Below are 72,089 nucleotides of genomic sequence, written 5' to 3'. Positions count from 1 at the left end.
ACAAGCACAGAATACTATTGGAATAAAGGTGCAAACGAGAAATAATTTGTGAATAAAATTTTTATTCAAAGCAATCTACAAGTCGAGGCCAAAAAAAAAATACGATGAAAAACCCCTAAAATAAACTCTAAATTTAAATTTAAAAATTTAAATCTTGCCTTATATAATCATAAGCAGAAGTGATACGGTAGGGTCAAAGATTGATATACATTTTCAAAGAAAAACTGTAAATCGGACATACGAACATCTCTTTCAGTCTTCTTATCATATATATAGTTAAGACTCGATCCTACAACTTTGGGACATCTCAAGGCAACGGAAGTTATTAGTTTTTAATTAGGATCAGAACTCGCAGTTTATATGGTAAGATTCGTCTTTGTTTTATTTACAAGCCTACCAACTCAGCATATATAACTTTTTAGTTCTGAGTTTTTAAAGTTTTCGCTGCTTTTCTCAATCATTTTTAGCACCATCTTTTCGCTTTTGTTTATGTTTATAAGCTAAAATTAGAACTTTCAACCTTTGATTTGAAGTTGATTTGAGCCTTTTTCATTATAGTTTATTTTTCAGTCTTAGCTTTTGGTCGCTAATAACACGTGTATAAAATTTTATTCATAAATTATTTTTCGTTTGCAAATATTTCGTCTGACTTTTTCCATAAAATGGTCAAACGATCACCTACTTTATGTGATGGTGTAAAATATCTTGCGATCTTCTGAAATACTTAATCAGTGGCATACTTGACTTGAACATTCGGGAAAAGTGTAGCAATTATTTGTATCTTGGCCAATCTGGGTGGTCGTTTGACCAAATTAATCCAGTGGGTTATTGTTTGGTTCTTTCAAAGAAAAGTCAAAATAGTATATTTATAAATAAAACTTTTATATATGTATTCTTAGAGATCCAAAAGTTAAGACTAGAAAATAAAATGCAGTGAAAAACCCCCAAAATCAACTCCAAATTTATGGTAACCATTCAAATTAGCTTATAAGCATAAATGGAAGGGAAAAGTTGAGGATACCACTATTTTGGTCAAAAGGAAAACGGCAATACTTTTATGGGTAATTGTTGACATGCGACTATACCTTCGACTGAAAATTAGGGCACATTTGAAAGAAAGGAAAAACATAGAAAATTCAATGGATTTTCATCCTAGTATAAACACAAGCGAAAAGATGATTGCACATGTATTTCAAAATCCAATAGGAACCAATCAGCATGCCATTCAATTCCTATTTTTTTCTATTTCTATAATTTGATAATTATGTTTCAAAGGAATTCTTAAAAGAACTTCAATGACTTCATTTACTGTGTGTGGGCTTGCTGCCACATTTGTTATGTTGGGAATTCCCTTTGGGTGGCGCAGGCAGGGAACCGGCCGGCCCACAAGGCCGCAGCCTGCACGCGAGATTAATTAGGACTCTAAAATTTGATTAGGATTAGAGCTCTAAAGTTTGAGTAGGATAAGATTTGTTAAGTTTGATTAGGATTAGGACTCTAAAATTTGAGTAGGATAAGATTTGTTAGATTGATTAGGACTCTACCTCATTGTAGTCAGTAACAACATTATGCTCCAAGCTCATAGCTCATATGATGATATGAAATATATATTGTGAGCATTATTCAAATCAGTATTATAACATTTCGGCTGAAGTGTCTTAAAACTGCTGTCCCACGTTCCGAGAAGACAAGGCATCGATAATGCATGTCGTGTTTAACACTTCAACAAAAAAGAAAACCAAGCATCCAGTTCCTGATTAAAAAACATATAATTCCCATGAACGTAGCCTAATATACGCCATAGACTTAATTTCTAATTGCAAGGCAAATCGAGAATGCTGTTGCTACAAAATCTCTGCGCGCGTTTTAAAGAATACTTTTAATCCCAGCTGATCTCAAACAAATAGGCAACGCTATATTGTTATGCCTAGACACATGGCAATTAGATCTGGAACAGAGAAAAAACTGCATTCCCAGCGTCGGCGCTGTAACAACTAGCGAATTGCCGTTCAGATAGCTGTGTTAATAAACACAAGCCATCAGATGGATGGATCACCAGCAAGATCGATCGATGACTGAATGATTAGGTGTGCGGTTTTTGGTTTAGTGTCACATCCAGCGACGTCAAGCTAGCAGCGGCAATTGGGCGCATGGATGCTTGTCCAGTTGTGCTGTGCTGTCCCCATGCATGCAGGCGATCGATCGATGCATCATATCAGTGCTAAATTTATTCATTAGGAAAATAAAAACGTGACCGCGCGCGCGCGTTGGGGTTGGGAGGGCCGGCTACATGCAGCCCACGCTCGCACATCGCAATCACCTTGTGACGAATATCCATCCGAGTTGGTTGGCGATATGTATGTATAGTGTGACGAATATCCATCCGCGATTTGGTTGGCGATTTTTGCCTAATTGCGTGACACAAGCTGCTGAGCCTTTTTTATATTTCCTTTACGCATGCATTCATCTGCTGGATCGGTTGCAGCTCTGCAAATTTGCTGATCTTGTACGCCTGCGGCCAGTGCGCCTCGGAACAACAATGTTTGGAACATTCGCTTCAATTCTGTCCTTTTGCCATCCAACAAAAGAAATGCTGCAAACCAAGATCATGGATATTAACCCAAAACATTTCTCTCTCCAAAACACTATGCTACTATGTTTTTGAAGGAAACTAAAGCATTAGTTACTAGTTGTAACATTAGCCAGCTTCTATTCACAAGGGCATGAAAAGGTTTGCGTCTCCGTTCTTGTCGAGAAAGCGGAGATATATATGTATGCAGTTCAGTTCTATATTCACTATTACAGAGTAATATACAAATATTATAAGAAGATGCAATTTCTCAAAATTGTTAAAATTTCAACATATTGTCAAGTACGACCTTATAAAACCGTTCTCCGCCAACTGAAAAGAAAAAGGCAAAACGATTATCTGTTTATCCACGCAGCAGGTCCTTGCACGATTTCCCGATCGGCGTTGCCAAAAAATTAAGGGATGGATCTGACGAACAAGACAGGAGGCAATCAGATCGATAAAATCCCTAATGCATTGTGTGCAAGTCAAGTACAACCAAGTTAGTTAGTTTACCTCCAAGCCTAAATTAACACAACACTACGCACGCAGGCACTCCACTACCGAGAAATTATGGAAGGAATCTCGCAGCTTTTGCCATCAAGCTGCAGGATTCTATTGTGCAAAAAGTTAATTATTCCATGAGACACATTCTCTTAACATTGTCCGCACCGTAATCCATATATAGGGCCGACTTCGGTGCATATTACTTGTAGTATAATTTAATCTAGACCACTGATATAATTTTGTTGGACGGTTATAATTAAATTATACTACCAACAATTTTAGGTGTAGTAGAATTCTGAGATGACAATATCGTCTTTTTTACTGTGATAGTAAGTGGGCCTTGTTGGCTTTTTTATCCGTGCATAATGTGATAAAAATAATAATAAATACAAATCAAATATTAATCAAAGTAAAAAATATCATTTTAAATCAATGAACGAGATTAGTTCTACTGTCAGTATTATACTACAAGTAATATGCACCGAAGCGTTGGCCTCCATATATAGTTGATCATAGGATACGATCATTGAAACAGAAAGCTTAATTAGCCTAGATTAAGCGGATAATTAATTAATTAATCCTCCCCGACATTCTGTGCTTGCATACCAAGAGTAGCACACAGTGCAGGATCACCTTTTCGCTTCATTATTGGTTAGCTAGTGCGCGATGGCTTAACGTACGAGCGAGTAGTAGGAGAGCCGTAGAGGAGCGCGGCCGCGGCTGGTGGTGACCACGCGGGTCCCTCCCGTCCCGCGAGAGAATCTCTTCCCGCCTCATCGATGGATCCTTCTCTCGGTTGTGTGGCGTAGCGCTAGCGCTAACAGCAACGGCCCGGCCCATACGACGACGACGTGACGCCATATTTAATTGTGTCATATTTAGAAATAATAAATAATTTACAAATAAAAAACTATATATTTTTTATTGATCTAAAAGTCAAATAAACTTTAGGAAAATATCAAAATTAATTCTAAATATAATTAAAAATTAAATTTTAGATTAAAAGCGTGTAGGTGCGCTATCTCGAATTAAAGGCGAGGGTGTTGAGATGGGCGGATTTGGAGAGGAAGACGAAAGGCGACGTGGCCGCGCGGTGGCCGCTCGCGGCTCTCCTTCCGCATACGACCGTGCCGGACTAGACGGCGCGCCCCGGCGTCATTGCTCCGGAAGATGAGGCTTGGGCGTGGATGGCAATGCCGGCGAGAGGGACTTGTTAGGTAACAGGCTGATCAGATTTTGGGAGTGCGGCCGTGTAATACTCTCTTCATCTTTTTAATTTGACGCTGATGATTCTTTAGTCATCAATACTATATTCAAAAGTTTTTTTTTAAATTTGATTTATCACTGAAACCACTTTTAAGTATGACTTGTAACTTTAATAGTTGCATAAAATTTTGAATATGATGAATGGCTAAACATACACTCGAAAGTTAACGGCCTAAACTAAAATAACGGAGCAATTAGATGGCTGCGTCGCACGTGTAGATCATCACTCCTATGTTTTCGTTTCTGTTTATGCTTCTCTTGATTCTCTTGAGTCTTGATACAAAATATGCACTCCGTACGTTTTAGGCTCGGGAGATCTGCTTTACTATGGTGTAGGTCTTAAACCTTCGGGTTTAAGATATGCCAGTTGATTTGACCGTCCAAGCAACAAGGAGGAAACAAAGCTAAATTAAATAAGTCTATCAGCCTCTGGGCCGATGGTTAATTTGATAAGCACGCGATCTGATCTAAAAAAGCATAATATTACATTTATCGGCTTCATAATAATATAATAATAATAAATTGGCCAGATATAACAAGTTAGTAATTAATTTGTCTACTAAATATTGAATCTAGATCAAACTGAGACAATATAAGATCTTGCTAATAAAGATAAATCAAAATATGAATAAACCAAAATTAATTAATAAAGTTAGACCGGCAATCATCAGCTTTAATTTTTTACGAACAAATATAGATTTGCCTTAACAATCCATCAAATTAATTTAATATAACCTTGATATATCAGATTGAACCAAGACAATATAAGGTTATACATAACCAAGATTAGAAAGCTTCATCAAAACAATTTACCTATCAATCTAACAAGCCAACGATCTGGAGTATATGATAATAAGATAACTTATCGACTAAAACTCTGATAAAACTAGGAGTAATGTTATAGATTAGACCTAATCGTGGCAGTACAAAATTAAGAATTGAAAGTGCATTTAAGCCCCTAAATTGTTTTAGTGATTTATGACAATCAGTTCACAAGGACTAATGTTTTTTTGACATTGCCAAGGAGAAGATGAGTCCTCATGAAGATGAAGTAATTGAATTGCCTGTGTTGAAAGAGAAGAAAAAGGTATAGTTGTGTTGAGATGAATGTTTATCTCAATTATTAGTCATTTAGGAATGTCGTACTATAAAGAGGGTATTACAATGAAATCTAGGAATGAGTTCGGTGCTCGAAACTATTTTTGAAGTGTGTCTCTTACCATCTTTCTTGTATTTGTGTTGTTTTGTTCGGAAGTTCTAAAGGTGTGACCAGAACTTCCAAACAATTCACTTGACCAAGATTTTTTGTTATGCAAGTGTTGACGCTGAAAATAACAATCAACGGTCACACACGTAGGCCTAGGAGTCAATCTAAGGCAGCTCCAATACAGTACCTAAATTCATAGAAGGTGCGCGGGCGTGCCGGTCAGTTTGATCCTGACACTGACAGGATGAACGGTAAAACAAGCCGATCGGCTATCAAGCCAATAGGTAACAAAATTTTCAGCCGATCGGATATTGATGTTGCGACGGTTAGCCGATAGGATGAACGATCGGCTGTAAAAAACTTGGATCGGCTAGAAACTTGATAGAAATAAACTTGAATTAAATATTAAACCAACGTAATCTACCAAGTTATTTATTAATCTTAGTCGATCGGATGAGCCCCTATAACCAGATCGAACCAAACATACATAGATTGGACTTAACCAAGACAGTATGCAGTCGAGCACGATATAATTATAGAAAATATGAAGATCGATAAGACTAATATATAAACCGACGAATTACTTGGAATAAACAATGAATCATATGTTACAATCGGCCAAAACCAATTAACATGCAACCCTCATAAGCCGATGTAACATAAATAACTACCGATCTAACAGAATCGAGCCAATTGGTATAAAGATAATGCAGTAATGCAATCGGCTACTTTATTGATGTAAGTATGATAAGCATGTAGATCGGCAAAGACCATCGGCTATAAATGACTGACAAACGACCAAGATCTATAAAATATCGTGCCTAGATTGCTAAGAATAATCATAGAAGATCGGACCCAGCCAAGACAGTTCAAGATTACGCCTAGCAATGTCAGGCTAAAAACTAAACAGATTTAGATTGTTATTAAGCCAACAAGTCGATGACTAATAATTTATCGGCCGGTACTCCGATAAAACAGTGAGGAAAATACATTGATCTGATATAAACTATCTGATAAACATAATCTACTAGATCAGACCGAACCGAGACAGTACTAGATTGAATATGTCAAATAGCAGATATCAAGCCGACATAGATCGTCCAAAGTGGTCGAGCAGATCAACTCAAAGCACGAAAGTGATCTAAGCTGAAACTGATACGATAACTGGCAATCGCACGACTAAATTAGAAGATCAGACCTAACTGAGACAGTCCTAATCTAGCCAATGCGATTAACGTGGCCCGACAGAACGTAGAACATACCCCTCCACCGGAGATCGGAGTGATGCAGCCCCGCGTCAGGTGCCAAGTTCCACCGGAGTTGAAAACCTCGAGCAAGAAGGTGGCGATGCACCGAAATTTGATTGATCTGATTGTAGATGGTTTACAATGACCCCGGCATACATATTTATAACCTCGGGTGGATGCTATTCTGTGTTGGACATGACATACGACTCCTAATAGATAAAAAGAAATAACAAACTCGTATGTATATTCAATCTCTAACACATAAGTCTCGATTGGACTCTAACTCTCTTAGAGATAAAATAAAAATCCTAGCTAACTCTAATTAATAGATAAATTTACACTGCTAAGCCTTGGTCTTCACGATTCCTTCTCGAATCCGGTCCCTTCTGGATAAGATTTTCATCCGCTAATTGCGTCTTTCCTTAACCGAATCCACCAAGTAAATTTACCAAATTTTGGTGTTAACACATGCCCCCTAGTTTTAAAGTATGAGAACTCATGCTTCAAAATTATCTTCTCTGCTCCGGCTTTGGTGACTCCAAAATTTTTCCCCTTTAATCGACTTTCATGAACAGACATTGTTTGAATGAGATGGGCCAAGCTTGTAAACTCATGGCAAAACAATTTGTCTTTGATAGGTTTGAGCGGTCCTCCGAATTGAAGCTCTGTCAACTGTTTATCATTTAAGCTCAAATTATAGCATCAGCTGCGAACATTACGAAATATCTATATATAGTCCATAGCCGATTCTCCTTCCTGCCGTTTAACCAAAATTAAATATGTAAGTTTCATCTCATCCATGCCAGCAAAGAAGTATTTATGAAATTGTCTCTCCATATCGGCCCAACTTCTGATGGATTTGGAGGTAACGATGAAAACCATGTGAATGCCAATCCAGACAGTGACAATGGGAACAACCTAACCTTCATAGCGTCATGAGCTGATGCCTCTCCACATTATGCTCGGAATCGGCTAACATGTTCAATTGTAGAAACATCATCTTGCCCTGAAAATAAGGAGAATTTCGGGATCCTATATCGGCGTGGCAATGGAACTCTATCAAATCACTCAGGATATGGATGCCCATACAGATCTATTTGCTTTTTTGGTCTGATTTCGAATTGCTTCCTCATTACCTCAACAACTCTATCGGCCAACTCACCTTCCCTTGCAGTGTCTTCATTGTGCCAATACCGATAAGATTCCTCTGGCCGATATTGCCCCTCGTGTCGAATTCCTTGAGCGGTATATTCATTGAGTGTGGTCTTGATCAAATCTTGCAATGTATTCATCAAAACTCCAGACTGATCAAACAAGGCACGACAAACCGATTCATCAACTGTATATTGAAGTGTCTTGACCATAGGCTTGGGGAGTTGAATCTTCTGAATTAGCCCTTCTGGTGTCATGACGAAAGATTGAAGGCAATGCTTCTTAAAATCTACCACATGTTGCTTCACCAGTTCCCTCTGTTCTTCCGTCAAATGCTCCATCATGATTGAGTTCTTGACATCTATTTCTTCGAAATACATATATGACTTCTGCTCACATGATTGCCTGTGAGTAAAAATAACACGTAGTCCCACTGGGCGTGTCAAAAATGTGTTGATGTCAAAAATGTGATCTGACAAAAAAATGTGTTGATGTCAAAATGTGAACGTTGACGCGTCACACACGAAGGCCTGGGAGTTACTCTTAGACAGGTCCAGTGCAGGACCTAAATTCTTAGAATATGCGGGCATGGCAGTCAGTTTGATCCTGCAACTAACAAGATAAACAGTAAAACAAGCCGATCGCCTACCGAGCCGATAGGTTAATAAATATCCAGCCGATCAGATGTTAATGCCGCAACGGTTAGCCGATAGTGGTTGGATCAGCTAGAAACTCGATAGAAATAGAGTTAAATTAAATATTAGACCAACATAATCCATCAATTCACTTATTAATCTTAGTCGATCAGACGAGCCCCTATAACCAGATCGAACTAGATGTACAGAGATTGGACTTAACCAAGACAATATGCAGTCGAGCACGATATGATTATAGGAAACATGAAGATCGATAAGGCTAATAAACAAACCGACGAATTACTTGGAATAAACAATGAATCATATGTTACGATCGGCTAAACCCAATTTGCGTATGATTCTCACAACCCGATGCAACATAAATAACTTCCGATCTAAATAAATCAAGCCGATTGGTGTAAAAGTAACACTATAAGACGATCGGCTATTCTATTGATGTAAATATGATAAGCATGTAGATCGGCAAAGATCATTGGCTATAGATAGTGGACAAACAACCAAGATCTATAAAATATCTAGCCCGGATTGCTAAGAGTAACCACAGAAGATCGGATTCAACCGAGATAGTTTAAGATTATGCCTACCAATGTTAGGCTAGATACTAAACAGATCTAGACTGCTATCAAACCAATGAGCCGATGACTGATAACTTATCGGCAGGAACTCCGATAAAACTATGGGCAAGATACATCAATCTGATATAAACCATCTGACAAACGCAATCTACTAAATTGGATCTAACCAAGATGGTACTAGATTAAATATATCAAACAGCGAATATCAAGCCAATGTAGATCGCCCAAAGTGGTTGACAAGATCAACTCAAGATACAGAAGTAACTCGAGTTGAAACTGATATGATAACTAGCAATCGCACAACCAAATTAGAAGATTGGATTGAACCGAGACAGTCCTGATCTAGTTGATGTGATTACCGTGGCTCGGCGGAACGTAGGACTTACCCCTCCGCCGGAGATTGAAGCGATGCAGCCCCGTGTCAGGTGCCAAGTGAAAGAGTATATCAAGGCCTAGAGGGGGTTGAATAGGTGATTTAAAAAAAATAAACCTAAAAAGCGGAAGCTGAGACTTTCGGAAGTTCTAGTCAGGTGCTTCGGAACTTCCGGCCTTCGGAAGTTCCGTTGATCTTCGGAACTTCCAACAGCACCAGATCTAAAATGAGAAAAGTGTAGATCTAGCCAATCAAACCTTAAATAAGCAAACCACCTCCAAGCTTTGCACAAGCAGCAACTAGAATACGCGCGGCAACCAAAAGCAAAGCTCAAATCACAAGTTAGAGAGAAATCACCACAAGTAGAGACAGAGAGTTTTTACCGAAATTCCAATCCTTGAGGGGATTGTACCCTCCGTTGAGAAGCTCAAACTTGAGCCGGGTTCTACAACCCTTTCCTTAGGGTTGCACTCGTGCACTCCCCCTCACTCGAGGTGTCTCTTCCCTTCCGGTGGTGAGACCCAACCTTCACAAACCTTTCCCGGCGCACCACAAGAATCTCTAGGAACGACGCCTAGCCATCTAGGTGTCCTCAACCACCAAGAGTAACAAGCTAGCAAAGAGATCTTGGGGATGAATCTAGTACTCAAGAAATTTCTCACGAAGTCAGCACCAAGCACTCAAACCAACCAACTCTCACACACACCAAATCCAAATCACTTAGATCCGTAGAGATTAGAAAGTGAGAAAGCAAGGCTCAAAGTGAATCTCAAGAAATCAAGCCAAGGGCCAAATGAATTAACAATGGGAGCAGCAACCCTAGCTTGGGTGGTTGGGGGGTATTTATACCCCCCTCTCAATTTCTACCCATTAGGGGCAAAAGATGCTCTCTTCGGAACTTCCGGATGTCTCCTTCGGAACTTCCGGTCAGATCAGAATGATAGCCTCCAACACTTAGAAAATTCAAAGTCAACTACGAAAAGTCAAGTCAAGGGAAGTTCCAGTCAAAACGTTCGGAACTTCCGTGAATCTTACAGAACCGATTCTGGCTTCTTCGGAACTTCCGTGATTCTTACAGAACCAATGCTGGCTTCTTCAGAACTTCCGAAGGTCTCCTTCGGAACTTACGTGAATCATACAGAACTGAATCTGTCCTCTTCGGAAGTTCTAACAGTACCTTCGGAACTTCCGTAGATTCCAGCACAGCTTAAAAAGATAGCAAATGATGCACTCCAAAAATATTTCCGAGCACCAGATTCATTTCTGGATTTCATTTGCGCACTCCACTTTATAGTACGACATTCCTAGTTGACTCAAATTCAAAGTAAACACACATGCCAACACGAATATACCGATTTTTCTTCTCTTTTCACGTGGATGGCGCAACAACAACTTTTTCATGAGGACTATTTATACCTTCACATTCTCACACACATCATTAGTCCTCATCATTTGATTGTCATTAATCACCAAAACAAATTAGGGGCCTAGATGCACTTTCACCAAGTTCCGCCGGAGTTGAAACCTCGATGAAGAGGGTGGCGATGCGCCGAAGGTAATTGATCTAATTGACGTGTAGATAGTTTACAATGACCCCGGGCATACATATTTATACCCTCGGGTGGATGCTAATCCCTGTCGGACATGACTCCTAATAGATAAAAAGAAATAACAAACTCTATCTCTACCACGACACGGTTTCTAATAGATAAAAGAAAACAAACAAGTCTCGATCGGACTCTAATCTCTCAGAGATAAAATCCTAACTAACTCTAACTACTAGATAAAATTACGTCGCCAAGTCTTGGTCTTCACGATTCCTAGTTGAATTCGAACTCTTCGGGATAAAATATCTATCGGCGATTGCACCTTTCCTTATCCGAATCCAATACGAAAATTTACCAAATTTTTGTGTTAACAGATGTGTCACACACGAAGGCCTGTGGGTCAATCTTAGATAGCTCTAGTGCAGGACATAAATTCATAGAACGTGCGCGGGCGTGCCAGAAAGTTTGATCCTGTAAGTGACAAGATGAATAGTAAAACAAGCCGATCGGCTATCGAGCCGATAGGTCACAAAATATCCAGCCGATCGGATATTAATGCTGCAACGGTTAGCCGATAGGATGAACAATCGGCTGTAAAAAGCTTGAATCGGCTACAAACTTTATAGAAATAAACTTGAATTAAATATTAAACCAACGTAATCCGCCAAGTTATTTATTAATCTTAGTCGATCGGACGAGCCCCTACAACCAGATCGAACCAAACATACATAGATTGGACTTAACCAAGAAAGTATACAGTCAAGCACGATATAATTATAGAAAACATGAAGATCGATAAGACTAATAATAAACCGACGAATTACTTGGAATAAACAATGAATCATGTGTTATGATCGGCCAAAACCAATTAACATGCAACCTTCACAAGCCGATGTAACATAAATAACTACCGATCTAACAGAATGGAGCCGATTGGTATAAAAATAATGTTGTAAGGCAATCGGCTACTTTATTGATATAAGTATGACAAACATGTAGATCGACAAAGATCATTGGCTATAAACGACTGACAAACGACCAAGATCTATAAAATATCTAGTCCAGATTGCTAGGAATAATCATAGAATATCGGACCCAACCGAGACAGTTCAAGATTACGCCTAGCAATGTCAGGTTAATACTAAACAGATCTAGATTGCTATCAAGCCAACGAGCCGATGACTGATAATTTATCGGCTGGTACTCCGATAAAACAGTGAGCAAAATACATTGATCTGATATAAACTATCTGATAAACGCAATCTACTAGATCGGACCGAACCGAGACAGTACTAGATTGAATATGTCAAATAGTAGATATCAAGGCAACATAGATTGCCCAAAGTGGTCGACCAAATCAACTCAAAGCACGAAAGTGATCTAAGATAAAACTGATACGATAACTGGCAATCGCACGACTAAATTAGAAGATCGGACCTAACCGAGACAGTCCTAGTCTAGCCGATGCGATTAATGTGGCCCGGCGGAACGTAGGACTTACCTCTCCGCCGGAGATGAAAACGATGTAGCCCCACGTCAGGTGCCAAGTTCCGCAGGAGTTAAAAACCTCGGACAAGAGGGTGGCGATGTGCCAAAATTTTATTGATCTGATTGTAGATGGTTTACAATGACCCCGAGCATACATATTTATAACCTTGGGTGGATGCTAGTCTGTGTTGGACACGACATACGACTCCTAATAGATAAAAAGAAATAACAAACTCTTTTGTAGATTCTATCTCTAACACACAAGTCTCGATCGGACTCTAACTCTCTTAGAGATAAAATAAAAATCCTAACTAACTCTAATTAATAGATAAATTTATGCCGCCTAGCCTTGGTCTTCACGATTCCTTCTCGAATCCGGTCTCTTCTGGATAAGATTTTCATCTACTAATTGCGCCTTTTCTTAACCGAATCCACCAAGGAAATTTACCAAATTTTGGTGTTAACAGTAAGTTTACCGGAAGTTCTGGTGGATTACCACTAGAAGTTTCGAAGGACCCCGGGAAGATCAACTCCAGTTCTGTAAGTTTACCGGAAGTTTCAATGGTGATCCATCAGAAGTTCCACGGGTACTTGAGTTTTTGGGTTTCAATTCTGTAACATGACCGGAAGTTCTGATGGTGACCACCCGATGTTCCAAAGAGATGCCTTTTTGAAGAAGATTTTTAATTTCTATGTATTGGGTGGCAGTTGAGTTTCAACTTTCGGAAGTTCTGATTGTGCCTTCGGAAGTTCCTAATACAGCATCTTTTGCCCCAACGGGCAGATTTAGAGAATGTGTTATAAACACCTGCACCCCTCAAGCTAGGGTTGATGGTTCATTTGTTCATCGTTTTTAGCCCTTGGCTTGATTTCTTGAAGTTCACTTTGAGCCTTGCTCTCTCATTTCCTCCTCTCCACAGATATAAGCATTTAGATTTTGTGTGTATGAGAGTGGTTGATTTTGAGTTGGTTTGAGTAATTGATGTTGATTTCGTGAAGAAATTTATTAAGCACTAGATTAGTCCCAAGAATTTCTTTACAAGCTTGTTACCCTTGGTTGTTGAGGACACCTACACGGCTCGGCGACACTCCTTGAGCCACCAAGGTTCGTGTGGTGAGCCAACAAGAAGTTTCTAAAGGTCGGGTCTCACATCCAAAAGAAAATAGACACCTGAAGTAAAGAAGAGTGTATTTGTGCAACACCGATGATCAAATGACCTCTCAACGAAGAGTACAATCTCCTCACGGATCAGAACTTGGTAAAAGGTCCCCCATGCAAGATCTTGGTGAAACCTCTCTATTTCTCATTCTAAGCCTTGCTCTTTGTTGCCACGCGTACTCTAGTTGCTGCTTGTTGACTTGAGTGAGTTTGTTAGCTAGCTTGTTCTTGTTTAGCTTCTAGATCTCGTGCAGTACAGAAGTTCCAAAGGTTGACTAGAACTTTTGAAAGTTTCTTCTTCCATATTATTTGATTAAAAGTTGTATCGCCTATTCACCCTCCTTCTAGGCCTTGATTTACTCTTTCAAGAATAATGCACATCGATTATGAAACCAAATTAAGGTAATCATGGTGATTGATTAGTACAATTCAAGAGACAAATATAACTTAGATCAAACTAGATAATTTGCAGAAAAACATAAGTGTTTCGATCAAAATATTGGACTGAACCAAAAAAGTATTAAACTAACCTATAAGATTACGCATCAATCTATCAGAGAGATCGAAGATATAAGGATCACTTGAACCAAAACTGATCTGATAACCAGTAGTTGTACTAGATCGATCAAAATATTGGATTTGAACTAAGAAAGTTTTGATCTTGTCGATACAAACTCCCACATGTCAAGAATTTACCTGTGTGCTGGAGGTCAAACTGAATCGATGCAGTGTCACACCCGGAGTTTCTATCCTAAGCCAAAATCGTAAAAGAAATTGTTAAATAACAATTGGCTTAATTAACTTAGGGAAAGCCCCTCTAAGAGCATCCCCAACAGCTCATCCATCCCATCCTCTATCCTAGAAATAGAGGATGAAGAGTAAAAGTTGAGCTCCAACACAACATCTATCACATCATCTATTTTTGGATGTCATCCATATTAGGAGAAAGAAACTCTATATTTAGATATTCTCTCTCTAATCCTCCAAATAGATATGGAGGATGCCATATATAGATGATCTGCTGGAGTACAAAGGGATATGAAAGATGAAAGTGTTTTAGATGATCATCCAAATGAAGATATGGATGATCAAATTTAGATGAGCTGTTGGGGATGCTCTAAAAGAATTAATTTTAAGTAAATCGAAGTTTTCAAATCATTAACTGGATTTAAGTCTAAATTACAGAGTATAAAATTTCACCCAAAAATTAATTTAAAACTCGGAAAAGCGAGGCTTTTCTTTTTTCCTCTTTTTCATCCCTTTCTCTTTCCTTTTCTTTTCTTTTTCCGAATTGGACCAGCCCAATTCGCCCTTACTTTTTCTTTATTCCTTTCCTCTCCCTCCCTCTCCCCGGCCGGCCCAACCGAGCCGGCCCATCACCTCTTCCTCCCCGCCACGCGCGCCACCTCCCCCTCCCGCCTAGGCTACCAGCCGGACCGGCCCAGCTCGCCATCCTCCTCCCCGCCCACAAGTCTACGCCGCCTGCCTCCTCCTCCTCCTCTCCCGGCACGAGCCGAGCCCAGCCGCCGCCATGGCCAAGCGGAACACCGCCGCTGCCACCGCGTTTGTTGCCGCCTTCCTCACCCGTGGCCAACCCTAACTCCCTAACCGCTGTCCCCGCCCTACCCGGACACCTCCCCCTATAAAACCCGCCTACCCATGCGCCACCATCTGTTTTTCCCCTCCGCTCGAACCGTCGCCGCCCTAGCCCAAGCCGCCGCCGCCGATCTGATCTCACTACCCGCGCCTCGCCACCCTCGCTGCCGGCTATCACCCTGTGTCCCGTCATCTCGCCGACACGCCCCCGCCCCGCTGGGGAGCACCGGCGCCCCTCTCCTCTCCTCTTCCTCCCCTCCAACGCCACCGTCAGGCAACCGCGCCGCCGTCGGGCGCTGTGCGTCACCTTCCGTCGTCACCACGCCTCCGCCCGTCGTTGTCGCCACGCGATCGTCGTGTCGCCGCCGCCATCGTCACCCTCGCCTTCCACTGCCGATTCGATCACGCCGTCCCGTGCGACGCGCCTCCATGCCGCCTCCCGCACGCCGCGAGGGCACCGTCGCCTCCTTCGTCAATCGCCACCCCCGCCTCGCTGTCACCGATGCGCCCCCACCGTCGCCGGTGCGCCGCCTCACCGCCGCCATTCTCCCTTTGTGCCACCGCCCCTAGCACCGTCGCCAGTTTCCGTGCCGCTGCCGGGAGCCATGCGTTGTCGTCCACAGTGGCCCGTCGGTCCGCGCCACTCGCCGCCGGTCACTGCCCTCTGCCGCCCTCTCGGCCGGTGCCACCTCTCCCCTCTGTTCGGCCGAGGCCACCTCCCCCTCCTCTCTATTTTGACAAGCGGGGCCCACCCGTCAGCCGGCTGCCCTCTCCTCCCCTCCGTCTCTCTCCTGACCGACGGGTCCCACCCATCAGTCACCACTCCTCCCACTCATCCGCTGACAGATGGCCCCCACCTGTCAGCTACCACCTCCTCTCTCCTCGATGACATCAGCGCCTCGCTTTATTACGCAATAATTAATTTAGGACTTTGTGTTTAGCTTAAAAACCAACTTCTAAAATCCATCTAATTCATCCAGTCTCCGTTTAAGTCCATTCAAATTTTATTAAATTCATAAAATTGCCAAGAATCCATTAAACATACTTTCTTGTGTTGTTTCAGTAGAGTTTGTACTTGTTTTATTTATTTTTGTGCTTTATCGCTTAGATTCAGAGCCCGTCGACATGCCGATTTACTTCGAAATCATCGCTGAGGTACCCCAGGAACTAGAACAAGGCAAGTGGCATTCATATCTGATCATGTTGAGCCTATTATTATAAAATCCCTGCTTTATTTATTGAAACGTGTATTGTTTCAGTTAAAGTATTTATTGTATTTATTTTTCGGGTTACCTATTATTATGCCATTGTTTATCCATCTTTATTCATGTTATACCAGGGGTAAATTGCATAGAGATTAGGCCTACTTTAATGCTTAGTCGTGCTTAGAACATGTAGCTCATGGGATCACACATTAATCATTACTAGTTCTGAATAGCTGATGTTTATGTTTTAATACCCGGTTTGGGTTAATGCCAACTAAAATATTGATAATGGTGGGTTGTGGGTGTATGGTTTTGAGAGTTGCACCCATGACAATTAAGGACCGGTTTGTAGGAAACCCTAGAAGTTATTTCTGTGCTAACTACAAGCCAGAATGGGCAACGATGGGGTTTGAAGTGTAATTGCAAACTATTCGACGTACTCAGGCTAGGGTGAGCGTGATGGAGTATGGATGGGAGTCATGGTATAACGATGGCCTATGTTGCTTTCGGATTTGCCTAGGCACAAGAGGGGGCTGCCCGCCTTGGTGTAAAGTGTGGTGCGATTGAATAGGGAAGGTTATGCGACAGGTCCTATCATAGTTTTCTATCTGGTATGCATGCCATGGTGGTATGTCGGTGCACGTTCATGTGTAGTTGGACTATGTCTTGTGGGTACAGTAGTACACCTCTTATCAGAGTAAAGCTATTCGAGTAGCCGTGCCCACGGTTAAGGGCGAGCTGCCAGATTCACTGTGATTAGTCGAACCTTTAATGACTTGGGTAACTGGCTTTCACTTGGGACTTCCGCAACGTGGTGTAACATTGAGTAGTAGTTGGGCCTATTGTAACGTGATGTAATATTGGACAGTAATGTTGGTACTTTACAAATGTTATTTACCTATTTACTTATTTACTACCTTTCTGTTTAAATCTTTGTTATTTATTTAATTGTTGCTTTATTGCAACTAACCATATCCTATTCCTTGTGATCCTTTGCATCACTTATTACTTCTTTTCCATGCTACTTGTTGAGTACGGTAGTTTGTACTTAGCCTTGCGTAAATTCCCCCTTCAGAGTTAGAAGTTGAATCCGATGGAGGTGATTCTCAGAAGTAAGCTGTCCGCCATTGAAGCATTGCCTATGGACTGGAGCCGAGCTACGCTGGAGCTAGTATGCGTTATCTTTCCGCTGCATTTTCATTAGTTTAAATTTTATTTTTCAGTTGTTTCTAAGAACGATGGTTATGTAATCAACATTGTCATTTTGTGTACCGTGGCTGGTCCTAGACATGGAATTTTAATACATAATTAAGTTCAGAAATTCGTGTAAGTAATTTCTGGACGTGACATGCAGCCTAGCCGAGAGCTCACTTCGACAAAAGCTACGAACCAAGGTGACGATACGCCGAAGTTGTATTGAGATTGATTCTAAATTTATAAGACCCATGGTGTATATATTTATACCCTTAGGCAAGAAACTGAGTTTGATTCTAGTTATATACAACCAGTCATAAATCTAAGTTAATAAGGAAAAAGATCTACCTAATGTAATGAAACTATACAAGTCTGATTTGAAAAGCATCAGCCTTCCATATCGACGTCATCCCGCACATGTATCGGCTTCCAAACCCGCATTCCAATACGTACAAAACTATCGACGCTAGTCTATGAAACCCCTATGAACGCATCGGCTTATGATTCTATGCCAACTATTTAGTGGTCCAAATATCAACAGCTATAAAATTTCACCATTAAACAGCTTCTTAGAAAAAACTTAATTTTAAACCTTAAATTTCGCTGTTAATTTAGAGTTTTCTCAGCGTATTTTATTTTTTTCCTTGGCTTTTAGATGGCTAGAAATAAGTATATAAAAAAATTTATAAATTATTTTTCACTTGTAAATATGTCGTTTGACAATCACCCATATGTTTAGGCCATATTCAATGTAAAGAATTTTAAATAAATTGATCTATTTTCTATGCAAATACTATAGGTTGAGATGCCAAACTACACGAAGCCACGTGGAAATTCTTAAATACGACTCTAACAAATCCAAATCATATAATAAGATAAGGAATTTTTCATAACAGTAGGAGTTGTACGTGCTTTTTCATCGAAAATAGTTAAAGTTCTTTAGAATATCCATCAAATTTCTCTAAATCAAATTAGCCCGATAAACTATAAAGAAAAAACACGGCAATACATATCATTAGAAAGAATAGTCTTGCATACAAGTCGGTGGCATTGACCTACAGATAGTGAACAGCTTACAACGCACCAAAGGAGAAAAAGAAGCACCATGCAATCGAGCCCCAGATACCTGCACGGAGTGGGACAACCACTTTGGCAGGCAGGAGGAGGAGGGCCTGGGTCCTGGAGCCCTCACATAAACCGAGCCAAATTATGGCGCACGGTACGAATCCAACGGTGTTGGCACGTACACAATCGACGGAATGTTCGTTGGAGCTAGCCGAACGAACTGCACACGCACGGGCCATGGGGCTTCTCACCTGTCACCGGCTCCATGCTCTGCTCCTCGCTCGCCATGGCACGCCCAAAACGTGGACCATTTTTCCTTGCTTCGATTTCCCACCTGCCTGTCCTAGCTGAAATGACAGCACGCGCCACCGTCTGTCCACTTGGATGGCTTGATCGGTCGGTCCCTATCAGCTGTACGCTCGCTTGGCCGCGGCGTGAATGCGCGCGGGGCCGTGCGTGCGTGCGCGTCCGTGCAATGGGGCCGGGAGCCGGGGCCCGGGCCACCGCATCGAAAGAGAGAAAGCGACCTCTGGTTTGCTCCATGTTTGGTGCGCTGATCGTTCGGTTCGGCCGGGCAGTTGAGCACGAGTGGCTTGTGTTTTTCACTGGTTCACGCTCGCACAACCATTTAGCTGCACCTACACGCCATGATGCTTGCTAGTTGCTCCAGGAAAAGCTAAGAGCAGTCCCGCATAGGAATAGTTTGTCCTCGCTTAGGCATAATATAGTACTGCGTCCATCTTAAAAAAATATTTATGGCTTAAGATTAAAATATGAAATAATTATGATTTATTAATATAAGATAGAGAAATAAATTAAAAAAGGGAAGATGTAACCGGTTGAGATGATAAGATATATGGAAAAGTCGTCATACGTCAGATAGATTTGAATTGTAGAAGCTATTAAATTTTTAGATATTGTTGAAAGCTTGGATCGGCTGAGAATCCGATACATATAAACTCAAGCAGTTAACTAAATAGTGAATCATTGCTATGATTGGCTAAAAACCAACTCGCATGTAATTCTCATAAGCCGATGTAATACAAAATAACTATTAATCTAAGTAAATCAAGCCAATTGGTGTAAAAATAATGCAGTAAGGCAATCGGCTACTCTATTGATGTAAATATAATGAACATGTAGATCGACAAAGATCATCGGTTATAAACGACTGACAAACGACCAAGATCTATAAAATATCTACCCTAACTTACTAAGAATAATCATAAAAGATCGGACCAAACCGAGATAGTTCAAGATTACGCCTAGCAATGTTAGGATAGATACTAAACAGATCTAGATTGCTATCAAGCCGATGATTGATAACTTATCGACTAGTACTCCGATAAAACAATGAACAAGATCCATTGATCTGATATAAACTATTTGATAAACGTAATCTAATAGATCGGACCGAACAGAGACATTACGAGATTGAAAATGTCAAATAGCAAATATCAAATCGACATAAATTATCTAAAGTGGTTGACCAGATCAACCCAAGATACAGAAGTAACTCAAGGTGAAACTAATACGATAACTAGCAGTCGCGCAACCAAATTAAAAGTTCGGACTGAACCGAGACAGTTCTAATGATTACCGTGGCCGGTGGAACATAGGACTACCCCTCTGACGAAGATCAAGATGATGCAGCCTCGCGTCAGGTGCCAAGTTCTGTCGGTGTTGAAACATCGATGAAAAGAGTGGCGATGTGCCGAAAGTAATTGATTTATGTATTGAGAAGTTTATGATTTCACAAAGCTACGGGGTGCTATATTTATACCCAGAGAAATAACTAATCTAACCGGATATAGATTTGTATCTAATAACTAATCTATTACACACGGACTCTAACTAGAGGTAAATCCTAAAGAAACTCTAATACGTAGATAAAACTAAGTTACACGGACTCCAATTATGTCCGAATCTATCTACATAGTTGTGACAAGTATCTCACCTGTGCCGATAGGAGTACATAGGGGTTGTTTAGATGGGCTAAACTTTTTAGCCACATGTCACATCAGATATTTGGACACTAATTTGAAGTATTAAACATAGACTAATGAAAAACTAATTTCATAAATGAGAGTTAATCCACGAGATGAATTTTTTGAGCCTAATTAATCCATAATTAGCAAATGTTTACTGTAGCATCACAATGGCTAATCATGGATTAATTAGGCTTATTACATTCGTCTCGCGAATTAGTCTAAGATTATGGATGAGTTTTATTAATAGACTACGTTTATTATTTATAATAAATGTCGAAACATTCGATGTGACTAGGTGCTAAAGTTTAGCATTTAGAAATAAACAAACCCTAGCTTTGTCACGTAGGAGCTATCATAGCCAACAGAGACACTGTACCTAGAGTGTATTCTCTCTATTTTTCTATACGACTTTTAGATTCACGTTTGACTATTTATTTTATTTAAAAAATATTTAATTATTAATTATTTTGTTATAATATGATTTACTATTATATATTATATAATTTTAAGTATGATTTATAATTTTATATATTTAGATAAATTTTTTGAATAAGACAAATACAAACGTACATTAAAAAAAGTCAATGAGACCGTATGAAAAAGGAAGGGGAGTATATAGTAGGACTACTTGCGTAGTAGCCAATGTGGTGGTCATACAGATCGTGTGGTTAGCGTTGTAATAAAATTCTCATATAATAGCGCTTCTTATAATAAAACTATTTAAATGAGCAATATAATTTTAAACTCTCCTCGAATATGGTCAAACTTATATATTTGACGTTCCCATAAGTATAGTAATTTCCATGTCATTAGAACAAATTTCATGGATCCTTTAGTATAAATAATAACTACATAAGTTGTTAAATAAGATGAATGATTGACCGTGTACTGAAAGTTCAACAACATCTCTTAGAATATGGAGAGAGTACATGAAAAAACAATGTGTGGATAAATCATTTCAGTCTGCAATTGAAACGAAATCAAGAGAACCTCACAGGCCATCTATATGTTTTTACTGTCTAGATATTTCTGTATGTTTGGCACAAGCATGAAACGACTACCAGAGTTAATTGGTCAGCAGCTCATTCTGTTTCTCATTAGCAATTTACGTTATCATCCGAATAACATTTTTTAGATATCTACAGGACACGTTTCCCTTTTTGGAGATCTTTACAGATGGGCATCTATCAATCTATGGGTACGTTCACAGGAGGTTCAGTAGTTATTCGAAGATCTGGTATGTCATATAAGAACAATCGATTAAAGATGTCACTACTTGTATGAGAGTTTATCAGTAACCAACTTGAGTACTTGACCATCAAATATCAGCAGACTTCAGAAATCCAGAAACTTCTACATTGTGGACCATTCGATGGGGTAAGCTTGAATATCATCAATTCCATTCCTTACTGTTGACAAAGTAGCTTACCTTGAGATCATGTCATCCTCAAGTATTGTTCTTGCCATCAGAACGTGACAAAAGATCTGCTACTGCAGCTGGTCATGCAGATTCTTGTTGTCCTCCACTAGACGGTTATATTCAAGCATTAGACCTTCAGACTGCTTCTGGGCAGCTTGGGCTTTAGCCTCTGCATCCTTGGCCTCGTTGGACTTCTCTTTTAGCTGACGCTTCAGCTTCTTAATCTCCTCATTCAGTGAAGCAATATCTTTCTGGTATGGTTTGCTCTCATCAGAGCTTTCAAGAACCTTTGCTTCCTCAAATGACTTGTTCTGCTTTGACACAGCCTCCAGATTTCTCTTGAGCCCTCGTATTTCTCTGATATAGTTATGGAGGCGGTCAATGACTAGAGCAAGGAATAAGGAGTATCCTGAAACAATGTAGTGCTAATATGTTATGTGTGAAAATATAGTGCTAACATGTTATGTGTGAAAAATTCCTTATGGAATTAGACATTGCATGATAGCAATGCTAATACAATACTAAGACTGAAAAGATAAATTGCTATACATTTGGAGCTACTTACTATTGTTCTCCTGATGAGCATAAAACAATGTTACACTAAAGATTCTCCATCATAATATATACTACATCAAACCAACAAATAGAACTTCGATAACCAAAAAAAAGGACAGCCTAGTCTACAGCATTGAAAACTAAATTTTCTATATTCTTCTGGTAAGCAATTGTATGAAAATATAAATAAAGTTTTCTATAAAAAATTACAGAAAAATAAAAAAGGTGCAGACAGATAAGACAATTTGGTTTAGAAAACAAAGGATTGACAATGGCAAAGCAAATATATTTTACAACGGTTTTTGGTAATGTCACAACAAAATGGACATTGGTTATAAAGAAATAAATCATAGATACAAGACAGAATAAAAGCATGGAAAATAATTTAAACACATGTAGTAAAGTTTATTCACTGAGAAAATGGAACATTCCTTCTGTCATTTCTTTTGTTGATTTTGTAATTACAGTTTTTTGAGTACTTGGCAGATGTAAGCATGTTACCAGTTTCAGGGATAAAGAAAGCAAAAGATTGTAATTGTGCAGAAACTAACAAAATGCCTTATTTAGAAATAAGATTCTGCTCCAGTAAATAACAGTTCAATAAAATATGACATGATAATATGCTACCAATGTATGAACAAACTGAGGCCAAAATAGGATCATCCCAAGGTTGGATTTTGCATAATTCCATATACTTATTTCCATGCAATTCTTATGATACAATATACTATTCAACAAAATGTATTATCTAAATATATTAGCAATTTAACATGTGCGCTGGATCTGAAACAACTGTAGTGCACATATATTTAGTATCCTCAAAAAATAAAGTATGAAAATTAAGATAAAAAAACGAAATATAGGAGACCAAAATCACAAGCATATGTGTTAAAGTTCAATTGGACTCAAATAGCCGTGTTAATCAAGAACACCCAGGAGATGCATATATTAAGCTAAAAAATATTGTAGGTGTTCTATCCAATTCTTTAAGGTCAAAAGAAATATCGCAGCAGTTGCATATAAGTACATAACCAACAATAAGTCAACAGCAGATTCTGGAAAGAAATTAGATTTGAATATTAGCACATCAAAAAAATGACTAGGAAGGGGTAGTGACAGTTTATTATAATTAAGTTCATGTCTGTTTAAGAAAGTTCAGTTGAGTGCATCTCATGTTTAAGAAAGTTAACTGCACACTTCTCAGTTATATTTTAAAACATTAATCTCTCTATTCACTATCTTTCGATCCATCTAGTTCCAATTTATGCTTAGTGCCTTCTAATATCTTCAACCCCTTCATGCCTACAATTCGGGTATTCCTGTGAGGTATCTAGCCCAATGTGAACCCTTCATGCTTACAAAGTCCACATGAATCCTTGGCACAATTTTTGCAAATAAATGAAAATGGCAAAGTGACAAAAAAGGACAATGAAAAAAATAATGCAAACATATTACGCATAATAAGAAATGCATCCATGCAGATTTTGTTTTCTAAATTTTGGTACAGTGTTAGTAATAACAAGATTTCAAGTCAGAATAGCACATTGTTTAACCAGTTTATATAAGCATGATATTAAATGTCAAGTTTAAACACAAGCATTGGACACACAATAAAATGTTCCAAGCAACGTAAAAGATGTTCTACATATATTCTTAAAATCGTATATCATTGACTTCTTGAATAATGAGAAGGATATTTATTGCTACATCTGTTCAATATATCAAACTTTCTTCAATGCCGAGGCCATTCATTTTTCAAGTAGTAAGTTCATAAAAATGTTGTACCATAGTCAAAACAAATTGGTACTAATCTTCACACTGGCCAGAACAACCAAGTGGTTTTATTTTCATGAATGGAACACTTAACTTAAAAGTAGTTGCTGGTGGCAAACGAAAGAACGACAGAAGGCCTAAAACAATTGGATGAATATGATTCCGCATTTCTACATTTTATTTATGCAATAAGAATTAAGAAAATATATATTTGACATAGCACCACTGCACGATTTCCTTTGGTACAAAGGAGTCTACAGCATTGAATTGTAGCACCGTGCCAATGCGGAGACATAGCAGGATAGAATGGCACAGTTGCCCAATGCAGCTAGTACGAATCGCCTAATCGCCGACACCCAACGCACAGATTAGGATTAAATCAGAAGTTGGCATTCCCTAAAGAGAAATCAGGTCATTCATCCGTTCTCCTTCGATTCACAGGAAGCCACCAAAGCCACAGCCACCGTGACATCAAAGATGATGGAACACATCACAGCGCGCAAGGGGATAGGTGTGGTGGCAATTTACCCATGAGCGACGCCTCGAGGAGGTGGCGGGCGAGGAGGACCTGATCGGTTGGGGTGAGTACCCCCGCGCCGGCGCCGTCAAGATCGCCGGCGGCGCGGCCGCGGATCTTGGCCATGCCGTGGAGGCTAGAGGCGAGGACGACGAGGACGGTGGCGGCCACGGTGCGCACCATGACGGGCCCGCGGCCGCGCTTGAGGCTGTCCAGCCCGAGCATCGCCAGTTTCCGCAGCGGCGTCTTGAAGAGCAGCGCGACCGCCACGGCGGCCTCCGCCGTGAGCACCGTGAACAGCAGCTGGATCATCGCGGGCTCCCGCGGCGTGGAGGGGAGCACCGCAGGGGAGTCGGGGTCTCAGGGAGAGAGAAAGAGAGAGAGAGAGAGAGGAGGGCTTGACACCTGTAGTTGTAGCGAGCGGGCTGGGGGCGGTTCGTTGCCTCGGTGTGGGTCTTGGAATGTGTGAGAATGCCGTTGCCGTTGGATGATGCTATGGACGGCGTGTTGAGGTGGTAAATTCTTTCTTTCTTTCTTCCGGTCAGGTTTCGGTAGCGTAGCGGCTGCCTACTAGAAACCTGGACTAGCCTGCTGGGACATGGTTTGGTTCAACCGTCGAAGGACTTGGCATTAGCAGCCAATTCATTGCGACGGCAGAAATTTTGTTCACAATTGTTAGGTGGCTTGTGCAGGGGCACCGTCGTCTTTTCGTTTTTGTTTTTGGTTAAATTTAGAATTAATTTTAAGATTTTTTTCACCAATGTATATTTCGTAGCCTTTTACATCATCAAGAATATGTATATTTCCTATATATATATATATATACACTAGCAAAAAGTCCATGCATTGCAACCGGCTTTAACCATACAATTTTATTTTATTTTTGGAATGTGCAAAAAAAATTATATTAATGAATTCAACTATTTAGCCTCAACTTCAATACAATGTTGTTTTTTTTTAGAAAAAACTAAAATTTATAAATTTAATCCCTATCTAAATATGTGCAGCGAACGTTGAAAATATTAGTTGTACCAATTATAAATATTGATTTAATGGTGATTTAAAAATGTGGACACTTTCTTTTTCTTAATTTGGGAAGGTATTTTTATTTGATTGGTTAAATATTGTATGTACTTATAATAAACTTTTGCATGAGTTTACCTTGACCAGATATGTTGTGTTGAAAATATATAAATTCATAAATTTTGAATTTAGATTCAGCAAAGTAGATAAAATGCATTAACAATGGCACGAACATGAAAAAGTACAACTTGCACAAAGATGACTAAATACATACGCAATGCATGAAGTGGAAAAAAATACCATTTAAATCTACATGCACGGCGTGATCATTATTTGTGACCATGTGACAAAAATAGTTAATAAAAATAAAAGCATTTATCTATTTTACAATGCACGTGCATTTTACGAGTAACAATAAAAATACTAATCATGAAACTTTTTTAAATAAGACAGATGATCAAATCTTAAACGTAGATAGTAAAAAAATACACTCTTTCTATAGAGGAAATATATGCTTCATTTAAAAAAACAAATATTAAATTATAGAAAAAACTTTATTTAAGAAACTTTTTTATGAAAAGTTTTCCATAAAACACACTGTTTAATAATAGTTAAAAATGTATAATAGTGGATATCAAACGAGTGACTTATCTTATTCGGTAGAAAAACAATTTGAAAACCATGCTAATAGACATGTATGCTTAGCAACTGGTGGTAGAGGCAACGTTCATATTCCAGACAACGAAAAGCGTTCTCTAATTATCAACAAATTTTTACGTGTAAAAGGATGCTAGCTTCGCTACATGAATTTAACAATATTTGTTGTAGTACAGTGATGAGTTTTCTTCTGTCACCCTAGTGACTCGGGTTCGATCCCTGGCACCGGCGCTTGTATCTTCCTTTTTTATTATTCGTAAGTGGGCCAACGGCGAGCGCGCGCGACTGGGCCATGAGCACGAAGCGGCCTGACGGGACGGCGAACGAGCGCAACCCACGGCCCATGGCGGACGTTGCTACTGCTCCTGACCCAAGACTTTGTCGCACTCGCACGGGAGGATATCGCTGACGCTGCTGCTGCTGACGTCATCGATGAGGTCAGCACAGACTGACGAAAATACCGGCAGAACATTACCGTTTTTATAATAGTATATATATATATATATAAATTATTTTCTATTTGTAATTATGTCGTTTGGTTTTTCAATGACACCCCCACCCCCAGGTTCCATATTTCACTTGTATTTATAAACCAAAATTTGAATTTTCAACTTTAATAGAGTTGATTTTGGTGTTTTTTAGTATAGTTTATTTTCTAGCCTTGACTTTTAGATCATTGAGTATACGTATATAAAAATTTTATTTATAAATTATTTTTTATTTATAAATATATGTTTCGCTTTTATTTAAAAAAATAATCACCCCAGGAATAACTGCACTGCGCGGGCAAGCACACGTGCTGCGTGCATAGAGAGAAATCGTGTGTGACCGTCGTTGCTAATCTTGCTTCCGCCAAACGACTAGCTTGATTACATGAACTAAGCCTAAACAGGCTAGTTGAGCCTAGCCTAGTTTAGCAAATTAAGTTAAGGTTCCAAATACTACATGCTAAACCTTATACGGAAAAAGTCTCATATGTGAAATAGTCTCGAAGCAAATAGAAAAAATTACACGTAAAATATAAATGGTCCGTGTGCATGATTTAGGTTTAAGAAGCGACAGACGCTTAGCTATCGGATCCTCCGAGGGAAGGACCAGGCCAACAAAATAAGGAAGGAACCTATTTGTCCAGAAGACTGTTCAACCAACCTAAAAAGTCCTATGCTTCAAATACAATTTTCTGTTAAACTATTTATCCGATCGACGATTCTATTACACTATTACACTGTTGTATTCGTAACAATTAAATTTTTATAACAAGATCTCACATGATTATATTTTGATAAAAAAATACAAATTACTTTTATAATATACCCAAATTACTTTTAGATTTCATTAAGTTACAATATAGACATATAAAAATAAATTTAATACAATATAAAAGTAATTTACATATATTATATATTATAGAAACTTAAAACAAAACAAAGTAACTTCTGTTATAGGGTAACTATGATACGTTGATTAAATCTAATTTTTAGATAGACTTATAGTTTTACACGCGTAATAGATTTATTTTAATGTCGTAACAAGCTACTTTACTTTTATTTTAAATTAATTCTTAAATTTAATAAACATAAAAGTAATTTAGATATATTATAGAAGTAACTTAAAAAAATAAAGTAACTTGTCATGACATTAGAAATAAATCTATTGTGAAGTAACTACCATATGTTGATTAAATCTAATTTTTAAATAGACTTATGTTTTTACATCCAAAATAGATTTCTTTTAATGTTGTAACAAATTACTTTACTTTTATTTTAAGTTACATCTATAATATATATACATTGCTTTTAGGCTTTACTAAATTTACTTTTGTGACTACGAAGTAATTTAATGAAATATAAAAGTAATTTAGGTATATTATAAAATTAATTTGTATTTTTTCATAAAAGCATAATCTTGTGAGATCTTGTTATAAAGATTTGATTGTTACGAATACAATGGTGTAACCGGATCGTAAATTAGATGGATAATTTAAGAGAAAAAAGCATTTGAAGCATAGGATTTTAGGTTGTTTGAACGGCCTCAGTCTTCTGACCAAATAGAAGGATGCGATATTCTATTTTTGGCAAACATGTTATGTCGCTGGTTAGTACTAATATGATACTGCTAGCTAGGTAGGCACGTCCAAAATTATGCTAGCGAACAAATGAATGAATTTATTATCCGGTAAGAAATGATTTGGTAGTTCAATCTTGGTAAGGTAAACATACTCGACCATATATTGCCTAAGAATTTCTAAAAGTTCTACTCAGCCCCTACCAAAATTGCCTTACAAATATCTTAGCATGGACCGAACCATACGTCTCTAAATACCATGGTCGGATGGTCGGATCTATGTTAAGTGACATTTATGTAAAGAGAATGAATTTGTTATATTTAGCCTTGTCAGAAATATGGGACCGAGGTATGCCTCACAAGTGGTGTATGGCCCTATGGACCCATGCGGTTAAACCTGTGAAAAAGGTTTAGGCCCTAGGAAGCCACGTGCCCTCCAGGGGATCGGGTCTGAAAGGTAACCTGAGAGCTGAGTGCTGAAGGGGTCGGGCCACCCCCGACCCCGCGGCCTGGGACAGCACACACGAGGGCCACCACTTATGCAAGCGCAGCGCGTCCCTAATGCCCAACAACTGCATTTATGGTGATGGGAGGACGCTGTCATGTCCAGAAATTCCTCACACGAATTTCTGAACTTAATTGTGTATTAAATCCCTGTCCAGGACCAGCCAGGGTACACAAAAAGACAATGTTGATTACATAACCATCGTTCTTAGAAATAACTGAAAATTACACTTATTCTAGCGGAAATGCAGCGGGAAGAAAAGGGTAGACTAGCTCCAGCGGGTACGGCTCTAGTCCATAGGCAAAGCTTCGACGGCAGATCAGCTCACTCCTGAGAGGCACCTCCATCGGACTCAACTTCTAGCTCTGCGGAAGGAAGTTAAGCAAGGCTGAGTACAAACCACCGTACTCAACAAGTGACACGGACAAGAGAGCAATAAATGATGCATAGGGGTTAACAAGGGCAGGCTAGGGTTAGTTGCAATAAAGCAGCAGTTAAACAAATAACAGAGATTAAAAAGAATACAGGTAATCGAATACAGTAAAGGATAAGTAAATAACAGTTGTAAAATACCACAACACTGTCCAACGTTACACCACGTTGCAACAGGCCCAACCGCTACTCAACGTTACACCACGTTGCAGTAGTCCCGAGTGAGAACCAATTTACTCAAGTAATTAAAGGTCCACTAATCACAGTGAAGCTGGGAGCTCGCCCGTAACCGTAGGCACGGCTATTCGAATAGATTATACTTTGATCAGAGGTGTACTACTGTACCCACAAGACACGACTCCACTACACTTGAACGTGCGCCGACGTACCACCATGGTATACCGGAAAGGAGACCGTGATATGACCCGTCACATAACCCTCCCTATTTAATCGCACCACAGTTCAGGTTTCACCCCCTCCTTTACACCAAGTCGGGTAGTCCCCTCTTGTGCCTTGGTAGATCCGGAAGCAGCAGAGGCTTTCGTTACACCACGATTGCCCGTCCATACTCCATCACGCCTACCCTTGCCTCGGTACCTCAAATAGTTCGAAGTCATGCTTCAAATCGCACCTTACCCATTTCGGCATGTGGTTAGCACTTAATTACTTCCAGGGTTTTCCGTGAACCGGTCCTTAATTGCCATGGGTGCGACTCTCAAAACCATGCACCCACAGCCCACCATTATCAATATTTTAGTTGACATTAACCCGAACCGGGTGATGAATCAATATCTCAGCTATCCAGAACTAAGCATGTTTAAATGTGATCCCATGAGCTACTTGTTCTAAGCACAGCTAAGCATTAACCTAGGCTTAACATTAATCAAGTTACCCCTGGTCTAGCAATGAATAAAGTTGGATAATCAACGGCATAATAATAAGGTTTACCCGAAAATAACACACAGTAAATACTTCAATCAAAACAATGCATATTTGAATTAAAAAAGCAGGGAATTCGCAATAATGGGTTCAATATGATCAAAGATGAGTGTCACTTGCCGTGCTCTGGCCCCTGGGGAACTTCGGCGACGACCTCGAAGTAAACCGGCTCTTCGGCGGGGTCCGAATCTAAGCGACAAAGCACAAAAATAAATAAAACAGGCACAAACTCTACTGAAACAGCAAAAGAAACTATTTTTAATGGATTCTTGACAATTTTATGAATTTAATGAAATTTGAATGGACCTAAACGGAGACTAGATGAATTACTTATGAATTTTAGAAGTTTTCTGGGTTTTTTAGCTAAACAGAAAAGTCCTAAATCAATTATTGCGCAATTAATGGGGCTGCTGACGTCAGCGAGGAGAGAGGAGGCGGTGACGGGTGGGGGCCACTTGTCGTTGGGACAGAGGGGAGAGGAGAGGCTGACAAGTGGGTCCCACGGGAGGAGAGAGAGGGGAGGGTGCGGCGGCTGACGGGTGGGACCCGTCTGTCGGCGACCCTGGAATAGAGAGGAGAGGAAGCGGAGTTCGGCCGGGAGAGGGAGAGGGGCGGCAACGCCCGGGCGCGGCGGACGGCGACCGGCGCACGGCGACGGCGACGGCGCAACGGCGACGACCGGCGTGCGGCGACGGCGCGTGGCGCGCGACCGAGGCAAAGCAGCGTCGACGAGCCAGTGCGGCGACGACGAGCAGGCGACGAGCGCGGGCACGCACGGGCGCGGGTGGGGGCAGCTTGACGACGGCATCACAAAGGCGACAACGACAACAGCGAGCGGCGGCGACAACGAGCTCCGCACACGTCCGGCGACGACATGTGGCTCGTCGGCGGTCGGCCGGGAAGGAAAAGAGAGGGGGAAGGAGGAAGGAGACGCTCACCGGCGGTGGCGACCGGCGGGCGGGTTGGCGAGATCGAAGCGGAGGTGGAGACGCAGACGGGCGGCGGCTGGCGACGCGTGGTGGTGAAATCCGCGGACGACGGCGAGGCGACGGGGCACGGCGGTGGAGAGGATGAAGGGGCGGCGAAGGGCGCGCGGTGTCCACCGGCGGCGACGGGAGCCGGAGGAGGGTTGGCGACGCCGAGGCGGAGGCGATGGCGCGGCTGGACGGCGACAACGGGCGACCGGCAGCGAGATCGAACGGCGGCGGAGCGACGGGACAGCGCGGCGGCGGCTCGGGCGGAGAGGAAAAAGTGAGCGGCGGTGCGGCGGCGGTGGGGATTTATAGGGTGGCGGCGCCGGCTAGGGCGGGGCGGAGGTTGGAGACCGAGTCGGGCGCGACGAGGTCTCGGCGGCGGTCGTTGCGGCGGCGGCGGTGCGGACTCGGACTCGGCGCGGCGCGGGCGCGGGCGCGGGCTGGCGGGGCTCGGTCGCTGACAGGTGGGCCCCACCTGTCAGTGGCGCGAGGGAGAAGGGAGCGGCAACGGACTTCGCGGGCAAGCACGGCGCGCGAGCTGGGCCGAGCGGCGGCGCGGCGGAGGGGAGGCGCGCGCGCGGGGGAAGAAGGCCGGAGGCCGGTCGGCTGGGCCGGCCGAGGGGAGATGGGTCGGCTCGGCTGGGCCGGCCCGGGAAGGAGGAAAAAGAAAAAGAAAAGGAAAAAGAAATGGAAGGGAGGAAAATTGGACTTTGGCCCAATTTTAGAAGGAAGGGAAAAAGAAAGGAAAAAGGAGGGAAAAAGAAAAACCCCACTTTTGCCGAGTTTTAAATTAATTTGTTTGGCCAAATTTTATACTTCTGCAATTTGAATTTAAATCCAATTAGTCGATTTGCGAGCCTCGATTTAATTGAATTAATTCCTTTTAGAGGGATTCTTGCTGAGTTAACTAAGCCAATTGTTATTTACGGATTTCTTCTTACGATTTTAGGCTTAGGACAAAACTCCGGGTGTGACAGACGCCTGGTGCACGCCTCACCGTATTTAATGCGGACGCAGGCACACACCTTGTGCATGTGCCTCTCCCTAGGAAAAGGAGGGGAAAAATCAGGCCTTCGGTGACTGCGCGGTGATGGCGCTGCCACCACAGGGATGGCCTCTTACCCACAATCGCTGTCGCATTTAATGCACGGGGCGACGGTATGAGGGGAGGAGTGGCCCCCCGTTCGGACCGCTGGGTTCGAGGGGTGGCCCCTCCCCCTAACCGGCTGGTTGACCCGGGCGATGACGGTGAGGGCTAGCACCGCCATGATGTCAGGAGCCACTGTGCGCGCAGTTGGTCGTTACCGAGACTTATCGTCCTATCCTCACTAGGCACGGTGACATGGGGGAGCACGCCGACTAGTTATAGCCTCTATGGTGATCCTAAGGAGAATGAGCCACTGTACTATGTAGGTGAGGAAATTCATGGCTACTATATTGTCCCCCTTGAAGTATAAAAGGAGGCCTTGGCCGATAGTAAAGAGAAGACGAGGAGAATAGACAGAGCAGACCTCGCCGGACAGTCGTGTGCGCAGAAGATCGAATAACCACACACACGCCTGTAACTTAACTCCAATAGTCTACGAGTGATAGAAGTAGGGTATTACGTTTCATAGTGGTCTGAACCTATATAATTCGCTACGTTAACCGAGGGGCCCGACCCTCATTCGCTCTCCCTAACAGGCTTTCGGGCTCTAACCCACACCCCTAGGCCAAACAAACAAAGGGGGTCCCACAGTCCCGCCCTAAAAGAGCTCACGCTCCAACAAGTCTAGTTGTCGTATAAAGAAAAAGAGGTTATTGCATAACTGACCCTATTTTACGAGTTAACTACGTATTTAACCCCATTTTTTCTACTTTGCAGATTTGACCTCGTTTTTAAAAAAATGAAGGCGCCGTACTTCAGGATAACGTCAGTTGGAAGTGAAAAAAATTTTAAAAAAAAGAAAAGACACACGAAAAGACCAAAATACCCCTCTCAAACCCTAACTGCTATCTCTCTCACTCTCTCTCACGGGAAAATACACCAGAGAGGCCTAGAGAAGGCGGCGGCGGCGGCCGGCGGGGCAGGGCGACGCGTGCACTGGGGGCAGCGGGGCTAGAGCTGCGCGACCGGCGGGGCGCCGGCGGCCGGCGGGGCATCGTCTGTGGAGGCAGTCGCCCGAGGGATCCGAGAAAGCGGAGATCCGAGGCGGCCGCCGCCGGCCGGAGCCAACGGCATCCTTCCTCATCCCCCCGCCGTTCCCGATGCGATCATCAGCCACCGCGGGCGGGAAGGAATGGCCCCGTCAGAGCGCTCGCCTCACGTTCTCTGGCTCCGCCGCCACTACCCGCCACACCGGCGCGGTGAGCTCACGCTTAAACCCATCTTTCCAGTACTCCGACGCGCAGCAGCAAACAAATCCGCAACAAAAACTGGATGGATCGGAGAGGAAGGAGAGAGAGCGAGTTGGGGATCATCACCAACAGAAGAAACCAATCCAACCATGGATGGATTTTGTTTAAATTAATTTAGATTTGAATTGAAATTAGTTCAAATTTTAGTACATTTCTCAATTTAATCAAACTTCACTGAAATATCAAACAAATTTGTCTCAACTAGTAAACACAAATAAATCAAATATTACAAGTACATTAATTGTTATAAAGTATATATGTACAAAATTAGGCCATATGTGCAATAATCATTTATAAGTAGGGTTAAATATGCAAGGTAAAAACGTTCATTCATGTCTCATTTAACACCCGTTAAACTCACTTAACAGACTAGGGTCAGTCGGTGCTTTTATTTTAAAAAAAACAGGGTCAAATCTGTAAAATGGAAAAAACGGGGTCAAATGCGTAGTTAGCTTCTAAAATAGGGTCAGTTATGCAATAGCCCCAAAGAAAAACTTGGCAACTTCAGTTATACGTGAAAAATGAATATGAAAATAGGTATTTACTAATTTGGTCATCCCTTTTATACGTAACTTTAGTTGTATAATATGAAAATAGATATTAACTAAACTGGTCGTCCATTCTCTACATAACTCTAGTTGTCTATTAGAATGATCTCATATAGTTCCATAAATAAGTTTCACTTCTTATATCCTAATTCTAGATCTACCAGTTTTATTCATAAACAATACAAATTACAGATACAAACATATATTAAAAATTTAGATTGAACTCCGGCCACATATTACATGAAGTGATAACCGAAAACAACAGCAATGCACTAACTATTGGCATATCCCACAATGTAGCATTATTACTGTCCTTGCAGTTCACACATCAATAGTACAAAAAACTTTCATGAATCATCCTGTCTATTTTAGATGATTTGGTTTACAACGTTGGAAATGTATATTCCGTAGACTAGAGAATCATAAATAAACCAAATTGGAAAATACATGACAATAATAAAAATCGCATATATAGTGCACATATCTTATTCAATTTCTTGTCAGGAAAACAATGATGGACACATGCTGATATGAGCAAGTTTCTATGCCACTTAACATGATCAATTTTGTTTGCCGCTCCATTTATAGTACTACTAGCATGTATGAAACATAACTGAAGTGAACACATAATTTGGTTATTTTATTTTTTAACACATAATTTGGTTAACATATGTTATTCTCACTGTGGCTCATGGGGCAGGTATTCAGGATAATTGAACCTATGCATGGAGTGCTGTGAACACATAATTTGGTTATCTTATTTTTTAACATGATGTAGTATTTTCTTCTTTCATAACTCATGGAAGATATCTACGATGATTGAACCCATGTGCAGAGTGCAGTGAACAAACTTTGATCATGATCTTTATGAAGCATAATTTTTAGCATTTGTTTTTAATCTTAATCTTACCTTTGATGGACTGAAATAAGAATAGAGCTCATTCAATCCTAAGATTGTATCAAAGGACCAAACTGAACATTAGGATCTTCATACATCTCTCTGTGAATTGTATCAAAAGACCATACCTACATGTGAGGTTTTGAGACTCCCTTAATTTTGCATGCATGCAGCCTGGACAAGACTATCTTTACCTTCTCACTATCTCCACACTGGCAAAAGCTTCAACAAAGTATTAGTACAGTGCAACAACATTATTGCTGAGTTTTGCTAAGGAAGAACTCTACGAAGGATCAAGTGGGTGTGAATAGGAATCTTAGCAAATTTAAGCTTAATAAAACTTAAACTATCCTTGATGCCTAGGTGTTGCTTGAACTGTTTTGTAGCTACGAGAACAAGGAGCAACAAGTGGAAAGTAACTTGCAAGGAAAGTAATGGAAGAAGAGAAAACATGATCGAGTTTTTCCTTAGGTATTGGAGATCGATAATCACCACTAATCCCTGTCTGAGTACTTTACACAAGTGTTTTGCTCCCTCCTTTGGTCATGATGTCCAAAAAACTCTTAGTAGTGCTGAGATTCTTTTCCACTTTGGAAGCTGAATCCCAAATATTTCACAAATGCAACCAGGTTTCCCACAAACTTCTGAGAGAACAGCGAGAAACCTCCATAACCATCTAGGCATTACTAAGCCACTTTATAGTTTCACCCCTAAATTGATTTATGTAACCTAACCCCCTGTGCTAATTATTCAACTACCACTGAGATTATTTATTTATAAATCTGTCTATTGTTTGTGGGTGAGGTCAAGTACATGAGAGCATCGCCAATTGTGTGAGAATGTGGTTGATATGATGAGATGCACGGGTGTGTCCCTTGCGAGTTGATGGTCGGTTAATCAGGAGCCTCAAAATGCCAATGTCCACACGTCACCAGATCAAAACCATCGAAATATGGAATTATGTTCAATTTTAAATCAACCAAAAGTAAAGTAAATGAGGGAATAAAATTTCCTTAACAAATTGATCCATGAAGTTTTTAATAAATTATCAATTTATTAATTTATTTTCTACATTTTTGTAGCTTAATATAACAATATTATTTATTTTAAAATGGAAAAAAACAAATTAAGCCTTCTGTTGGTTTGGGCCAAATCTGATTCGTATCTTTCTCTAGAATAAGTTCATTTTACATTCCTAAATTTGACACCGAGTTTAAAATTCATCCTCAACCAAATACCAGATATAACACGTCGTTCAACTCCTAAAATCAGTGCAAACTTAATCCCAAAACGGTTTAGAAGACGGTTTTGGTTCACGTGTCATCTACACATCTGGTTTGACATTGGCGTGGCATTAAAAAAGGTGGGACCCACATGTGAATATATTGTGGGAGCCACTTGCCCACGACACTCCAGAGTCCATCCTGTCGTGACAGAGCAGATGAGAAGGCACAGGAGGCCAACCTCCTGGGCGGCGGGGAGATGGGCGGTGGCCGCGGCATGAGCGGCGGAGCAGTATCCTCTCCTCACGGTGGAGCAGATGAGGATGAGGCGCAGGAGGCCAGCCTCCATGGCGGTCGGTTGATGGGCCTCATGGCCGACAGGAAAGAGAGAGGCGACGACCGTGGCATGGGCAGTGGAGCTAGATCGTGCCCGGATCACGAGCGGGAACTCCGCTTGGATCGTCGTCCATGGAGGGGACGAGACGTCGTTTCGGCCTTCGGGGCTCATGGTTCGCTACATTGGCCGTCGTCCCGAGCGCCAATGGATTGGTCACCGCCGGCCGCCCTCGAGGCCGTCCTCCAGCAAAGCCGGTCAGCAGCCAAGCACCGCAGCCGAGATCCCGCGCTGGCGAGGAAGGCGCAGCCGTAGCACGAGCCACGGGGCTGCGGCTGAGCATGCTGTAGACGGCGCCGATGGCGAGAGATAGAACCCGAGACATAGGCGATGCCGGCGTGAAAAGTGAAAAAGACCAGGATCGAACCACACATCTGTTCTCTACTTCAATACTGTGATCTACTTAAGTGTGATTTTTAAGTTCATACGTGTGTCATGGATGAAAAAAAAAGAGTTGAATACATTTTCATTTTACTCCATGTGGATTATCTAAACTTGTAAACCGTGAAATATGTTTTTTATTATTTTCTAATGTAACTGACATGTAGATCCGTGATTTTAAATTTTTCCTGGATCAAGCTATCACGTAAGGGTCACATCAATATCACGTGAGATGAAGACCTAGTCAAAGGAGCCACGACGCGTTAACCAAAACCAGGTACGATACTGTTGGAGAACCTTGTTTGCGCTGGTTTTATAAGTTGGGACCTGTTGTATCTGGGTTTTTACGAAAATCGGATTCAATGTCAACTTAAGGGACGTGAAGTGAACTTATTTCTCTTTCCCCTTCATGCGCGTGCTCGCTACCTCCCTCTGCTCCGCGCGAGCCCACGGACCAGCAGCCAACTGGGCCCTAGCTCCGCATGCGCTTTGAGTCTTGGCCCAGACATCGCGCGATCCACCATTGGCTTCTTGCAAAATTCCTCAGGTCACCAAGGCTGCCATCCTTTGACAGATAGGAAAAAGTATGAATTACCCGCTGAAGTATCGCGGTCGGCTGAATTACCTCGTTAAATCTGAAAACCAGATATCCTTTACCCTAAACTTTCAACACCGGGCAAATTACCCCTCTCGACACAATTCAAAACGGTTTTGTCCAACGTGACGTACACGTGGCAATCTAGTCAGCATTTTCTTTTTTTTAAAAAAACGGTGGGGCCCACCTGTCATAGCCTTCCTCTCTCCCTTTCTTTTGGCTGGAGCACACGCAGAGGCGAGGGAGGCGGGTGATGACGGCGCGGCGGCAAATAGCGGAAGCGGCGGCGCGACGCGCGGAAGACGGCGGCGGCGTGCGGAAGACGGCGAAGACGGTGGCGACGACAGGCCGATGAGGTCTCACGGCGGCGGCGACGACGGGTTTCATCCCCGCGCGCTACCCCCAAGCCGTCCGCATGCCGCCCAAGCGCGGCGCCGCTCATCCGCACGCCGCACGCCGCCCAAGCGTGGCGCTGCTCATCCGCACGCCGCACGCCGCCTCCGCGCTGCGCCGTCCCCATCGGCACGCCCCCGCGCGGCGCCGGCCATCCGCACGCCATCCTTGCACGGCGCCGCCCCCGGGCCATCCGCACACCATCCCCGTGCCCGTCGGCCTGCCACCCCCACGCGCGCGCCCGTCCGCACGCCGTCCCCGCGCCCATTGGCCCGCCCTAGCACGGCGTCGTCCCCGCGCCTGTCGGCTTGCCCCAGTGCGACGCCGGCCATCTGCACTCTATCCCCACGCGGCGCCGCCCCCGCGCTGTCCGCACACCGCGCCAGTCGGCCCGCCACCCCCACGCGATGCCAGCCACCTGCACGTCGCCCCTGTGCCCATCGGCTCGCCGCCCCAGCGCGGCCTCACCATCCCACCCGCCGCCCGCACACCGTACGCACGCCCTCGCCCTCCCGCTCATTGCCCACACTGCCTCTGCCCTCGCTCGGCTACCCGCCGTGCTCGCCGACCGCCGACGCCTCGCCCTGTTTCTCCAAGCGAGAGAGGGAGAGAGTGGGAGAGAGGGGGAGAGAGGGAGGAAGGCTATGACATGTGGCCCCCACCGGTTAAAAGAAAAGAAAATGCTGACTAGATCGCCACGTGTACGCCACGTAGGACAAAACCGCTTTTGATTGTGTCGAGGGGGGTAATTTGCCCGATGTTAAAAGTTTAGGGTAAAGAATGTCTGGTTTTCGAGTTTGGGGTAATTCGGCCGACCGCGATACTTCAGGTTCAGGGAGTAATTCGTACTTTTTCCTCGCACATACCACTGCTTATAAGTCAAAATTTGAATTTTTAAAATTAATTTTGAGCTTGATTTTGTGGTTTTTTCATCTTGTTTTTTTATGACTTTTGCTTTTGAGTCGCTATGGATATGTATATAAAAGTTTAATCTAAAAATTATTTTTCGCATTTTTTCGCTTTTGCTGTTGCTTGTGCATACCATCGACCGTAAAGCGGTTTGCTGCGACTCTCTCTTCTCTCCTGTTTCCCAATTTCCCCACTCCCCCGTTCCCTCGACGACGAAACCCCATGGCCAAGTTCACCTTTGACGACGCCGACGAGGACCCTCCCGTCGCATCTGGCGCCGAGAAGAGGAAGCGCGACGCAGGAGATGACCCTGTCGACGGAGAAGCCCCCCGGCCCCGGAATTCGGCGGTTGCGGCGGGCAGCGAGCAAGCGGTGCCCGGGGAGGGCCTGGCCGACGGGGAGGTTGAGGGTGCTGGCCTGAACGTGCAGATCGACCCTGACGTGCTCGACTGCTCCATCTGCTTCGACTCCCTCCGCCCTCCCCTCTACCAGGTATGCGCAGGAATTGGTGTTATCTGGTGGTCCGTTCCCGTGCCTTTTGATGCGTTGGTTACTTGATTTGCTGTGCCAATCGAATTAGAAGAGGGAATTCCCGAATGGGGTTGGCCAATGCGGTTGTCTCCAGTTTGGGTGTGAATTGAAATTATCAGCTCTGCCAGCGTAACAATAATTTTGCTGTCCTATGTCGTTTAGTGCTAAGAGAGAATGTGTTCATTAGCACTGGGTTCCAAGTTATATCAGCGCAGTACGCAAAAGCTCAACACATTATCGTTGATAGAATTGCTCTTAATTTTCATCCTGCGTGAAGTAATATCATCATCTTTATTACCAGATAACTTAGTTAAGAATTCGTCCTGCATTCTTCAATTTGGACATGGAAGTTATGTCCTTCTGCCATTCAGTTTTTTACTCTAAACTCTTTGGACACAAAAACAGCAAAAAATAAAAATAAAAATAAATAAAAGCTTAAAACATCATTGAGCAGACCAAATTAGCAGTCTAATATACTTATATACTACGGAGTAGCTTTCATGCACTTTTAATGAATCAAGTTGTAACAGCTAAAAATTACAATACAACTAAAATTGGTTGGCATCATGCTTGCAATTAATTGAACAACTGGCTGCTAGACTACTTCGGTAACAATCATAGCCATTGATGGTCTTCCTAAGCTCACACACTGAATGTTTGTGTTCCGATCATTCTTCAGCATACACAAAACCAGAATCATGGGCCTGTTTCTGCACTTCCATGGCTGCATAGGTATTTATAGGCCTTGTTACATATGAACATTGGTCATTTTCTTTTCCCTTTTTTTGGGTCAAGAAATCCATAACAGTCTTAAAAGGTTTGCATGCATGATCAAAGAGGATTGAGAGAATGGGAGTGGGAGGAGGTCAATGCAGCTTATGCAACTGCCAGTCACTCGATCACAGTTAGTCAGTAGGGGAGCTCCGCAGCACTGCTACTCACAAGTAGCAAGGAGCAAGGAATATTAAGATAGCAATTGAGATGGAGCAGTTTTGGCTTCAATGGCAATGGCTTGTTAAACCCAAATGAGCTGGAGTGACTTTTTCTGGTGGACTTTTATTATCCCCTTGGTTACTTCAGCACATAGTGAATTGATTCTATTGAGTGTGGAGTAACTCTTTCTTTGCATCAGCTCTGCATATGTTTTACGATAGGTAGCTATTATGTGCTTCTGTATATAAAAGGTAGAGGAGCAGTTTACTTCTCTATCAATTTTGGTTGGTCTATAGTGTAATTGTGTTCATTATTTTCATACTTCACCTTTCTATACTTTAAGAGGATAATTTCTGTTATAATAAAGCATACATTGATGGCCATTGCATGTTCACAGCTTATTTTTGCATCTTCTTCAGTGCCAAAATGGCCATGTAGCATGTTCTGCCTGCTGGTCCAAACTCAACAACAAGTGTCATGTTTGTTCTCGCGATGCCAATTTTGCACGAAATATTGCATTGGAGAAGATTGTTGAATCAATCAAGTCCTCATGCTCTTATGCCAAGTGGGGTTGCTGCAAATTTATTAACTACGCACAAAGAGATACCCATGAAGAATCTTGTCCTTTTGCCCCTTCAGTTTGCCCTATTTATGGCTGTGGATATAATGGATTTACAGGACATTGGTCACAACACTTCCTTTCCAGACATCGTTCTGAGGTTTTGCGGTTCATCTATAGTCAGCCTTTTAATGTAAATCTTGAGGTATCAGTGCCTTTCCTAGCACTTCTTGGGGAGGATGATCACCTATTCCTTCTCCTAAACAATAGCATGATGCCCTTCGGGCATGCACTTTCAGTAGTTTGTCTAAGGACTGGCAATCTAAATTGGAAGTTCTCCTACGAAATTGAAGCAACTAGTAGAAAGAAACCTGAAAACAGACTGCAACTGAAGGCTTCTGTCTCCAATACAAAGCATTGGACAGGTCTTTATCCTGCAGAAGCTTTCCTTTTGGTCCCGTGTGACTTCTGCAATTCTAGCAACATAGTACTCAATATCTCCATTGAGAGGTGTGACGTTGTATGATCTGAATATGTGACGTTCTCAATATCTAAAATGTGAATAGGTGTGTAGAAGTGTATATTCAGCGTCTACTTTTATGTATAAAATATGTACTACCCGGTGAAACTTTACTTCGAGCATTTTTAATGGGATTAATGCATGTGAAACAAACTAGATTGATTCCTCAACACCCAAGATACGGCCACTGTTCTACGACTTATAAATCATTATGGAGACCTACAGAACTGTCAATTGACGAATTATATTTTGGTCGCCGATCAATTCGTTATGCCTTATAATAAGCTATAGCCTAGACGATGGACTTATGCTCGCGACACTGCTAGAAATATAGGCACCAAAACAAAAATTGTGAATCTCACAGGAAAAGCACAATTACCTATGTTTGTATACTTGTAAGTGGGATTTCTATATAGTGAATAAAGTCACACCATACAGGCTGCGTTTTTTAGAATATATTATAACGGCTAAACATTATATTTTTTCTCACCTTTATAAAGTAAATTTTAATTTTTACAGTAGTTAATTTTATCTTTTATACTATTAAAAACTATCAAAAAGTAAGATAATCTTTCATTTTTCATCGGCGAAAACAACCCGGCCAAAATCTACCATTACAACAAAAAATAAAGTACTGTGTAGTCTATTTCTAGATTTGGGCTATGTAACATGACAGTCCATTTGAAGTCTACTAGCAGTGTGTGTTTGGTCCATGTGGCCTAGAAGTGAATATGTAGTGGTGGCTAGTACCACCTTAGAAGTTTAGGTGGATGATGGACTGATTATAACTTTATGTCTTGGTGCTCCGATCATCGTATTTCCGAGTTAACCCTTTTACATAAAGCAAGAATGGTATTATCGCTCAACGTGTAGAACGGACTAATGCGGATTTTAGAGGCAGCCGGTATATTGACCGGGAATTGCCTCCTTTGTTGATTCAGATGAAAATTGTGACGAAATATACCATTTTGTACTTAGGAATGGTTATTCCATTGGATTTTTTAAGTAACATTTTTTCTTGAGCAGAAACAGAGTGAAGGTTTTTTATCTTGTAAAATGCACTTTCCCTCTGCTTTAGAAATTAGAATAACTGAAACAGCTAACTTCTCTATCTAAATATAGGCAAATAGTGGTCTCTACATTATTCAATTTTGTAGGATAGCAATCACATTGTTAGATTTAACTAGAAAGCCAGCGATGCTTTGCCATGTCTAATTGTAGATAGGCCAGTTTTGTTATTAAGTTATTGTAATGACAAATTCTAAGTTATTGTTTATATCAATATATGTAATGTTTTAAACATTTGCACGTTTGGCAGATAAATTAGTTTTTTTATATTCAATGTTTTTAATATATACATATATGAAGATTTTTAGGTATTTTTATTATGTTTTATCAAACAAAGAAGTAACTTTTGAAAATAATATTTTATTTATATTTTTTAAAAAATAAAAATTCTAAGCTTTCTCCTTGTATATATGTTTTTACTTTAAATTTAAATATTCCAGGTCGAAGTATACTATTTACAATTAAGACAAGGACTATAAAGTAATATGTATAATTTATAAAATCATAGAGGTGATGCCTATAGAGGGCCTAGCTGCAAAATCAATGAATTCTGGGCCAAAGCCCATGCGACCTTTCAGCCTTCTTTGGCACGCCTTGGGGTGGTCGAGTTTGGGCTACGTACGATTGACCCATTTCGGTTATAACAAAAAGAGATGTTGGCTGCCCCCGTTTTGCAGTTTTTTTTTTTTTTGAGAAAATCTAACGAATGCCATTGACAAATACTTAATTCTAAGAAATGTCATCGATAAACGTGAGTTCTAAGAAATGCCATCGTACAAACGAATTTGTCTGAAAAATGCCATCGTTGTTAGAGTTCCGTCAACTTTTTCCGTTAAGTGCTATAGTATGAACAGTGTATTTAACGGCAAAAATGGAGGGAAACCTAACGGCAATGGCATTTTTTAGACAAATTCATTTGTACGATGACATTTCTTAGAACTCGCATTCGTCAATGATATTTGTTAGACTTAGACGATTGTTAATGACATTTTTTAGATTTTCTTTTTTTTTCTTTTTCCACCTAGCAGGCTAGGCAGGACAAACACATGAGGGGTTTCTGTTCCACGGCTCAGTGCAGTGGGACATGCCTCGTGGCTCAATCGCATGAAAGCGTTTGGACCAGTGGTTCGAATTATAAAGATTCGTTTCATATTTTTTTTAGAGCTCGGTGGGCCTCCTGCAAGCTCTATATCCATGGGTTAGAGTGGAGAGAGCGGTGTGTGCTCTAGAGAACTCGGGAAGGCCATGCACATTGACATTGGAAGAAGATGGTAGTACAACAACTTCACAGCAAGTCTTAAAGGTAATAGCAGAAGTATCTACTAGATAGATGGCTATGGGTTTGCCATAATCAATTGACAACGGATCAGTGCCTATGGTTCTCCGTCGAGGTATGTTACATCATCTAGATAACCTGGAGTAGTGCCACTAGAGATGGTTATTTCCTAGAGTAGGAGAATGGTAGCACACACTGAGAGAGACAGGGCGTACATATTTATAATATCAGTTTTGGCATTGTCTCTATCAAACTCATTATAGGATCTATTTACTATTTATATTTATGGATACAGACTCAACATGCCTTATTAACTTAAATCTATGTATATATCATGGATTGTATAGACATTTCTTATTTGGACTGTATTGAATTTCAATACAGTTTATATTCTCCAGTTCTTATTCGATTCAGATTCTACTTATTACTAACCCTTTATTATTACTAACCCTTTATTGTTGTCGTCTGATGGCTTCTTCCTTGCCATTTAGCCTTTGACCTAGTCCTTTTAGTCCGAGACACTAACGCTTATCTTTAATAGCGGGTGCTAATTTTTATCATTAATACATGCCCCTCAATTTTAGAATGAATTGTTTGTTGATATGAAATTTTCTCATCTCACGGACAACCTTATCCGCCTATCATGTCATCGGTCAAATGTGCCTTGTCGGCTCAACACCTGAAAATCTCAATGGCTATCTTTTTAATCCAAGCCGTTGCCCGCATGCCCTCCTTGATTCAGGGGTTGATAAGATAGGACTAAACTTTTTAGCCCTACGTCACATCGGATGTTTAGACACTAATTTGAAGTATTAAATATAGATTAATAAAAAAATTAATTTTATAAATGAATGGTAATCCGTGAGACGAATTTTTTAAACCTAATTAATCTATAATTAGAGCATGTTTACTGTAGCATCACATAGGCTAATCATGGATTAATTAGGCTTAATAGATTCATCTCGCAAATTAGTCTAAGATTATAGATGAGTTTTATTAATAGTTTACGTTTACTATTTATAATAAACGTCCAAACATTCGATAGGACAAGGGACTAGAAATAAGTCCCACGTCGTAAACACCACCTCATTCTCCCAGCAACTGTTCCAGCCTTCTTTTCATCCTCCATTCTTGTTTATTTGCAACCACCTATCATCAGTGCTGCCATCTGCATCCTTTGAGGCCATTGATCTCTGGGAATCGCCATCGCCAAGTCCATACCCATATCAGTGCTGCGTTGATGATTGTCGCTGCATTCGCAAGGGATTCTTCAGATAATGTGCCCGAGGTAAGTCTTCATCTTTATCCTTTTTCTTTTTTTTTTTAACGAACATCTTTATCATTTTTCACATCCCAAGTAGTCTACTGTAGTTCATCTATGCATCCCTGTCCTGTTTCCGCCATCGCGTGAAAAATCTCTAAATCCAGGGTTTAAGATCACCAAAGATGTATTAATTGCTATACGGTTATAGTTGGGTCATCAACACTTCTCTCTTATCATAATTATCATTAAGTCACCAATTAGAATCACAAGCGCATCCAGTGAAGCTAAGGGATCGCCAGAGTAACATTTATTATATCATTTCGATCTTGGAATCTTAGACTCCATTTTTGCTAGGCACTGTTATTGTATCTTTTATTAGTAGTGGTAATAGTGTAATGTAATTTAGATCTATCTATATATTTACATATAAGTATATTAAGCATTTTATTTAAAACTTTGGTAAGATATATTTATTAATTTATATATTTTAACATGATATATGACAAAACGTAAAGTTATCGTAAAGTTATATATTTTTGTTTTAATTTTATTCTTATAGAATTTCTTGTACTAATATTATCGGTGTAGTAAAATAAAATCAGATCCATTAGATCCAAAGCAATGGACAGCTAACAATAATTCCGACAGTAACTGATAAAAATCTTTTGCTAATACTGCTGGTTGAATAAAATATCGTTGGGATTAGCGGAATCATGGATAGTTGTCACGCCCAGAAATTCCTCATACGAATTTCTGAACTTAACTGTGTATTAAAATCCCTGTCCAGGACAAGCCAGGGTAAAAAAAGACAATGTTGATTACATAACCATCGTTCTTAGAAACCACTGAAAAGAACACTTATTCTAACGAAAATGCAGCGAAAAGAAAGGTAGACTAGCTCCAGCGGGTACGGTTCCAGTCCACAGGCAAACTTCGATGGCGGACCAGCTCACTTCTGAGAGTCATCTCCATCGGACTCAACTTCTAGCTCTAGAAGGGGAAATAGGGCAAGGCTGAGTACAAACCATCGTACTCAACAAGCAGTACGGAAAAGAGGGTAATAAATGATACATAAGGATCATCGAGGACGGACTAGGGTTAGTTGCAATAAAGCAGCAATTAAATAAATAACAGAGATTAAATTGAACAAAGGTAATTAAATAAATTAAAGAATAAGTAAATAATAGTTGTAAAATACCACCACACTGTTGAAGGTTACACCACGTTGCGACAGGTCGAACCACTACTCAACGTTACACCACGTGGTAGTAGTCCCAAGTGAAAACCAGTTTACCCGAGTCATTAAAGGTTCACTAATCATAGTGAAGCTGGGAGTCCGCCCGTAACCGTGGGCACGACTATTCGAATAGATTATACTCTGATCAGAGATGTGCTACTGTACCCCCAAGACACGACTCCACTATACTTGAACGTGCCCCGACATACCACCATGGCATACGGAAAGGAGACCATGATAGAACCCATCAAATAACCCTCACTATTTAATCGCACCGCACTTCAGGTTTCACCCCCTCCTTTACACCAAGTCGGGCAGTCCCCTCTTGTGCCTTGGTAGATCCGGAAGCAGCAGAGGCTTTCGTTACACCACGATTTTTCGTCCATAATCCATCATGCCTACCCTTGCCTTGGTACATCAAATAGTTCGAAGCCATGCTCCAGATCCCACCTTACCCATTTCAGCATGCGATTAGCACTAAATTACTTCTAGGGTTTCCCGTGAACCGGTCCTTAATTGCCATGGGTGCAACTCTCAAAACCATGCACCCATGGCCCACCATTAGCAATATTTTAGTTGGCATTAACCCGAACCGGGGAACAATTCATTATTACAGCTATTTAGAGCTAATCATGATTAATAAGTGATCCCATGAGCTACTTGATCTAAGCACGGCTAAGCATTAACCTAGGCCTAACACCAATCAAGTTACCCCTGGTCTAGCATGAATAAAGTTGGATGAACAATGGCATAATAATAAGGATTCCCCGGAAAAAAATAAATATAGTAAATACTTTAATTAAAACAATGTATATTTGAATAAATAAAGAGGGAATTTGCAATAATAGGTTCAATATGATCAAAGATGAGTGCCACTTGCCTTGCTCTGGTCCTTGGGGTACTTCGGCAACGATCTCGAAGTAAACCGGCTCTTCGGCGGGGTCCGAATCTAAGCGACAAAGCATAAAAATAAATAAAACAAACACAAACTCTATTGAAACAGTAAAAGAAAGTATTTTTAATGGATTCTTGATAATTTTCTGAATTTAATGAAATTTGAATGGACCTAAACGGAGACTAGATGAATTAGATATGAATTTTAGAAGTTTTCTGGGTTTTTAACTAAACAGAAAAGTCCTAAATAAATTATTGGGCACTTAATAGGGCTGCTGACGTCAGCGAGGAGAGAGGAGGCGCGCCGACAGTTGGGTCCACCGACACCCCCCTGTCGGTGAGGGAGAGAGGGGAGGAGAGGCTGACCGGCGGGCCCGAGTGGAGGAGAGAGGAGATAGGAGAGGGGGGCTCGGCCGGGCAGACGGCTAGGGCCCGCACGAGAGAGAGGGGGGATGGCCGGCTAGCGGTTGCTAGGTGGGCCACGGGGCGAGGGAGAGAGGGTGAGGCCGACGGGTGGGGCCCGTCGGTCAGAGAGGGAGTACACGGGAGCGGGGAGCGGGTGCTCGGCCGACGGCGGCAACCAGCGGGCGGCGACAGTGGCGGCGCACGGCGACGGTGCACGGCGCAGCGGTGACGAAGCGATGACGCGGCGACCGACGACGATGCATGGCCGGCAGCGACGCGCGCGGTGTACTGCGGCGGCGCGACGGGGTTGCTGGCGACGACGCACGGGAGCGGAAGGTGACGATGGTCGTCGGCAGCGGCGGCACGGCGATCGCATGGCGACGGCGATGACCGACGGAGGCGCGGCGACGACGGGGATGCGGCGAATTCGCCCGACGACGACGCGGGTTGGAGGAGGCCTAGCGGCGGCGGCGAAAAAGAGAGAGAGGAGAGGGGAGGGCTCACAGGCGGTGGCGGAGGTGGCGACGAGTCGATGAGGAGGAGGGACGGGTGACGGCAAGCGGAATGGAGGCGGCGACGACCGGGGCGCGGACAATGGCGCGCGGGCGACGACGTCGAGCGTGGCGGCGAAGAGGGCGAGGAGGCGGCGAGGACGCTCGGGTGCCCACCGACAGCGACAGAAACTAGTGGGAGGTCGGCGAGATCGAGGAGGTGGTGGCGACGCGGACCCGCGGAGACGGCGAGATCAACGGCAGATGGCGGCGGCGGAAGCTTTGGGCGGAGAGGGAAAAGTGGGCGACGGCGCGCGGTGACGGGGATTTATAGTGCAAGGAGGCCGGCAAGGGCGGGACGGTTGTTAGGGAGAGTTCGGTTCGGTCATGGGCGAAGGACGCAGCGGAGGTTGCGGCGGCCGGCGGACTCGGCGGCGGCGTGGACTTGGCGAGCGCGGGGAGGCGGCGCAGACTTCATGCGGCGCGGGCGCGAGCGTGCGAGGTGCGCTGGGCCATGGCAAGGCGGACAGGCTGGGCCGGCGGCCGGCGGCCTAGGCGGAGAGGTGGCGCGCGTGTGAGGAGAAGGAGGAAGCAGGCCTGCTCGGCCGGACCGAGCCGGGCGAGGGAGGAGGGGAAAAAAGAAAAAGGAAAAAGAAGAAAGAGAGAGGGGAGGAAAATTGGACTTCGGCCAAATTTGCGAAGGAAAGAGAAAAAAAAAGGAGAGAAAAAGGAAAGCCCCACTCTTTGCGAATTTTAAATTGATTGTTGGGAAAATTTTATACTCTGTAATTTGAGTTTAAATCCTGTTAATCGATTTGGAACCACGATTTAATTAACTTAATCTCTTTAGAGGGATTTTTCCTGAGTTAATTAAGCCAATTATTATTTACGAATTTCTTTTACGAATTAGGCTTAGGATAAAACTCCGGGTGTGACAAACCTATCCCCTTAAACGGAGTCTCGACCCCAAGATTCAGAGGTGCTGGCGAAGAGGTGCGGATGGACGGCCTTGAGCTCATCTTCTCTTTCCCAAGTCGCTTCTTCTTCTGACTGGTGACTCTACTGAACTCTGCAGAATCTGATCACACGGTTCCGCATCTTCCTTTCACTGGTTTCTAGAATACGTGCTGGCTTCTCCACATAGGTTAGATCTTCCTGCAGATTGATGTGCTCGGAGTTGGTTTGCTCTTCAGGCACACGTAGACACTTTTTGAGTTGCGACACATGGATTCCGGCCATGTTAGCAGGGAGTTCTAACTGATACGCAACTTCTCCCCTGTGTTCCACTATTCGGTATGGTCCCACGAACCGTGGTGCCAACTTTCCCTTAGTCTGAAACCGGTGTACTCCTCGCAAAGGTGTGACGCAGAGGTACACGTAGTCTCCTGCTTCGAAGGCCAAGTCCCTTCGGCGGTTATCTGCATAACTCTTCTACCTGGTTTGAGCTGTTTTGAACCTTTCACAGATTATTCTGACTTTTTCTTCCGCCTGACTCAAAACCTCAGTTACAAAAACTTGACGCTCTCCTGTTTGATCCCAGAAGAGGTGTGTAGGACACTTCCAACCATACAAAGCTTCAAAAGGTGACATCTGCAAACTGGCTTGATAACTGTTGTTGTATGAGAACTCTTCATACGGCAAATTTTTATCCCATGTTCCACCAAAGTCGAGGGCAAAAGCTCTGAGCATGTCTTCAAGAATTTGATTTACCCTTTCTATCTGACCATCCGTCTGTGGATGATAAGCTGTGCTGAAATTTAATCGGGTTCCAAATTCTTCCTATAGCTTCTGCTAAAATTTCGAAGTAAACTGACTTCCTCGGTCAGAAACAATCTTTTTAGGCACTCCATGTAGACACATGATCCTAGCCAAGTAAATCTCGGCTAGTCTCTTCCCTGAATAGGTGGTGTGAACTGGTATGGAATGGGCGACCTTCGTCAATCGATCCACGATTACCCAAATCGAGTCGTGACCGACAGCGGTCCTCAGTAAACCAGTGATGAAATCCATCCCGATTTCTTCCCATTTCCATTCTGGAATCTGAAGAGGCTGCAACAGTCCTGCTGGCCTTTGGTGTTCTACTTTGACTCGTTGACAGACATCGCACAAGGCGACATATTCTGCAATTTCTCTCTTCATACTAACCCACCAAAACTTTTCTTTCAGGTCTTGATACATTTTTGTACTCCCGGGATGAATAGAATACTGAGTTTGATGAGCTTCTTGAAGTATCAACTCATTTAGTTCCTTGTTATCTGGTACACACAACATGTTTCCCATCCAGATTGTTTCATGTTCATCTTCTGAAAAATCTCGAGCTTTACCAACTCGCATATTCCTCTTTAGTTCTGCCATTTCTGGATCAATTGCTTGGGCCTGACGAACTTGATCCACCAAAGTTGGTTGCGCCTCTAGGGCTGCCATAAAACCTTCTTCATCTAAACCCAAATTTAGCCGTTCAAACTCCTGCTGCAACTGCTCACAAACTTCCGTTGCATCTGCAACTACATTTGCTTTGCCTGGATGATAATGGATACTTAAATCATAATCCTTGATCAATTCCAACCATCTTCATTGGCGGATGTTCAAATCCGGCTGTTTAAAGATATATTTTAAGGTCTTGTGGTCCGTATCCACTTCACACTTATTACCAATTAAGTAGTGTCACCAGATTTTTAGGGCATGCACTACGGCTGCTAATTCCAAATCATGAGTCGGGTAGTTACCCTCATGCGGTCTCAACTGACGAGAGGCATAAGCAACCACCTTTCCTTCTTGCATTAGCACACATCCAAGGCCTGATCTAGAGGCATCACAGTAAACTTGGAAGTCTTTCGCCTGATCTGGCAAAATCAACACGAGTGCTGACACCAATCTTTGCTTAAGCTCTTCAAAACTCTTGTCGCACTCAATAGACCATCTGAACTTCTCTTCCTTTTTCAACAATTGTGTCATTGGCTTGGCTATCTTCGAGAAATTCTCAATGAACCGGCGATAATAACCCACAAGTCCTAAGAAACTCCTGATCTGAAAGACCATTTTAGCTAGGGTCCACTTGGTCACTGACTCCACATTACTGGAGTCCACTGCTACTCCTTGAGCATTGATCACATGACCTAGGAACTTCACTTCACAAAGCCAGAAATCACACTTGCTGAACTTGGCATACAACTGGTGCTCTCTTAGCTTCTCTAGCACGATCCGCAAATGTTGCTCGTGCTCTTCTTCTGACTTGGAGTAGATCAGAATGTCATCAATGAAGAAACCACAAACTTATCCAAGTATTCCATGAACACCTTATTCATGAGATTCATGAAGAATGCGTGTAGTGAATGTCGTAGCGTGTAAGTCCAAACGACATTACTGTACATTCATACAAGTTGTAGCGTGTAGTGAATGTCGTCTTTGGAATATCTTCTTCTCGAATTCTCAATTGATGATACCCTGATCTCAAATTGATCTTGGAGAAGACTTTGGCTCCCTTCAACTGATCAAACAAATCATCAATCCGTGGCAAAGGATACTTATTCTTGATGGTGACATCGTTCAAAGCACGATAGTCCACACATATCCTCTTGGTTTTGTCCTTCTTCTCAACAAAAATAACCGGGGCTCCCCAAGGCGAGGTGCTCGGTCGGATGTAACCTTTCTGAAGCTGTTCATCCACTTGCTTCTTCATTTCTGCCATCTCATTAGCTGCCATCCTGTAGGGTCTCTTATAGATCGGTGCAGTTCCGGGTACTAAGTCGATACGGAACTTGATCTCTCTTTCTGGTGGCATCGTTGTGAGATCGTCTGGAAAAACCTCCGGATACTCACAAACCACTGGTATGTCTTCCAACTTCTTCGGGTCTCTGGCTGCTTCTGAAGATTGCTCTTTTGCTTTCATCTGATTCAAACTGATTCTGATTATCACTGACTCCGGCGACCGATAAGTCACCACTTCACCACCTTCACTGGTCAAGGTGACTGTACGCTTGACCAGTGAAGGTGGTCAAGCATACAGTCCATTCCCAAAATGACATCTAGGTCTTGGGATTCGAGAAGGATGAGATTGGCTAGAAAGGATGTCCCTTGGATTTCTATGGGCACATTAGGGCTATAAAGGTCTGAAATCACACTATGCCTTGGAGTACTAACCCGCATCGGGTTTCTTAACTCTTCCCTTCTTAACCCAAACATTCCCACAAACTTTCTTGAAATAAAAGAGTGTGTAGCACCAGAATCAAAAAGTATTGTAGCAGGTACGGAGTTGACAGGAAACGTACCCAGTATTACTTCTGGCGCAGCCTGTGCTTCTTCTGCAGTGGCGTGGTTGACACGGGCTTGCACGAACCTCTGCCCGCTGCGCTTCGGCTTTGGGCACTTGTCGGCAAAGTGACCTGGGTCACCACAGTTGTAGCACACCCTAGGCTTAGAACCTGTATCCTTCCTGGCTGGAGGAGGTTGAGCTGTTGGTGGAGGAGCATTCTATTGCCGTGGAGCTGGTGTTAAGAGAGCACGCTGAGGTGGAGCACGCTGGGACGAGCCACCGTTGTTGAAGTTGTTAGGGTTGTAGGGACGGTGTTGGCGGACAATGAAGATAGATTGTCCGTGCTACTGACTTGGAGGGTGAGGGCCAGGATGGAACCGGGGCTTCTGCGGATGCGGCTGGTTTGACCTAAACTGAGAGGCCTTCCTTTTCCTATCCATCTGGAGGTGCTGGTCCTCCTGACGGATGGCCTTGTCGACCAGCTTCTCAAAATCAACATAGTCACCCAAAAGTAACTGTTTCTTTAACTCATCCTCCAAACCTCCGAGGAACTTCTCCTGTCTTTCAGCGTCAGTGCAGACATCCTCGGGGGCATATCATGCTAGGCGATTGAATTAATGTAGGTACTCTGTCACCGTCTTATTACCTTGTTGCAAAGCGCGGAACTCACGCTTCTTCTGCATGACTATCCCGTCAGGGATGTGCGCTTTGCAAAAGTTGAGACAGAACTCCGCCCAAGTGACTTTCGTGGTAGCAGTGTGAGTAACCAGAAAATTATCCCACCAAGTAGAGGCGGGACCCATTAGCTGGTGTGTAGCAAAGGAGACCTTCTTCTGGTCAGTGCACTGCAGTAGATTGAGCTTCTTCTCAATGGTATGGAGCCAATCATTTGCCTCCATGGGGTTGGTGGTGCTTGAGAAGGTCGGGGGAAGGACACGGAGGAACTCCGGTAACTTTGACTGCACAGGGGGTGGTCCATGCTGCTGTTGGTTGTTCTGGTGCTGGTTCACGAGCTGCTATAGCACCTGTTGATGCTGTTGCTGCTGTTGTTGCATCTGCTGCATCATTAAGGTGAGCATCTGTGTCTGACTGACGAGGATCTGAGCGAGTGATGGGTTCTCTGGTGGAGAAGGTGGGGGAGGTCCTTCGGTGCTGGAGTGGTCGGTGTCGCGGCTGCCGTTGCGGGTGTTCACCATCTGCAGGAGCTGGGGAGAACAGAAAGAGAAAGAAGAAAAAGAAACGACTAAGCAAACAGGGGCTTTATTTAATTTATGAACTGTAATTGTCTTGCTTAAGAAACACGCTTAAAAACCACACAACTCCTGGCAGTACAACCATAACCCCACTACTGCTATGGTTCACCCTAGCCCCAAGCGAAGCAAACCTAACATATCAAAACTAACACACAACGATTAAAGAATGAAACTAAGGCGACATTTAGTGCGCGGAAGGAGAGCGACGGTCGACGGCAGGGGACGGATCCTCTTCCTCGTCTTCGGAACGGCTCCTAGAGTTGTTGGGGAGACCGCCTTCATCTTCACCAGAGGCAGACTCACTACTGCTAGAGACTGTGATGGTGCCATTGTGGTTTCTTGCAGTGTTGAAGGGGGAGACGTCGTCCTTGGGGACCGGGGTCGGAGACGTTGGTACCATCTGCATCAGCGATCTTGGTTCGTCAGGGGCACCGGGGTAGGACTGAACTCTTGGTGGCCCGCGGGTTCGCTTCCTTGCTGTGAGACGACGCCTCGCACCACCGGGCTCTGGAAGTCACTTGAGTCTGGCATTTTTCTTCTTTAGACGATCGATCTCATCCTGCAAACGGACGATCTGTGTGAGCTTGGCGTCGTTCAGGGCCTTGGACGCTTCATGGAGGTCGTGATGCATCCGGTCGAGGCCTTGCAGCACCGTGCACATCCTACCGAAGGTAGAGTCTTGCTCACTCCGAGCAGACCGAAACCTACTGACCATGGAATTGGGTCCACGACCAGGGTGATAATGGTATGCCGAATGACGGAATGTCAGGCCGTGCCGAGCCCTGAGCGTTGTCATCGGACTATAGCAGCCTCCTGGCAGGCATGCTCATGCGAGCCTCCGGCTCCTTCTGCTTCCATGTTCGGAAGGTAACCGGGGATCCTGTGTAGCTCCAGTCTGACGTGATGGGGAAACTCGCCTTCGAGAGGGTGGATTGTGGTGTATTCCGGTTCGTAGGGGTATCCTACCGTGAAGGACACTCTTGCCAACTCTGCCACGAACCCATCCATTCCAAGTCCACGGTGGAACAAGGGGTGGTTGGCCATCTAAAGAACAACAAGGATTAAGAATCAATGGATGCAAAATTTTTGTTTCAAGATAAATAAATCATAAAAGAAACAAGTAAATAAAGTTTTACCCGTAAATCAATTTACTCACGCCTTTCAACCAGGGAGATTTAGCTTTTAAATACTCACGCCTCTGAAAAGCACTAACCCATTTTCAAAGCAACTCTAACTTTTACAAACTATGTACAAACATGAAAAGTAGAGGGCTCTTAGGGTTTCCATTGGGCTGATCCTACGGTCAAAGGTGGCTCTGATACCAACTTGTCACACCCAGAAATTCCTCACACGAATTTATGAACTTAATTGTGTATTAAAATCCCTGTCCAGGACCAGCCAGGGTATAAAAAAGACAATGTTGATTACATAACCATAGTTCTTAGAAACAACTGAAAATAACACTTATTCTAACGAAAATACAGCATAAAGAAAGGTAGACTAGCTCCAGCGGGTACGGCTCCAGTCCACAGGCAAACTTCGACGGCAGACTAGCTCACTCCTAAGAGTCACCTCCATTGGACTCACCTTCTAGCTCTGGAGGGGCAAGTAGGGCAAGGCTGAGTACAAACCGCCGTACTCAACAAGCAGCACGGAAAAGAGGGTAATAAATGATGCATAAGGATCATGAAGGACGGGCTAGGGTTAGTTGCAATAAAGCAGCAATTAAATAAATAACAGAGATTAAATTGAACAAAGATAATTAAATAAATTAAAAAATAAGTAAATAACAGTTGTAAAATACCACGACACTGTCGAACGCTACACCACGTTGCGACAGGCCCAACCACTACTCAACGTTACACCACGTTGTAGTAGTCCCAAGTGAAAACCAGTTTACCCGAGTCATTAAAGGTACACTAATCATAGTGAAGCTGGGAGTCCGCCCGTAACCGTGGGCATGGCTATTCGAATAGATTATGCTCTGATCAGAGGTATACTACTGTACCCACAAGACACGACTCCACTACACTTGAACGTGCGCCGACATAGCACCATGGCATACCGTAAAGGAGACCGTGATAGGACCCGTCACATAACCCTCCCTATTTCATCGCACCGCACTTCAGGTTTCACCCCCTCCTTCACACCAAGTCGGGCAGTCCCCTCTTGTGCCTTGGTAGATCCAGAAGCAGTAGAGACTTTCGTTACACCACGATTGCCCGTCTGTACTCCATCACGCCAACCCTTGCCTTGGTACGTCAAATAGTTCGAAGCCATGCTCCAGATCTCAACTTACCCATTTCGGCATGTGGTTAGCACTAAATTACCTCTAGGGTTTCCCGTGAACCGGTCTTTAATTGTCATGAGTGGGACTCTCAAAACCATGCACCCACAGCCCACCATTAGCAATACTTTAGTTGGCATTAACCCGAACCGGGTAACAATTCATTATTACAACTATTTAGAGCTAATCATGATTAATAAGTGATCCCATGAGCTACTTGATCTAAGCACGGCTAAGCATTAACCTAGGCCTAACACTAATCAAGTTACCCCTGGTCTAGCATGAATAAAGTTGGATGAACAACGGCATAATAATAAGGATTCCCAAAAAAAATAAATATAGTAAATACTTTAATTAAAACAATGCATATTTGAATAAATAAAGCGGGGAATTTGCAATAATAGGTTCAATATGATCAAAGATGAGTGTCACTTGCCTTTCTCTGGTCCTTGGGGTACTTCGGCAACGATCTCGAAGTAAACCGGCTCTTCGGCGGGGTTCGAATCTAAGCGACAAGCAGAAAAATAAATAAAACAGACACAAACTCTACTGAAACAGTAAAAGAAAGTATTTTTAATGGATTCTTGATAATTTTATGAATTTAATGAAATTTGAATGGACCTAAACGGAGAATAGATGAATTAGATATGAATTTTAGATGTTTTCTGGGTTTTTAACTAAACAGAAAAGTCTTAAAGCAATTATTGCGCAATTAATATGGCTGCTGACGTCAGCGAGGAGAGAGGAGGCGCGCCGACAGGTGGGGCCTACCTGTTGGTGAGGGAGAGAGGGGAGGAGAGGCTGACCGGCGGGCCTGAGGAGAGGAGAGAGGAGAGGGGGGGTCGGCCGGGCAGACGACTGGGGCCCGCACGAGAGAGAGGGGGGATGGCCGGCTAGCGGCTGCCAGGTGGGCCACGGGCGAGGGAGAGAGGGTGAGGCCGACGGGTGGGGCCCGTCGGTCAGAGAGGGAGAGCAGGGGAGTGGGGAGCGGGTGCTCGGCCGACGGCGACAACCGGCGGGCGGCGCACGGCGGCGACGCGTGGCACGGCGGTGATGACGTGACGATGCGGCAACGATCGGCGACCGGCAACCGATGACAATGCACGGCCGGCAGCGACGAGCACGGCGTACCGCGGCGGCGCGACGAGGATGCTGGCGACGGCGCACGGGAGCAGAAGGTGACGACGGTCGTCGGCAGCGGCACCACGACGATCGCATAGCGACGGCGACGACTGACAGAGGCATGACGACGACGGGGATGTAGCGAATTCGCCCGACGACGTGGGTGGGAGGAGGTGGGGGGGCTCACCGGCGGTGGCGGAGGTGGCGACGAGTCGGTGAGGAGGAGGGATGAGTGATGGCGAGCGGAACGGAGGCGGCGACGACCGGGGCGTGGACGACGGCGCGCGGGCGACGATGTCGAGCGCGGCGGCGAAGAGGGCGAGGAGGCGGCGAGGACGCTCGGGTGCCCACCGGCAGCGACGGAAACCGGCAGGAGGTCGGCAAGGTCGAGGCGGCGGTGGCGACACGGACCCGCGGCGGTGGCGACGGCCGACGGCGAGATCGGCGGACGGCGGCGGCGGAAGCTTCGGGCGGAGAGGGAAAAGTGGGCAACGGCGCGCGGCGACGAGGATTTATAGTGCAGGGAGGCCGGCTAGGGCAGGATGGTTGTTAGGGAGAGTTCGGTTCGGTCACGGGCGAAAGACGCGGTGGCGGTTGCGGCGGCTGGCGGACTCGGCGGCGACGCGGACTCGGCCAGTGCGGGGAGGCGGCACAGACTTCGCTCGGCGCGGGCGCGAGCGGGCGAGGCGCGCTGGGCCGTGGCGAGGCGGACACGCTAGGCCGGCGACCGGCGGCCCAGGCGGAGAGGTGGCGCGCGCGCGGGGAGAAGGAGGAAGCGGGCCGGCTCGGCCGGACCGGGCCGGGAGAGGGAGGAGGGGAAAAAAAGAAAAAGGAAAAAGAAGAAAGAGAGAGGAGGAAAATTGGGCTTCGGCCCAATTTGGAACGGAAAGAGAAAAAAAAGAAAAAGGAGAGAAAAAGGAAAGCTCCACTCTTGCTGAATTTTAAATTGGTTGTTGGGCAAAATTTTATACTCTGTAATTTGAGTTTAAATCCTGTTAATCGATTTGGAATCACGATTTAATTATGTTAATCTCTTTAGAGGGATTTTTCCTGAGTTAATTAAACCAACTATTATTTACGGATTTCTTTTAGAATTAGGCTTAAGATAAAACTCCGGATGTGACAATAGTACTACTGTAGCAGTATTGTTTTATCCAGTCTGACAGCGAAAGTAGACAGCAAGGGTGCGCATAGCACATGGCGAGTTTCGGACTGAACCATAGCATCAAATGATTTAACTGACAGTAAATTTCCATGTAGGATTATGCCTTGTTTAGTTTAAAAAATTTTTCCCAAAAACATCGCATTAAATTTTTAAACATTTAAATAGAGCATTAAACATAGATGAAACGAAAAGCTAATTGCATAGTTACGTCAGAAATCTCGAGATAAATCTTTTGAGCCTAATTAGTCCATGATTAGTCATAGGTGCTACATTAACCAACATGTGCTAATGATGGCTTAATTAGGCTCAAAAAATTCGTCTCGTGGTTTTCAGCCTATCTATGAAATTTGTTTTTTTATTCGTGTCTAAAAACCCCTTCTGACATCCGGTTAAACATTTGACGTGAACCTTCTACCAAAAATGAATGTAAGCAACTACTAAACATGTCCTTACTGCCTTTTGTCCGGGAGTAGCTTTGTGTTGGATCGAGGCCCTGACCTGAGGATTTTTTTATAGTGCTTGTCACATTGAATTGACATTAATATTAATAGGAAGTGTTAAATACAGACATATAACTAAACTAATTATATAAATAATGGCTATTTTATTATATAATTTTAAGCCTAATTAATTCATGATTAGCAAATGTTTATCGTAATATCATATTCGTTAATATGGACTAATTAGGCTCAATTCGTCTCACGAAATAGTCCAGGGTACGAGGTAAGTTTTATTAATAGTCTATATTTAATACATTTAATTAGTATGCAAACATTCGATGTGACAGGAAAAAAAAGTCCCTAGAAACAAACGGAGTGAGGTAAATAAACTATCTCAAAATAAACCAATCTTTTACTTTTTAGTTACAATGTTTGACGCTTCATTTTATTCAAAAAATTTTACGATTAATATTTTTATTTTTATTAGATGATAAATCATAAATAGTACTTTATGTATGACTAATTGTTTAATTTCTTGAAAAAATTTTAAATAAGACGAATGGTCAAACGTTGGAGACAGATGATCAAAAGTTTGCTTTATTTTAAGACAGAGGGAGTAGACGGTAACAACTACGCTTAGATTGATTAATTCATTATTGGAACTAGGGGAAAACCAAACAGCTATAGAAACGTCAAACATTTGCAGTCGAAGATATATCTTTTGTTCCAAAAAGAGGAACCAATTGATGGCAAAAAACGCTGTTCTGATCACTTCAATAGTTTTACCAATTTTATAATAGTTGTTTGGACAAACCCATATTTTTTACCGCTCTTTACTGGAATGGTTTAAATCCCTCCTACATCACTGGTAAGAGGGAGTGACAAATTTACTGGCACTCACCCATAATAATGTCAAAAAGTAAAAATTTTCTTTCTATGGACATAATCTTCCGCTGGCATGTATTTTTTTTTCTTTTCCTTCTGTTACTACCAACATGTGGTCTTAGGTATTCATACACACTATATTTTTATTTCTGTTTATACTTATATGTAAAAATTTGAATTTTAATATTAAATTTGGAGTTGATTTTGAGGTTTTTTCACTGAAGTTTATTTTTTTTCTAGAATATGTGCATAAAAGTTTTATTCATAAATTATTTTTATTTCCAAATATACTGTTTGTTTTTTTATAAAGATCCAAACAATCAGAGCCCCATAGCAGGTAAAGTTTGCGCTGCCTTGATGTTATTCACATGCCCAGCTCTAGTGGTAAAGAAATGCTTTATGGTTTTCTAAATGTAACCTTTTTTAAAATTAAAATCTATTATATATATAAAGTAATAGGAAAAGTAGTCTCCACGTTCGCTCTCATGGGCTAGAAAATCCTACGTTTTTTTTACAAATCTCATGTCTTTATTGATGCTAAACACATAGTACTTGAGAGAGAGTCACATCCATGAAGGATTTGAGGTAACAAGCTCAACACAGGGCAAGATAGAGTAGTAGAGGAGTGGTTTACATTTTGACAAAGAGCAGTGATGGAGCTTGATGATGAAGAGCAGCAACGAGCTTTTTTTGCTAGGTCATCTGCAACCCACCGTGTTAAGATATCTTGGAATCCATGAAATGTTAAGGTGACATTGACCAGTTTGCATTTTTAGCCTGAACCAGAGAGGCAAAAGTGACCAATGCCTGGGGTTTGCAATGTAGTCATTTGTTGTAATCGCATCCGCAATCTCCTTGCTATCTGTGACAAAAAGAACATTGGAAAGATTTTGACTAGAGCAAAGCTTATGGCCTAGAATTAAAGCACCCAATTCCGCTTGAAGAGCAGAATTATAGTTATAAGAACGGGCCTGCACAAAGACTGCCTCATGCGTTGTAGTGTTGTGGATAAAAATACCAAAGCCAATGATGTTATTTTTCCAGGAGGCATCGATGAAGCAACGAATTTCGCCTGATAAAGAAGCAATAAGAGCACTTGGATTGAGGATTGATGAATCTTCTTGTTGGGATTCAGTGTATTGAGCAATTATGCTCCGATAGTTTGTTGCCATTGTGTTCGCCTGAAAGCAGATTTGCAGCAGATCACCCTGAACTGAATTGAAGCACTTGTTATTTCGGGCCTTCCAAATCTGCCACATTAAAATTACTATTTTTTGCAAAGTGCAATCACCCTTGATGGTGTTTAGGAGATAAGAAAGGACTTCACCACAATTATCAGAACTAGGAATATTGAAAATATTACAGTGAAAACTTGAGGTCAACCAAATTAATTTAGCAAAGGAGCATTGAAAGAAGATGTGGACCTCATTCTCTAGCTGACCACATCTACAGCAAGAGGGAGAAAAAGTCGGAATTCGGAAATGGATACTGATACCTGTAGCCAGAGCATTGGCCATAAGACGCCAGAAGAAAGTCTTCACCTTTGGAGGCACATATTTATCTTTCCAAACAGCTTTTAGGAGAGCTAGGGCCCTAGGATTGAACAAATTTGTTTGGGGTTGGGTGCAAAGCTGAATTTGCCTGTAAGCACTCTTTGTGGTGCAATCACCGGAAGAAGTGTGCTTCCAACAGAGTTTATCAGGTGTAGCGCCTGGAATGATGTGAACTTGGAGAATAGAGTTGATAGCCTGAGTATCAAGGAAATTAGAGATACGGGGAACATTCCAGGATTTAGAGGTTGTCCACAAATCAGAAATGTTGATAGGCAGGGTATTTGGTAGGATGTGGTCATGGAGATGGTCATGAATATTTTCCCAAACTGAGCACCAGGGTTGGTTCCAGATATAAATGTCCCCTTGCCCAAGTTGCCAACAGCAAGAGTAGTTCAAGAATGGCCTAATCTTGATGACAGAGGCCCAAAAGGTTGACTTTGGAGCATAGGTAGGACTACTCCAAAAGGAGGTTTGAGGAAAATATTTGTCTTTAAGGATTTTCGAGATGAGGGTATCCGGATTGGAAATGAAGTTCCAGGCTGTTTGAATGAGAAGGCTTTTATTGAGGGATTGCAGATCTCGAATTTCTAACCCTCCTTCATTAATCGGTCTACAGATGTCTTTCCAAGAGCGAAAACAAATAAGAAAATCCTACGTTAATCAGAAACAAATAAGAACATAGAAAAATTGGAATCGGACGAGGAAAGAAAACTTTCTATAAGAGAAAAAACAACGTGCTCTTTTTAATCGGACAAAATTAGAGAAAAAACAGACAAAACAACATGTTTTTTAATAGGACTTTTTTGCCCGTATTAGTATATGCCTTAATCCCATGAATTAGTCGGAAAGCAAACGGGTGACAAGATCCTGCATTGAATGCTTCAACAATTACAGTTCCAAAACAGAATAAATTTGAGTAAACTTTAATCATATATTAAATCTAGCAGCGCAAATACGCTGATAGTAATAGGAAAAGAAATCATCACGTTCACTCTCATTGGCAAGAAAATCCTACACTAACAAAAAAAACAAAAACAAATCCAATTGTACATACATATTTGGAATTAAAAATAAAAAATAACATAAAAGAGTCCACGTGTAAATACAGTTTAAAAAAATCCAATTCTGGACTAAAAATTTTAAAATAATTTATATTGAGGAAGAGTCCATAGACATAATTTGGAAACATCTAGAATCCAATTAGAAATATAATTTCAGAACTAAAAATAAAAAATAATATAAAAGAGTCCATGTGTAAATACAGTTTAGAAAAATCCAAATTTTAGATTAAAAATTTTGAAATAATTGATATTGAGAGAAAATTCAACCCATAAATACAATTTAGAAACATATAGGATCCAATTAGAAATACAATTTTGGAATTAAAATAAAAAAATAATATAAAAGAGTCCATGTTGTCAATACAATTAAGGAAAATCTAATTTTGGCTTAAAAATTTTAAAATAGTAAATATTGAGGGAAGAGTACATCTATAAATATAATTTGGAAACATATAAAATTTTGGTTAAAAATAAGTAAATTAAGAGAAAGAGTCAACATATAAATATATATCTAAAACAAATTATAAATATTAATTATTATGTAGAAAAAAATTTATGCATAAGTATAATTTATAGTGCAGATAAATAAGGTTTCATGTAAATATAAATTTAGAAAAATTTAATTCGGAATTAAAATTAAGTATTACCGAGATAAGAGATCATATATAGGCCGCGTTCATTTGAGGGAGGGTGGGTGTTAGTTATCCGGGGTGAAAAACATAGTAATAGAATAATACATGATTAATTAACTATTAATTATAAAAAATATAAAATAAATTAATACGACTTTTTAAAGTAACTTTCTTATATAATTTTTTACAAAAAAATACACCGTTTAGCAATTCGGAAAGCGTGCGCGTGAAAAACAAGCGAATATAGGGTTAGTAAATGGGGTGGCAAACGCAACCATAATAATGCTAGCCGTGCAATGTGCGTGGACTACCCTTTCATATTATAATATAAGTATTTCTAGCACTAATAATATTATTTGTCCTATTAATTACTTAACATTTATAATTCTTCCTATTTTATCCCCCTTACTCTTCCACCTTTACCTATTTATCATCTATTAAGTCACTGTAGTTATTTATTCTCAATCCAATACTTTCTATACAACCTAAAAATACTAACATTTTAAAACAGATATAGTAATAATTAAGTGTCTTACATTCTTGTCAGGGGTCGAAGTCTGCTGCACTTTTAGAGCTGGATGAGCCAACTTGCCTAGGTTATTAATTAACAAGGACAGTTAATTATCCTAATGAGCTCGGTGTGACGAACGCCAAAGGGAATACAACAACGACGACACAAGTGCATATGGGGACTAATTCTGGCTAATTTCCATCTTTTTTCTGTGCATATGTTCTGCAAACTGAATGATGTATTTTTTAAAAGATAATTTATATAACAGTTGCTCTAAAAATCATATTAATTTATTTTGCAAGTTTACAATAGCTACTACTGAATAAACCACGTACTAATGACTTTACTCGTTTTACATGCTACTATATAGTTACGAACACCGGCTATGACTAGGGTATTGTACGGGCATACCCTACATAGGACCTCGAGAAATTGATGACTAACCATAGTAAAGATGGCGCTTGCCTGTATATGAGTAGTGTATTGTACGGACTATGACTAGTGTATTTTATGGGCGTATCCTTGCTCTATCCCACAAAATATAAATATAATAATAGGTTTTCTCTATCCCATAAAATATAAATCTAATAATAGATGTAACACATTTTAGTATCGAGAAGCTGAACATGCACATGTTTAGCTACGGCGTACGAGACCAGACAATGGATGAGGATGAACGTGAATATCATGTGGGCATGAGGTCATCCGGCACCGGCAGTGTAATGGGTACTACTTGCTTTGGACGCCCTGAGTTAAAATTCCTGGAGCTAGGTGTGGATTCATCGACTAATTTACACTTGCAGCGAGCTGGCTTACCCGCCACTTGCGGGCCTTCTTAAGATGGCTCGCTAATACCAGTACTAACTAGCTAGATCCACTCCCCTAAAAAAAAAACCAGTTAAATCCACCGCTCAACTCAACAATACTTCTTGATGAGCTGAGCCAATCACGGGACAATGGAGTTAGTGAGTTACTAGTTTTTTCATCTAGAGCTAGCTGTACTCCAATTACATAATACAATTATATAGATAGTTAACAAAGAAAGAAGTCGGTCTCAAGGGCCAGTTACAAATATATAAGAAAAACTAATAATGGATACATAATTATAGTAAGTCCAAGGACGCTAGCAAATAGATGCGAGAAAAGAAAGTGTTCTCTCCGTTCTAAAATAAATTTTACCGTTTTATTTTAAATTTGATTCATAGGATATTTTTTTTGACAAAGAGTATACCGAGTAACACTGCTACTGTTACTGTGTTCTTTTGATTAATGCGAGAGAAAAGATTACCTGTTTTTTTATAACTTTAACAATACAAACGATGAAATTAAATATCAGAAATTGAATATTTGCTCTGCAAAGATAAGAAATAATTTTATCAGAAACACACCGTTTAGCAAATTTAAAAAACATGCATGAAAAACAAAGAAATAATATGACTATTTAACCTTCTATGTATTAGAATTTTTTATTGGAACTCTATCTTTCATTTGGCAGTCATTTCCCCGTCTCATTTCGCATTACCTTTTCAACGAAACGGAAAATCGACCGTTTCCCACGAAAGGAGAACGAAAACGAAACACCGAATGTGACAACGCGTGGCAGGGGCGCGGGCCCACAAGCACCGCAGCTGGGCTGGGCAGCGACCTCTTCTTCCGACGCGGGGGTAGTGATAGTAGTGATGCAGAAAGGAAGGCAACGAGGCAAAAAAAAAAAAAAAAAAAAAAGAGGAAGGAAAGCAGAGAGCATCATCGCCATTCTCCAGTCCAGCTAGCCAGCGAGCAGCAAGTAGCCAGCCACCACCTCATCCCAGCAGCTCCCCCACCCACTCCTCCCTCCCTCCTCGTTCCCCGCTTGGCCCATTCTCCTTCCTCTTCCTCGTCTTCGGTCAGCCTCTGAGCTCACGCACGCAAGTAGGCAGGCAGTGGCCAAAGCCAAGGCTGACTGCCTCTCCTCTGCGCTAGCTAGCTAGCAGCACCTCCGGATCTCGTGACTCTTTCTTGCGTGCGCCTCTCTCTCGGGTCCGGGCGGCGGCCGGGGATGAAGGCGGGCGAGCGGCCGAAGTTGGTCCGGGGCCTCCGGCAGGAGTCCCGGCGGTTCCGGCTGCTGGTAATCGTCCTCGGCTTCTTCCTCGTCTCCCTCACCTTCGTCTTCGTCTCCAAGCCCGACGCCATCCTCTTCGGCCGTAAGTTGACAGGCCCCAGAAACTGGAACCTCTCTTTCGTGTGCGCAGTGAACGGAAAGCTAACCTCCTCCTCCTCCCTTTGCTTTCCTTTTTTTTTTCCCTCCTTCGATCTTCCGTGTGCGGATCTTCCGTGGCGCAGTGAACGGCAAGCTGCCGGTGAACCAGGCGCCGACGTCCATCCTGATCCAGCAGAAGGTCAACGACGAGGCCGTGGGCGAGCCCCGGAAAACCTCCACCGACGCTCTCCGTAAGCTCCTTCCCCCTCCGATCCCTCTAGCCCTGCTCACCTCCGACGCTCTCCGTGGGCGAGCATTTAATCTCATCCTCTCCTGTTCCTTTTTTTTTTTTTGTTGTTCAGGGGGTGACCCCAAGGTGGTCGACGACGAAGCTGATGTGAAACCAAAAGGTCAATCCCCACTCAATCTTTTGCCTGATTAGTTGTGTTCTCTCTTGCTCTTATCGCTAACTAGTACCACATCTTTAATTTGCTTGGTCTAATTGCGTGTGGTACGGCCTAATCTCTGCAGGGACAGGAGGAGGCGGCGGCGAGGAGGAGGAGGCGGGGGGCAGGGTGCTGAGCGAGCCTGACCCGACCAGCGGAATGATGGAGCCGACCCACAACAAGGACGGCAACGGCCATAAATCCGACGAGGAGACGTTAGGTGAACTGTCGGAGTTAACCCCCCATAATTTCTTTGTCCGCGAGCTGGGAGTTCCCAGTTCTTCTTCTTCTTTTTTTTTTCATGCATTCAGTAGAGAGCTTGTGGATCCGTGATCTGAAACTCAGAGCTGAGATGGGTAATTATCTAATTGGGCGTTCTGTTGTTTGCAATTGCTACGCCGATCTGTACCGTAGGCGGTGGAGGCGATGGGAAGATGAAAGGGAAGGAGGAGGAGGAGGAGGAGGGGGAGGGTGAGCACGTGGATCAGAAACATAAAGTCACCCTTCCAACCGTTTCCAATTACACAATTCATGATGCTGCCGAGGATACTGAAAATGCCAAGCAAGAAGGTATACTATCATTGTACTCCACACATTCGCTGGTACAAGTTCTTTGTCCTATGCTTAGCATCTCTGATATCGGTGGTTAGAGCATCCATTTTAAGGGTTTGATTTACAGACTAGTACTAGCCGGAATTAAACATTCAATGAAGATATGTTTAATTTAAGCGACCTGGAAATCTAGATCCAGTACAAGGGATGTTATTGGCTTCAACCAAATGACGATTTTTGGTTACACCCATTCTGGCATGGTTCTGCATTATTGTTCATGCTTTATTATTGATGCATCCTATCACTGTATTCATTACAACTGTTTCTGTCTCCTGTTCTAGTCTAGCTGGTTGTGTCCCCTCTCCTTTTAATGCAAGCACAGTGTTGCTGATGCAGAACGTTCCATTTCACATGTACAGATAATGTCCAGCAGGGTAGCAAGCCCTTATGTGATTTCTCTAATTTTAGAGCAAACGTGTGTGAGATGCGTGGTGATGTAAGAATTCACCCAGCTGCCACGTCGGTCTTGTTCATGGAGCCTGATGGTTCGCAGAGGGATGAGGTGTGGAAAATTAAGCCATACCCTCGGAAAGGGGATGAGTTCTGCCTCAGCCATATCACTGAACTGACAGTGAAATCGAGCAAAGTGGCTCCTGAGTGCACCAAATACCATGATGTGCCTGTTATAATCTTTTCACTGACCGGCTACACGGGGAACCTGTTCCATGACTTCACTGACGTGATGGTCCCTCTTTTCACTACCGCAAGCGAGTTCAATGGAGAAGTTGAATTCCTCATAACTGACATGGCACTTTGGTGGACGATCAAGTACCAGACAGTTCTCCAGAAGCTAACTAAGTATCCTGTGATTGATTTCAGCAAGGACGACCAAGTGCACTGCGTCAAGCATGCCATTGTTGGCCTGCATGCCTACATGGAGTTCACGATTGACTCAACAAAGGCACCGCACAATTATTCAATGGTCGATTTCAACAGATTCATGCGTGGAGCTTACTCTCTGGACAGGGACAGTGTAACAGTGCTCGGTCAGTACCCCAAGATCAAGCCAAGACTCCTCATCATCAAGAGGCACCGTACAAGGATGTTTCTCAACCTGGATGAGATCATTGCAATGGCCGAGGAGCTTGGCTTTGAGGTGGTGATCGACGAGGCCAACGTGAGCTCTGACATCTCCCGGTTTGCGCGGCTGGTTAACTCCGTCGACGTGATGATGGGTATCCATGGTGCTGGGCTGACGAACTGTGTGTTCCTTCCACAGAATGGAACACTCATTCAGATAGTGCCATGGGGTGGCCTGGACTGGATATCACGCACCGATTTCGGCAACCCTGCAGAGCTGATGGGCCTGAGGTACAAACAATACAGCATCAGCGTCGACGAGAGCAGCCTCACGGATCAGTACCCCAGAGATCATGAGATCTTCAAGAATCCCATCTCATTCCACAAGCGCGGATTCGACTTCATCAGGCAGACTTTCATGGAGAACCAGAATGTGAGGTTGGACTGCAAGAGGTTCAGGCCTATTCTCTTGGAGGCATTGGACAATCTCCACCCTTAGGCGTTGAGCTGCTCCTGTACAACGTTTCAACATTTTGTCCATTATTCGTTCACATTTTCTGTAGTGAAGTATGCTGTTTATTGTCTCTCGTGGGTGACAGGAGGAGGTACGAATTGTCTAAATTATAGAAATTTTAGAAAGTATTTCTGTGATAGTGTTAAACTGTATAAATTGCCGTCGCTCCAAGATGGAACAATATTCATTCTAATCATATAAAGGTTCCTTGAATTCTTCATCGACTATCACTTCTCTTATTCATGTGTTCTGATTAGTATACCATTTAACTTTGATGTCTTTTGTTGACTTTAGTGTACCAACCAATGTGGTGAGGTGTACATCGGGATTCATTTAATAATGGCAGAACAACCACGGATTCATGTTGCTATATGCTTCCTCCGTGCGAAGAATTTTCTGTCCATTCAAAAATCTTATCATTTTTAACCTGTCACAATTATTGTTTATTTAAAATTCTTAACTGCATTATCTTTTTAATCGATCGTAACTTTATTCGATCATTTTCATATGCTTTGTTAATCTTTATGCTCAGCACTGGAAATAGTTATTAATTTATAATAGAGTTACACTTTAGGATGGAGCGAGCATCGTCTGAACGCCATTGTACTTGTGAGTTGTGAGAACACGTGATAGCACTTTAAACATGTGATTATGCTTGATAGATGGATCAAATGGACCAAATAGTGTCTGACCTATCCTACTTAAAAATTCGTCTGAGCTGGTTTGATTGGATCTATTGGAACTGTAGCCAGTACTTTTTTTTTCCCCTATAGCAGCCTTAGTACGTTCGGGACTTTTGGGCCCATTATTAATGGAACCAAAAAAGATTTTATCTCAGCCTAAAGCAGTGTTTGATTTGGCTTATAAGGTTGAGTCTAGGTTGGCAATGGGGCAGGTCGGGCTAGGTTGGGCAAAAGTTGCCCAGGCCCTGACCCCGAAATCCATCCCCGACCCTCGCCCCAGAATCGAAAACAGGGTGAAATTCCTTTCTAGTCCTGACCACGATGGGTACCAGGACCCGGATGGGCCCCGGCGCCCCTGATGAATCATGCACAGAGAGATGGACCCACTAGAGAGGATGTGAAGACTGCAGTTGCCATGCCAGAGCTATGCGTCGTCTAAACGCTGTGCAGCCCTGTTGTCGCGCCTGACCGCCACCTTGTAGCCCGAGCCGCTCCTCCCTATTGCCGAGGCCGAAGCGCCCGACCGCCGCCTTGCTGCCGTGATGTTGCGCCTGGCCGGCCGCCGAGCCGTCGCTGCCACGCGTGAGGGAGAGAGAGCGGGTAGGATTTGCTTAGAATATTTGATTGGGCGTTTGTCTTTTGTGCCAAATATTTAAAAGTCTAACTAACTTACCCGGTCTCTATGGAGAACCCATGGATATAAACATCTCCTAGTCCTTGCCCCCGACTAAAATCGAGGCCCCGGTCCCGAATCCCTGTGGGGCCAAAATATTCCTCGCCCCCATCCCCGTAGGGGCGGGTTGCCAACCCTAGTTGAGTACGGGAGGGTGAGTGAAGAAGACGACGATCACACAAGCAATGTGTGCCATTAGCAAATGATAAATTAAGTATTAGCTATTGCAAACGTTAAAAATAAATTAATTCAATTTATCTAAACATGTTTTCTATAGAAAATCCTTGCAACGACATATCATATAACAGTTGAGGAAGCGTGCTTATGAAAAATGAGGGGGTTTTCTCCCGTTCACTCTACATCAAGCACAACCTCAGTCAGGCTACTTCCTTGTTTTCCATTTGCACATTTGCAAAATATTAAACGGTGTCTTTTAATAAATACTTCATGTATAGAAGTTACTTTACAAATAAAAAAATAAAATTTCATGTTTGTAATTATTAATACTCAATTGATCATAGGCTAACCACTCATCTTGTTTTATGTGACACAAATAAGCTAACCTTAACCTAATTCAAACACTGCGTTAAATTGTATTTCAGAACACAAGTATGAGCTTTGAGTGAGATTGTCCTTTCCGCACGCTTGAGGCTTAGTTCCTCCATGTCTCTAGATAAAAGTGTGTGTTGCACACGCACCTCGTGTGTGTTGAGTGAGTTTGGAGTGAGTTCATGTGTCTCCTATTTGTACACTTAAAAAATTGTATTCACAAAGACTAGAAAAAGGGATTTTGTCATTCTGTTATAAGTATGATATAGTCTATGAATCATTCGCATGTGTGACTCCCTTCCATCATTCTATATGGGGGCGTACACGCATAACTTCCTTTCGATCGTAAGCATCTTAAAGAAAGAGTGCCTTTTGTCGAAGTATTGGATAAAACTTTGTTAACATCAAAATTTGGTAAATTTTCTTATTGGATTCGGATAAGGAAAGGTGCAATCGCCGATAGAAGCTTTATTCGGAAGAGTTCGAATTCAATAGGGAATCATGAAAACCAATGCACGGCGGTGTAAATTTATCTATTAATTAGAGTTACTTACGATTTTTGTTTTATCTCTAAGAGAGTTAGAGTTCGATCGGGACTTGCTTGTTTCCTTTATCTGTTAGAAGAAACCGTGTCGTATCCAATAGGGATTAGTTAGAGTTAGAGTCCAAATAGGACTTATTTCTTTTTATCTATAAGAGTCATGTGCCGTGTCCGATGTGGACTAGCCTCCTCCACCCGAGGGTATAAGTATGTATGCCCGGGGTTATTATAACTTCTTCATAATATATGCATCGCCACCTTCTTCACCAAGGTTTCAACACCGGTGAAACTTGGCACCTAACGCGGGGCTGCATCGTCTCGATCTACGACAGAGGGGTAAGTCCTACGATACGCCGGCCACGGTAATCGTATCGGCTAGATTAGAACTATCTCGGTTTGGTCCGATCTTCTAATTTGGTTGCGCAATTGCTAGTTATTGTATCAGTTTCAGCTTGAGTTACTTATGTATCTTAGGTTGATCTGGTCGACCACTTTGGACGATCTATGTTGGTTTGATATTGCTATTTGACATATTCAATCTAATATTGTCTCGGTTCGGTCCGATCTAGTAGATTACGTTTATCAGATGTTTATATCAGACCCATGTATTTTGCTCATTGTTTTATTGGAGTACCAACTGATAAGTTATCGGTCATCGGCTTGATAGCAATCTAGATATGGTTAGTATCTATCCTGACATTGCTAGGCGTAATCTTGAACTGTCTCGGTTTGGTCCGATCTTCTATGATTATTCTTAGCAATTTGGGCTATATATTTTATATATCTTGGTTGTTTGTCAATCATTTATAGCTGATAATCTTTGCAGATCTATATGTTCATCACATTTATATCAACAGAGTAGTCGATTGCTTTACTGTATTATTTTTACACCAATCGGTTTGATTTACTTAGATCGATATTTGTTTTGTGTTGCATCGGCTTGTGAGGATTACATGCAAATTGGATTTATCCAATCGCAGCAAAGCATTCATTGTTTATTTAATTATTAAAGTATATTTCTATTTGAGTTTCTAGCCAATGCAAGCTTTTTACAGCCTATTGTTTAGTATATTGGCTAACCGTCGCAACATCAATATCCGATTGGCTTGATTATTAGTTACCTATCAACTCGATAGCCG

At 42.4% G+C, this 72,089-nt stretch overlaps 3 protein-coding genes across 5 annotated transcripts; 2 read left to right on the top strand and 1 right to left on the bottom strand.

The window, feature by feature from the left end:
• Positions 1-21,681: 21,681 nt before the first annotated feature.
• Positions 21,682-25,438, bottom strand: LOC102718463 (B-cell receptor-associated protein 31). 2 transcript variants are annotated; one of them, XR_001550494.1, is made up of 3 exons: positions 25,074-25,438; positions 22,227-22,626; positions 21,682-22,150 (listed from the first exon to the last, which is right to left on the bottom strand). XR_001550494.1 is itself a non-coding variant. In XM_015838413.1 (2 exons), exons 1-2 carry the CDS (start codon positions 25,372-25,374, stop codon positions 22,286-22,288), a joined length of 642 nt encoding a protein of 213 aa, XP_015693899.1. In that variant the 5' UTR covers positions 25,375-25,438; the 3' UTR covers positions 21,682-22,285. The 2 variants fall into 2 exon arrangements, 1 of the variants encoding a protein (XP_015693899.1); XM_015838413.1 differs by having other exon boundaries at positions 21,682-22,626.
• Positions 25,439-39,554: 14,116 nt separating this feature from the next.
• Positions 39,555-42,116, top strand: LOC102718182 (E3 ubiquitin-protein ligase SINA-like 10). Of its 2 annotated transcripts, XM_040524785.1 has the most exons (3): positions 39,555-39,886; positions 40,605-40,657; positions 40,743-41,247. In XM_040524785.1, the coding sequence occupies exons 1-3, from the start codon at positions 39,617-39,619 to the stop codon at positions 40,768-40,770; spliced, it is 351 nt and encodes a 116-aa protein (XP_040380719.1). In that variant the 5' UTR covers positions 39,555-39,616; the 3' UTR covers positions 40,771-41,247. The 2 variants fall into 2 exon arrangements, with proteins under 2 accessions (XP_040380719.1, XP_006656079.2); XM_006656016.3 differs by lacking the exons at positions 40,605-40,657; positions 40,743-41,247 and adding an exon at positions 41,278-42,116.
• A 23,326-nt stretch (positions 42,117-65,442) lies between these two features.
• On the top strand, positions 65,443-68,728 carry LOC102719021 (alpha-1,3-arabinosyltransferase XAT3). Its single transcript, XM_006656018.3, has 6 exons — positions 65,443-65,916; positions 66,056-66,163; positions 66,275-66,322; positions 66,444-66,578; positions 66,773-66,928; positions 67,330-68,728. Exons 1-6 carry the CDS (start codon positions 65,772-65,774, stop codon positions 68,487-68,489), a joined length of 1,752 nt encoding a protein of 583 aa, XP_006656081.1. The 5' UTR covers positions 65,443-65,771; the 3' UTR covers positions 68,490-68,728.
• The last annotated feature ends 3,361 nt before the right edge of the window (positions 68,729-72,089 follow it).

The sequence above is a fragment of the Oryza brachyantha genome, chromosome 6, assembly GCF_000231095.2.
Source record: "Oryza brachyantha chromosome 6, ObraRS2, whole genome shotgun sequence".
Classification (NCBI taxonomy): Eukaryota; Viridiplantae; Streptophyta; class Magnoliopsida; order Poales; family Poaceae; genus Oryza; species Oryza brachyantha.
The sequence above is the reverse complement of the archived record's forward strand: the minus strand, read 5'-3'. Positions and strand labels throughout refer to the sequence as shown.

Excerpts from the sequence above, each read along its gene's own strand:
- LOC102718463 (XM_015838413.1), bottom strand. The coding sequence starts at position 25,374 with ATGATCCAGCTGCTGTTCACGGTGCTCACGGCGGAGGCCGCCGTGGCG. Across the intron at positions 22,627-25,073 it reads CCTCGAGGCGTCGCTCATGG|GATACTCCTTATTCCTTGCT; the intron begins GTAAATTGCCAC and ends ACATTGTTTCAG.
- LOC102718182 (XM_006656016.3), top strand. The coding sequence starts at position 39,617 with ATGGCCAAGTTCACCTTTGACGACGCCGACGAGGACCCTCCCGTCGCA. Across the intron at positions 39,887-41,277 it reads TCCGCCCTCCCCTCTACCAG|TGCCAAAATGGCCATGTAGC; the intron begins GTATGCGCAGGA and ends CATCTTCTTCAG.
- LOC102719021 (XM_006656018.3), top strand. The coding sequence starts at position 65,772 with ATGAAGGCGGGCGAGCGGCCGAAGTTGGTCCGGGGCCTCCGGCAGGAG. Across the intron at positions 66,164-66,274 it reads AACCTCCACCGACGCTCTCC|GGGGTGACCCCAAGGTGGTC; the intron begins GTAAGCTCCTTC and ends TTTGTTGTTCAG. Across the intron at positions 66,579-66,772 it reads ATCCGACGAGGAGACGTTAG|GCGGTGGAGGCGATGGGAAG; the intron begins GTGAACTGTCGG and ends TCTGTACCGTAG.